Here is a 72,089-nt window from a genome sequence, read left to right as displayed (position 1 = left end):
TAACATATGCCAATTAAATTATGCTATTTTAATCAATGGTTAGAATTATGTGAGACAGTGAAATTTTATGATAATTAACATATGCCAATTAAAAAAAAAGGAAGGGACACACAAATTTACGTTATCCACTAACAATGTGTTAACTACGTCCAGAAGTAGAGAAAGAACAATTTTATTAAAGATACTATAAAAAAATATGGTCTTTAGTTATGAAAAATATTCGTTGTAAAATCTATTTTCCTGTGGCAAATATTATTTAGCAACGAAAAGCTTTCGTCACAATCATTCGTCTCTAAAGCCTAGTCAGTGAAAGGTTTTTGCAACGATCTTTAAAAAACGTCGCAAGATGCGACGAATTTATAAAACGTCAAATTCTTGTTGTAACGAACAATAAAAAGTCACAATATACAACATTTTGTCAAAACATCGCAATATGCAACGTTTATCAAATTATGACGTTTTATTTATTTGTTGCATTATGCTACATTTCTGTTTTTAGTATAATAATCTTGTGATGTCTTATGTTTCATTACAAATTTTAATAATATTTTAAAAAGAACTATTATTCTTTACAGACATTTTTTAAAAACATTATCCCTGGTAGCAAACATTTGTGGTACACCTTATATACAAATCACGAAATTAAACAAATATGCACTAAATATTGTACATAAGATCAATATATATGTAAAATCTTTAATATCTGCTACAACAGAAGTAAGTTTCCAACATAAGGTTTGAATATTATCAACTACAAGTTCAGTTTAATCTAAAATGTATTCTTCCAGAAAGATTGAAAATTCTCACCAACAAATGAGGCTTTAGTCTTGCATACATAATTATACACATATTAAATTAGTTTTAAATATAAGTCAAATATTCTCAAACATATCCAGTGTTAAATATTAAACTTAACATGTTCACCCGATCAACATAAAAAGATTAATCACTTTTTTTTTATTATCAAATATAAATTACTCTTAATACACATAATTCTCATAAAACTCAAGTCAAATACGAAATATAATTATCATAACTATCACACACACTATTTTCACATAAATAATTATAAAACATTCAATAGCTACATCGTTAGTAATAATCATTATCCACATGTTAAAACTAACTAATTTGACAAAAGATAAACATAAATTGAAACTAATAAAATTACCTTAGAAATGAACTTCATCTAGTGAATCTTCTTAGAATTTCACTCATTGATTCTTTTGTTTTTTTGGTGTTGTAACTCAAGTTTTTGACGTTGAAAAAAGTACATCAAATAGAAACTTATCATAAACTTATTTAAAGTAGACAAGAAAATATAAAAAAATATATATAACTTTCAACATTTCATATCAATAAAATTAATGTAATACATTCAACACAATAGAAGGATCTATAAACTTTTAAAGGAGCTTAACTAAGAACAAAATCAACCATCTCAATTTGAAATCACACAAATGAAGCAATCTTTTAATGTTCAATAGGTTAGTAGTAGACCATTAATGACTTCCAAATCACACAAACTTTAATCACACAATGACAAACTTTGAGCACACAAAGCAACTTCCAAAAGGCACTTCAAAGTTCAAACACACACAATATAACTATACAACCACTCTCTAAATTACTTTTTTAAATACATAATCAACGTAGATATCCTATGCAAAAATATTAAAAGGGCACGTCAAATTTCATCATGCTAATCAAACGTCTCTAAATGAGTTTGAATCACATAAATAGCATCAAAATGACTATTTAAATTTTTCAATAAACAAAGTTTCAACTACAAATTATAAAGCAAGAATGCTAAAAGAAATACTACAAAAATCTACCTACCTTCGACAAGCTTAACCAAGAAGAAAATCAACGTACAAATAGAATATTCGGACAGAAGAAACAAATGTGTATAAATGAATAATCATAAAGTTCAACTATGAGACCAAGATCAAATTTTGTTTTTTAACTTCAAAAGTTCAATAACATACCACTAATCACACAATAAGATAAAGAAAACAATGTTCACATATAAACAAACATCAAAACAAAATTTGAACACACAAAACATCATGCTTTAATCAAATAATAAATTAAAAATTCAATCACATAAATATATCAAACCACACAGTAATAGACAAATACTCTATAAATCATAGTTTAAGAAATAATATAAACTTAATCACAAACATACTCCCAAATCACAATTTCCAAAACACACTCTAAGATGAAAGATCTCCATTTGACTCCAAAATATGTTCAGTTTAATATCTCATTTTCCATTTCCAAAATATACTCTAAGTTCAAATTGTATTTTGGAAAAGTTCAGGTGTATTTTTGAAACAAAATACTAAATATTTTCATCAAAAACTAATGGTAAAGGTATTTTTTAAAATTCTTTTTTAAAGTTTAAGGTTAAAAATGGTGAAAATAAAAAATGATGTCCCATAAATTGAAGTAGGACAGAAAGAGAAAATGAAAGAGAGATGAGATGAGGTGTAGGTAAATGGTAAGAAAATTTTTATTTTTATTTCGTTAAAGTAAAGGGTGCTAATGCAACTTTTGAAATTTTTATGGTATTTTGGTAACGAAGTTTTAACGATTTTTGTCCATATATTAACAGTAAAAGTATTTCTTTTAACATTTCTTGAAGTTCAAAGGGTATTTTGAAAAACTTTTAAAAGTTCATGTGTATTTTTGAAACAAAACACTTAAGGATTTTCATAACAAAATTAATGGTAAGGTATTTTTTTAATTCTTTTTTAAAGTTTAAGGTTTTTTTCTTTTTTAACTTTTGAAAATTCATACATGTTTTTTATGAAACGCAAAAAGTTCAAGGATATTTTGTATAATTTAACCTATTTAAATATATTATTCTTCAAGTTGGCCGTAGGAAAACATGCAGGATATGTAAACTCTCTCTATAAGTACAAACTCTCTCTACAAGTATAAATTCCTAGGAAAAATCACCCACTCACAAATTGTTCAATGGGTTGACAAACAAAAGTACAAGGGAAATGTGGAGTTGGGTGAATGGGAAATTTTAGACCACATTTCGAAAATTAATGGCAAAATTATAAATAATTAAATTTGAGACTAGTTAAAGGTTGACATGTGTCTCAAATTGAAATTGAAGACATAATTTGACATATCTCAGTGATGTGTTTTCCTTATAACCATTGGTTCGAATAAAATAATTTTGTCTAATTTAATATTAGTATTTAAGCTAAAGTTCAATTGAGCTCAAAAATAGGCTTAATTTGACTCAAATGCAAATTAAGTTCCAAATCCGTTAGTTGGACCTAAGGGTCAAATCCATGGACTAACTAAGTTCAAACCCACAAAGCCCACCTTAGAACTCCATAAATAGAGGAGTTCTCCTTCATTTGAAAGGAACATAAATTTTACACTAAGAGATCCTAGAGAGAATTCTTCCTGCAATTAGAAGACTCCTTAAGCTCTTAAAAATTGAATCACACTGGAAAACTATAATCCTTTGAAGATACAAATGTTCTTCCAAAACTTCAACTTCAAGAACATCCATGCATTATGGTCAAATCAAATGTACACATTTAACATCTAGAACAAGTTGCAAAGCCCTCAAGATAGATCCAAATTCGAGAATAAGTTGCAAAATCCTCAAGACAAATCGATGTTTGAGAATAAGCTAGCTGCAAAGCTCTCGAGACAAATCAACATCGAGAACAAGTTGCAAAGCCTTCGAGACAAATCAACATTTGAGAAAAAACTACAAGGATCAAGATAAATCAAATCGAGAACAAGTTGTAAAGCCCTTGAGATAAATCAATACTCGAAAACGAATTGCAGAACTCTCGAGACAAGTCAACTGTTGGTTTGAAAAGAGGAAAAGAAAAATGCACTAGTTATATGCTATGCGTTAATCTCCATGCGTCGACAGTCATGCGTTTTACTGGAAAATATGCAATATGCGTTAAGCTCGTATTCAATGACCATGCGTTCCTGTCACACGTTTTCTTGTTTTTCTGCCAAGTACAACGAGAACGCAAGTTTCTCGGGATGATCCAAGGTCGAACACAGGGACTTGTAACTAAATAATGTTTGTGAAACAATGCGTTTGAAGTGATGAATAAAAGCAAAAGACAGAAGTTAAAGATTATGCACTACTCCTACTCCTAACTAAACAGATTGAGCAAGAGAAGTTTAACTAATAGAATTGGTAGAGATACAACAACTGTTAATGCATAACAAGATGACTTCATTATGTTTGGTCGCTCGTGTAATCCCAGTTCACCACACTAACGCATCGCACACCTTTCGGTGGCCAGCCGCATGCTTATATCTCTATAATGCATGGTTGCATCGAGCATAAGATCGTTCATATCTCTAGGAACAAAGCTTACTTTGCTTTAGTGTGTTCTACTACTTACCCTCTCGGGTAGTTAGTTGTAGCTAATCAGCTCATAGACAAGCATTGTGACAGCCTTACACTAAGAGAAGAGGATTAACTCACTATACCCACACAACGCACACCTCTCGGTGGTTTGCTACATGCGTCATATCTCTAGGTTGCATGATTGAGTATGCAATTGTCTTTGATACTTAACTAAATGATGAAAGTAGACGATGATAAAGATGAAGAAGATGATGAAGATGGTGCTGAAGGAACTAAGAGATGCATTGATTACAAAATGTATTAATGTCTTAAGTCAAAATGTAATACAATATAGAGATAAGAGGAGAGATGGAAGGCTAGATGCAAGCAATCTTTTGCTCTTTCATCCACAATGCGTCAAGGGTGCTGGTGATGCCATGGATGAATGATGAAGAAGTCTCTCTCGAACTCAATCTCTGGCAAAACTCCAGTCATCACTCGGAAGGGGTTGTGGAAGTGAAGAATCATCAAAGAGTGTCTTGCTCATGCTCACATTGGTGATCACAAGGATCTGCCTAATGTAGAAACTCGGATAGTTTGAAGTGACGATCTAAGGCTCTATATATAGAGTTCAAATGCCAACAGCTCTGAGACTCCATTCTGACTCACTGCTACTTTTGTCGCGGTATGGGATATGTTAGCATCATCTTATCTTGTTGATACTCCTAAGGTATGCGTTCATGCTTGTTTCTCCTGAAGTGTTAATGCATTTTAGTCACCTCGCGATCAACCTTCTATCATGATTTTCATTTTGAGGACGCAACATTCCATGCGACGAACTAGTCTCCATGATGATCAACGCATGCGGTCAGCCTTACGACGGTCTGGGACCAATGCATGCGATTAATTCCTATAATAGCTGCAAAAATAGACACTTTGGTGCAGAATAACGCATGATATAGGGTTAGTGAGGATTTTCGGTGCTGGTCGATGCAAGCTCACTTTTCCATATGAATTCTTGGTATAATTGACTTATATTCTACTTATTAGCCCTTATAATTCTATGTAAAAGGCTACAATAGCTTGTATTTCTACAAGCTATCATCAACATTGAGAACAAGTTTATTAGAAATGATCCTTATTAGCCCTCAAAACGAGTTTTTTTTTTCTTTTTAGAGAAAGCATCAAATGATCCTTTATTAAAGATTGTAGTCACAATATTGAAACAAATGTAAATATGAAGTTTATTTTCAATGGATCAAATTTCTATAGAAATCTCGTCGAACAGGGGAATAATTTGGAAAAAAAACTATATATATGGGTCATTCTATGGACCTAATTTTCACTCAAGTCTAATATTTTATAAATTTACAAACGTGTCTTAAACCAATCCTTTAAAAAAATAAAAAAATATTGTACATTTTCTTGAGGTTGATGCCATAAATCTTGTGGTGTAGTAGTTGTCCTGTAGTTTGTAATTGTATTGTACAAACAATTTATTTATCTAATAAAACAAGAGGTATTTTATTTGACATTTAGTTCTCCTAACCCACATAAACCAATAAACTAAGATCCAAGATTATCTTCTGTAAATTAAACATGTATTTAGAGACATACAGGTGGATCATGCTTAAGTGATAATCTAAACAGTATGCAACAGATGGATAAGGCTGGGTACCTTATCTTGGTGATAATGCGAACACGACTCGCTTTGTAGTTTTTATAATTATTGTAAAGTGCCAAAGATGATCCAATTCTAATGATTCATATGGAGACATGTGAATGAGGGTATTCTATACAAAGAGTTTGTATAAGACTGGATCATGAAATGAATAGTCTTTTTATATAATACCGTTGTAAGATAAGACTTACATTTCATCAAGATGACATAAGTGACTTGACCTGAATCTTGAGTGAGTTGTGGACTTCTGCCTATGAAGGTGGTCCTTTGATCTGCATGGGCGAGAGTGGCCAGTCGTCGACTTAATATGCCTACCATTTTGAGAATTTGTTTGATTGGGGAGTTGGGAATGTAGCTTCACAAGAAGTAATTCACTCATTTCCTACTGTTAGGGTAAGTAAAAAAATTTGTCCCTTAAGGGTTGATTCTAGGGCTTGAACAATGGGCGTCACACCATCTCTTGGCCCAAGAGGGGTCTGGTTATAATTGGACTATAGCTTATTGTTCATTAGAGGGATCAGTAGTACTTAAGGAGTTAGATGTAATTATAGGGGTAAAATGGTAATTTTGGCCTAATTGTATTTACGAGAAATTTGTGAAAGGTTAACACGTTGTTGATTGGTTATATCCAATGAACATAGAAATATATCTGTAGTGTGAAGAATTTCGGTGTCGGTCTTTAGTGGAGTGGCCCTTAGTTAATAAAAGTTGATTAATGTAACTAAAGAGTTTAATTAATTAATGAAGTACCATTGGAGCTTCAATCTATAGGTCTATAAGGTCTCCCCGTTAGCTCAATTTGAATAAGTGAGAATCGAATTAATTTTAGATTAGATTGAATTGTTAAAATTAATTAAGGGAATTAATTATAAAAGATATAATTAATATAAAATTAATTATATGAGATATAATTAATATAATATATATGATACGTTATAATATAAGATTTTCTTTGAGAGAGAATAAATATTTGAATATGATTCAAATATTAGTTATATGAGTTTTCATATAAAAGCTATAGGTTAAATTTAATATGACTATGATTCACATTAACTACTATAGGTTAAATGATAGATCAATAAACTATATGTTATATTAGATATAACATATGATTTGATATTTATATATTCAATTAGTTGATATATATATATATATATATATATTAAAATTCAAAATTGTTTATTTGAATTTTGAAATTAAATAATGGAGTGGGAATTATTTTTTATTAACTTCCTTGAACCCACTCTCTCATCACATATGTGAAATTAGTTTTACGAAAGAGAGATATATGATTCCTTCTTCTTCTTCCCCTCTACATCTTTGAAGGATTGTGAAAAAGAAGAAAATTCTCTATGTGTTTTTTTCTCTCAAAATCAAATACCCTTCCCTCTCCAAATTAATCTTGAAGCCCACAAAACTCCCAAGATTATTTACCCCTCGAGAATAACGAGGTTTCCGCAGGGTAGTATCCGGAGTTTGGGTGTTGTGTTTTTGGGTGTTCATGAGTTTGAAGGGAATTGGAAAAGTTTGTGACTTGGAGAGGAAACATGAAGAATTCGGTCTTCAAGGGTAAGTTCTCGTTCTCCCTTTGTTTCTCTTTATTGTAATGTGAAAAACATGTTTAATTCATTATGTGAATCCTGTTTCCGTTCTCTGAATGAATTTATTGTTCTGTAAAATAAAATTGGGACATCGATACTTCCGCAATGTATATTCACATACTTTTCACATTTACCAATATATTTTATGTAGTATATAAATATTAGAGAGAAGGGAATTTACTATTGGTGGCAATTTAGGAATATAATATTACAAGCTTGTTACCCACTCTTTATATTTGACACATATGACATTTTTCAAAATCCATAGCCCAAGGTTCAAGTACAAAAGGGAGGCTTCCATTTCACCCAACAATCCCCCACTTGAAAATTTAAACAAAAGAGAGAAAAAGGAGTTTTATTGAATAGTTTCAGTCTATACAACATAGTGTATAAGTAAAGGTGTCTTACAACTTAAACCTTTATGTAATGTAGATGATTCAGAATATACTAGAGTAACCCTTGGTTTTGAACTCTATTTTTAACAGCATCTCATACAAAGTGTCATTAGGGTGTAGGTCGAAAGCTCGTGCTTTAAAGCGTAGCACGTGTATCTCGGTTTAGTGAACGCTCTAGAGAGTTTTCCTAAAAACTCCATAGGAAGCGGCCCTTACTTCCACATTCACATAAGTGAGTTTATCAAGAGTACTCCTGTAGCTAGGTACCCCACTTGTCATCAATTATAGATCTCATTAAGAACTGAGCTCAACCTTTCTTATGCTTCAGGATATCATGCTCAGACCCTAAGTCATAGAAATGGAACTCTGTGTTTTGTTTAGCATGATTCACTATATATCATTTTTGATGAGTTATTACTTGTTGAACTTGTTTCTTGGGATCTTCAATCTATAGGTTGGGTTTTCCTCACTATGATTCATCTTTCTATAGGCATGAGTCTCATCCTTTTTGAAGTTCTGAAAACCTTCTCTCTGGCCAGTCATTTCGTCAAAGGATCTGCCAAATTTTCATCAGCTCGCATATGATCTACTCTAACTGCATTAGTAGTGAGAAACTCTCTAATGGTACTGTGCTTATGACATATTTATCATTTGTTTTCATTGTAGTAATGGTTCTGAACTTTTGCAATTGTTGCAGTACTATCGCAATGGATTGATATGGATGGTACCGAATTTTCCCATAAGGGATTTTTTGATAGCAGACTTCTAAGCCAACCTGTTTCTTCATTAGTTGTCGTTAGTGCTATCATTTCTAACTCCATGGACTAAAATAGTCTGTTTCTTGGACTTCCAAGAGACAGCTCTGCCTACTATATTAAAGATATAGCCACTTGTAGCTTTTGAATCATCCAAAAGAGAGTTCCAGTCAGCATCGTTGAATCCTTCCAAGCAACGAGAAACTTCTAATAATGTAATCCTAGGTTTTATCTTTTCTTTAAGTACCTCATTACCCTTTCTATAGCATTCCAATGCCTTTTACTAGGTCTACTTGTAAACCTGCAAAGTAATCCTACAACATAAGCTATGTCAGGCCTAATACAGTCAACAATGTACCTAAGACTACCTATGATGCTCGCATACTTAAATTGATTAACACTGTCACTAATGTTCTTGAACAACTAAACACTAGGGTCATAAGAAGTATAGGCTGGTTTACATTCAAAGTAATTATATTTCTTTAGAATCTTTTCTATATAGTGAGATTGATCCAAAGAAATTCCCTTTTCAGACCTATTCATTTTTAGGCCTAAGATTACACTAACTTTTTCTAAGTCTTTCATGTCAAAGTTTGAACTCAATATTGATTTCACATCATTTATGACGTGCAAGTTCGACTGAAAGATCAACAAATAATCTACATATAGACACAAGATAGTGCAAAGATTATTTTCAAACTTATAGTAGATGCATTTGTCACTTTCATTAATTTTGAATCCTTTAGATAGGATAAGTTCATTAAATTTTCCATGCCATTGCTTAGGAGCTTGTTTTAGTTCATAGAGAGATTTGTCTAATTTACATACCTTATTTTCTTGACCATGGACTACAAAACCCTTACGTTGTTCTATGTAAATCTCTTATTCAAGTTCACCGTTTAGGAAAGCGGCCTTTACATTCATCTGATGTACAACGAGGTTATAAAGGACAGCGAGAGAAAACAAGATACAGATAGAGGTAATTCTAGTGACAGAAGAGAAGATGTTAAAGCAATCTACCTTACAAGATACGGATTGAGGTAATTCTTTTTGTCTAAAACCCTTTGCCACCAACCTAGCTTCAAATTTGTCAATAGTTCTATCTGGTCTAAGATTCTTCCTTAAGATCAATTTACACCCTATTGCCTTACAACCCCAGGGTAGATCTACAAATTGCCAATTCCTATTTGACTCAAATGAGTCCATCTCATCATTTATGGCTTCTTGCCATAGGTTGCCATCTACTGATGATAGGGCAACTTTTAGATCTTTAGGATCTTCTTCTACATTATATGTCAGGAAGTCATCTCCGAAATCCTTGGCAGTTCTAGCTCTTTTGCTTCTTTTAGGTTCTAGGTCTGTTTCCTCTGTAGAGGTAGGATTTCTAATTAGGGTTAGACCAGTGGATCCTGAGCCCCTATTATTCCTTAATTTAAAAGAAAATCTATCCTCAAAGAAGTTGGCATCATTTGACTCAATGATCACTTAGTTTACTAGATCATAACCTATAGGCTTTACTATTTAAGGCATAACCCATAAAGACGGACTCATAAGCTCTACTAGCCAGCTTTCTCATTTTCGGGTATGGAATCCTTACAAAGGCTAGACAACCCCATGTTCTAAAATAAGACAAGTTTTGGTTTCTTATTCCTGATAATTTCATAAGGTGAAGTTTTGTTTTTAGACTTTGGGATTCTATTTAGGACATAACACACGGTAAGAATGATTTCATCCTACCAATAAGATGCAGCTCCTGAACTAAGTAAAATAGCAACTACTAGCTCAGCTAAAGTTCTATTTTTCTTTCAGCTTTTCAATTCATTTCATGAGAGTAAGGTGCGATCTTTTCGTGTATTATTCCATGTGAGTTAAAGAACTCATTAAAACTGTATGAGTCGTACTCAGCTCCCCTCTCACTACAAAGTCTTTTAACCTTTCTATTAAACTGATTCTCTACTTCAGAAACAAATTATTTGAAAGCATCAAAAGCATCACTTTTATTTTTCAACAAATATACAAAAGTAAAGTGAGAGCAGTCATCAATAAAAGTAATGAAATATCTTTTACTATTCCCAGTCAAGATGTCATCAAATTCACATAAATCATAATGAATTAAATCTAGAGGCTTAGAAATCCTAAGTACAGATTTATGCGGAATTTTAGTAATTTTAGCCTTACTACAATACTCGCCTTTATCAAAATCATTCATGGATAATTTAAGTATCATTTCCAGCCTAATCATGTTACTAATTAAATTCTTATTCACATGACAGAGTCTAGCGTGCCAAACATTCATAGAGCATAACATATACACAGAAGATTTCCTTTTATTAAGGTCTAAATTTAGTTTGAAAATTTCCTCTGTTGCATACCCTTTCCCTACGAATATATTATTTTTGGTAAGGGTATATAAGTTTGCCCCTATAGTTTGAGTAAACTCAGCTTTGTTGAGGAGATAGTTCGAGACCAAATTCATTCTTATCTCCGGAATGTGTAAGACATCCTTCAACGTAAGGGCCTTCCTGGTGGTAAACTTCAGTTCCACCTCATTGGTTCCAGTAACTTTCGTGGAGTGGTGATCCCCCAACAGAATATTTTTATCTTTAGTTTCAGTGTACGTTTTAAAAAGACTAAAGTCGTGACAGACATGGCGGTAGTGCCAGTGTCTATCCATCACCATTCACAACCACCGATCACATTTATTTCTGTGATCATGACAACTAATGGGTTCTTCTATCAGGTTCGCCTGACCCGCAGGATGACGCCTGTTCCTACAATTCCTAGCCATGTGTCCCGGTTTATTACAATTAAAACAGAAGAACTGTACTGTTTCTCCTGAAGAGGGTTTATGTTTTTTCTGTTGGTTCTAGTTACTGGAGCCACAGTTCTGACATTTCCTCCTTGTCCCCTTTGATTTTTATTCAGGTTTTACCATGGTAGAGGCGGGTCTCCTAGGTACAGCGTTCACCTCTTCCCTCTGGTACTGCTTCTGGGCTTCGTCCTCAATCCTTAATCGGATGATAAAACTCTCTAAGGAGAACTTCTTGATCTTATGTCTCAAAGTGTTCTTAAAATTCTTCCACAAAGAGTGCAGTTTATCAATAATAACAACAACTTGGAATTGTTTGTCTAGAGGCATACCTTTAGTAATTATCTCATGGGCTATCTTGTAGAGTTCATGGGACTGGGTCTCCACGGATTTGTCATCCGTCATTTGGAACTTGAGATAATGACTCCCAGCCTCCACGGTGTCATATTTCTTTTTAGGGCATCCCAGACCTCCTTAACTGTCTTCATTATGCTGTAGTAGTCATACAAATCATCAGTCAAACCATTGAAGATAAAGTTCTTACAAAGAAAATCTTTCTCCTCCCAATCAGTACCTTCTTTTATCTATTGTTCAATTGGTTCTTCTAGGGGGACAATTGACTTATCTATGGTAGAAGTGTCAGTAACTTTCTTGACGGTAAGAAAGAACAACATCTTTTGTTTCCACTGTTTGAAGTTCACTCCTACGAACCGGAAATAACAGTTGAAGTCAGATGCATTAACGTCATTGTTGCTAGTGAGAACCATCAGTGCTATGGTAGAGCACGTCTTAAAATTGTTAACGGAAAGACCCTCAGACGACGAACAAGACAGTAGTAAACGGTCAGGTCACGACGGTCGAGCAAAGAACGAAACTTGCAAAATAGAAGCTCGTTATAGGCTGAGTTGCGGAGCTCGCTCTCTTTAAGACGTTTCGCGGCTCTGCCCACATGTGCCAGGTCATGAATACTACCATGTCGTCCCTAGGATAAAATAGCCCAAAAAGAAAATTTGATAGCAAATGCACCGTTATTGATCGAAATACTCACCCTTTCTAATTGATGGCTCGAAAATCAGAAAATGGAAGAGATAGTAGGCAGAAGAGAGCCTTCGATGGAAGGAAGTGTAATTGTGTATATGAACTGCCGAAAAATATTTTTAAAAGAGAGAAATAAAATAAATATATAATTAAAATAACATTTTTATTAAAGAAAAATAGTCACGCTCCCTCCAAAACAAGGGTACCCCTTGGGACCTAAACCTATAGCCCAAGGTTGAAGTACAAAAGGGAGGCTTCCATTTTAAAATTCTCCAATGTGGGATTCTCCAACCAAAGGTTGGTTTTCTTTTATTTTTTGAAAATTAAATTTTCACCTAACAGGCTAAATCTTCAAGGTAAGGAGGAAAAAGAAGGCAAACAAAATGCCCAAAAAGGGGTGCAACGGTGCCTTAACCCAAGAGGGGGTTTAGGAGTAGTGTCACAACGTTAGGGAGCAATGGCAAAGCATTGCAATTGAAGACGAAACATGCACGCAACTATGAAGCAGCATTGTGTTACTACAACATAGATTCCGCGAGTGGTTCTTTTTTTTTTTTTTTTTTTTTTTTTTTTTTTTATAGTGGCATCGTGGTGCCAATTCAAATGACAATTTTTTCTATTTTTTCTAGGATTTGCAGCTTGCCACCATATTGAGTTTGGGGTTTGATATGCCAAGAGAGAGGATAGTTAGTAGATTTCAGAGGGCTCTTCGTGCCGGAGTTGATGAGAGAGCGATTGGAGGGTTGATTCCACCTCGAGGATGGGATTACAATGAAGGATAATGCCATTCACTACAAGAAATCGAACTTCTCCCGACGTCCTAATTCGCTGGGAAATGGTGGAACATACGTCGGGAGAGCCTCTTTCGAGGAATAATGGGTCATTGGGAGTTTGGTCGGAAAAAATCCGTTGGGAGAGGAACACCCAACACATGAAACAAAGGCGTCGGGAGTTGTCAAAGAACTCCCAATGCATGTATAGGGCGTTGGGAGTTCCTCCAACTATCGATGCATTATATACGGCGTCGGCAGTTGGAGGAACTCCCATGCCTCATACATGCATCGGGAGTTCTTCGACTAACTCCCGACGCCTTATTTTATTCATCGGGAGTTCTCAAACTCCAGATAGTTTGTTTCATGCGTCGGGAGCTTGAGAACTGCCGGCGGTTTGTTTTATTTGTCGTGAGTTACAGGAACTTACGATGCAGTAAAATAAGCGTGGAGAGCTCCTTCATTAGTTGAAAATTTTCTTTTAAATATTTTTAATTTATAATTTGTAATTTTTTTAAATTTGAAATGAATAACCTGTAAAACATATTAATGAACTTAAACATATTCACATAATAAATAAAACAAAGAAAACGAAGTCCATACTATAACAAATATATGAAAAATTACAATATCCTAAACAAAACAAAGTTGACACTAAATAAAAAAGAAATTATTTTCACAAATACATAGAAGAAATAAAATGAAAACAACGTCAATAAATATATAAAAGAAAACAATGTTTGGAACACAGCATCTTGAACAATCGTCCATCCTCATCTCCGAACAGCATAGTATAATAAAACAAAAACATTCAAATATCATCATCATCTTTAAACATCCACAACACGTTCAAACTTCATAAACAAAACATCCACAAATGTCATAATCGTCCAAACTTTATAAATAAACAAGAACACATTAGAAATTCATAATCGTCCGACCAAACTTCATAAATTTCATAAACACAAACAAACATACATAAAACTCAAACTTTCTCCCCAAAACATTCTAAACCAATCTCAACCCACCCTCATAATATATTAGAACTTTATAAACATTCATAAACACACAAAAACTCCAAGTTCAATGAAAAAATAAGTATAATCAAACTGTACCCACCCCCCACGACAAACATGAAACCTCCGAACATCATAAAACACAAAAAAACCTACAAATTCAACTCCAAAACGATTACAACCGAACTCTACGCACCCTCACAATATATTCAAACTTTATAAACAAGAACAAACACACATAAAACTCAAACTTTCTCCCTAAAATAATCTAAACCAATCTCAACCCACCCCCACAACACATTAGAACTTCATAAACATTCACACACGCACAAAAACTCCATGTTCAACGAAAAAATGAGTAAAATTAAACTCTACCTACCCCCAAGACAAACATGAAACCTCCCGGACATAAAAAAAACACACAAATTCAACTCCAAAACGATTACAACTGAACTCTACGCACCTTCACAACATATTCAAACATTATAAACAAGAACGAATACACATAAAACTCAAACTTTCTCCTCAAAACAATTTAAATCAATCTCAACCTACTCTCGACAACACATTAGAACTTCATAAACATTCATAAACACACAAAAACTCCAAGTTCAACGACAAAACGAGTATAATCAAACTCTACCCACCCCCACGACAAACATGAAACCTCCTGAACATATAAAACACATAAAACCACACAAATTCAACTCCAAAACGATTACAACTGAACTCTACGCACTCCCATAACGTATTCAAACTTCATAAACAAGAACGAACACACATAAAACTCAAACTTTCTCCCCCAAAAAATCTAAACAAATCTCACCCCACCTCCGACAACACATTAGAACTTTATAAACATTTATAAACACATAAAAACTCCAAGTTCAACGACAAAACGAGTATAATCAAACTCTACCCACCCCCACAACAACCATGAAACCTCCCGAACATCAACAAACACACAAAGACGATAAAACGACAAAAAGCACATCAAAATCCAGTTGTTTGGCTACCATAATTGTAGGATAGCCAACAATTCTTTATCATAAAGCTACTCAAGGCATAACTACTTTGCTTCCATAACTGCAAGATAGCAACATATTAGAAAATAAATAATGTAGTAATCATACCGAATTCGATGGGCCTCCTCTCTGTGATCGTATCATGTCTTCAATCATTTTTTTTATTTCTTCCATTTATCTTGCATGATCCTCTTTCATTTGTTTCTGAACGTCTTGAAGTTCCTTAATCCTCGATTGATACTGTTCGAAATTGACTCTAAATTCCTTCATCCCCCTCTTCGTTTCTTGAGTAGATGACGAACTCGATGAACTGCTACCCCTTATTGACTTAGGTTTAGGGCCCCAACCTAGGCCTTCTGAATATCCGAGTCGTCTACCCAAAACCATCTCAAATATTTTATCCCCTATTAGTGGTTGAGAACCTTCTAGAGCGGGGTTGGATTGTAATTCTAACATTTGATTCTAGACATATTAATTAAATGTATAAGTACAAGCGACTGAAGTTAGAAATGAAAAACAACACGATAGTAAAACAAAAAATGTTACATGTGCATTTCCAGCTACCTCGTTCACGAACTTACCACCTTTAGAGTGTGTTTCCCTAAATAGGTCAAGACATCCTGTTTCTCGACCTTCCTTTGCCTGCAACTCTGCCTGAATTTTTTACCCCTAATGTTATTGATTTTTTTGCCCCTAAACTAAATCCAAAATTAAGTAAATTGTAACATCCATAATCCATCAAATTTCATAAAATGTAACATCCATAATCCACAATTCACAATAATCCATCAAATTATAGAAATTGTCACATGTAAATTAAGTAATCCATAACCTTAAGAATTAAAAGGGAAAAAAAAACTCAATCCATAATAACATCCACAATCCATAATTCATAATTCACATTAGATTACAAGTATGCTAGAAATTAAATTAGCAACATTAATTACCAACATTACCAACATACTAGATATTAAACATTACGAATATTAATTACCAAAATTACCAACATGCTAGAAATTAAAAATAATGGCTTAAATTAATATAAAAAATAAGAGAAAATAAATGAAATTGATGTGCACGAACCTTGTTGAAATCTTGAAAAGAAACAACAAATTCGCAAGCAATGAAGGGGGAAGGCGACATGAAGGAGGAAGGAGAAGGCGGCGGGTGGTCGCGCGAAGGAGGAAGGGCAGGTGGCAGCGCATCTGTGAAGGAGGGCGGCGCGGGCGAGGGATTGACGGGGGCGTGAACGGAAGAAAGAAAATGGGGCGGCGGCATGAAGGGGGTGGCGGGTATGAGCAAAACAGCGGGCATGAAAAGGGGTGACGAGCATGAAGGGGGAGCGGCAGGGGAGGGGGAGCAGCGGGGAAGAGGGAAAGGGGTAGGGGGAGAGGGGGCGGCGAGGTTAGAGATTTAATATAGAGAAGAAGGGGGAAAATGAAGGAGAAGGGGATCTGGTTTTTTATGACATCGGGAGACAACCTATCTCCTGATGACCAAGCTCCCGACGACCGATTTAGGCGTCAGGGGAGCTTATTTTTCTTGTTGTGATTTTTTCTCATTTGTAACTTCGATTCTTCTTTGATTTTCCTCTCTCTCTCTCTTTTTGTTTTTTTTTTCATTCTAATGTTGTTTCTATTTATGAAGTCATGTTAGGCTATTTTTTATTATTCTATTGCTAAATGAATTATTTGGTCTATTGCTAAACACTTTTTGTGGATCTTGAATGTCAATTTACATTAGTACTTTTTAACATGATCGTTCTTAATACATTTGGTTGCTTGATATTCACCTGATTGATGTAATTATTTAAAATCTTGATTTAACAAGAGAGTTCTGGATTAAATCATGCATGTTACACTATCGTTTGAACGTACTAGCATAACTAGATAATGATAGAGATTTTTTATGAAGAGTCTTAATACTTTGCTTAATTATCTTGTAGGAGGGTAAACTATAACTAATCTAGTCTAGCATGAAACATACAATAAATCGGTCTCACATGGTAAAATAATGTCATAATAGCTCATGAAAATTCATAAATGCTCATAAAATCTCTTAAATCGTAAAGAATACATAACATTCTAAAAACTCTTTAGCAAACTTAAAATTAATATTTTAAACTTGTATTGTCTAGCACAAAGGTGTTTTCTATAGTAAGATTACTTATCTCAAGAATAAGTCCAAATACTATTATCCAAGAAACCCAATCTCCAAAAACCTTCAAATCAAATCCTAAACCATAAACCAAATTTAAACTCAACCTTTAGGCCTCATTGCAATCACAAATTTATCTCCAAACAACTTATCAAAATGTGGTTTGATCCAAATAATCACCTCAAGTCTTCAAACAAAGGTGCAAATATATGCAAAATTCAGTAAAAAATGTTCCAACAACCCATATTTAACCCAAAAGGATTCCAAAGTTTTAAACACTTGCTAAAACAACTCAACTACCTCGATCTATAGTTGGACAAGGGCTCTCACTCGTTCAAAGTTTTGAATCCAACCTATACAGTCATGGGTAAAACGCTAATTAGGTGTGTATTTCTCGTCTTTTCATATATTATTTTTTGTTTGTTTTTTTTTTTTTTCAGAATGCATTGTACAAAAATGTAGAAAAACTTCAAGTCAATCTTTATTAAAAATAAGTTCTTGTCAAGATAAATTAACTATTTTAATTTCCATGGAAGTCGAGGAGGCTGGACCTTGCTTTAGACTAGAAATAATCAATTGCCAAAATGTTAGCCGTCCAACTTGTACAAACTTTATGGATCTATATGAACATCTTTGTACCTTGTGGGTGTGTGTGTGTGTATATATATATATTCATGGTTGGTTATGATGATTTTGACAAAATGTTTCGGTTTTTAAAGTTTGGTTGATATTTCAAAGTATTTTAAGATGATGATTGACAAACTAATCAATAGATCAATTTAAAAGAGGGTTGTATTGGAAGAAATATAGTCTTAAAAGACGGCTTACAAGTTTAAGGAAAAATAATAAGAGATGTCACCTCTAGGGTTTTGAAAAAAAAAAAACCTAATAGAGAAATCCTAAAAGCTTAAAGAAGAAAGAAGAAAAAAACGGTGTAAATGAAAGTTAAAAACAATAAGAGGAAAATAAAATTGGAGGATTCCTGCTTCTTAGAAAAGACATCTATTAAGGAGAGTTGGTAGGGTCATTGAATTTTAATTTTAAAAAAACCATTTTACTGCATTTTATGATTGGTTGATTTTATTACAGACAAAATTTAAGCAACATGTGTTCAATTATCTCAGCAAAATGTTCTGTGACATTATTACATGATGGGACAGAGTAGATTTTCCAAAATATTTTTTTCCTTATCTATCAGTGTGATTTTGCAGATTATGTAGACTACCTTCTTTTTTCTTATAGAGATGATTTATTCCTTCTTTGAAGATCTTCTCAAAGTTAACTCTTTAATTTTAGAGTTAACCATCTAGACTTTAACCTTCATGTATTGTGATTAAAAATCGTTATTTTTTTCAATGAGGTTTTGTTGAATTTTTGTGAGTGTAGCAAATCAGTTAGGAGGTAAGTGAGAACTCGACATGAGTTTTTTATGTGATATCGAGGGGAGCTCAATCAAAACTGGGGGATCTCACACTTAAAGGAACCTAACTATGTTGTAGGATCTCATAAAAAACTTGAAGAAGCATTATTGTGTTAGTGAGATCTCAAATTTAGGGGAGTCTAAATTTAAACTGAAGAGTAAGTTGTACATGAGTCAATCACTGAAGAAAGAATCTATTAGATAAGTACTTCGTTATAATTACTAAACTCATTTTCTGTACATATAATTCTTTTTTTGTTAATTACAATTTAGTTAAAAGATCATCGGAGATTAAACGTTATTTGATTTGAATCAAAAGTATAATTTCGTGTTTTTCATGAGTATATTATAATTATTATTTAAATATTTTATTAATCACAATTCAATTGAAAAATAGAAAACCATTATATAATCATATAACCCCAAATCTTTTGGTTGGTATGGATGGTTGATTTAAGGAAATTTATTCCATAGTTAATATTTCCTGTAATTTTGAGGTTCTTTTTCCTTAATTTGGCCCCAGTCTATTGGATCTCTCGGGAGGTGTTTGATTCATCAACATGAGTTGAGTTGATATAATATACTAACTCAATATTCAGCCAATCAACTTTAAATGTTGGTGAAGTTGAGTTGGTATATTTTTACCAACTCACCCAAACTCACTCCAACTCTCCATTCTTTCAATTTCTTCATTGATTCTACCTATCGACCACTATCGACCACTATTGCTATCACACTTCGGGCTCTGACAACTACCTCCTATGATAACTCCAACAACTAACTTTAGGCTCGAATAACCACCTCCAATGATAAATTCGGTGATCAACTTCGGACTTCGAAAACCACCTCTTATGAAAACTCCAGGCTCCAACAACCTTCACATGATCAACATCAATAACCAATTTTAGCCTCCGACAACCATTACCTCTGATGACAACTCTGATGACCTAATTCCGATGACCACCTTTATGCGACCAACTCCGACGACCAATTTCATGCTTATATAACCACCTTCGACAACAAACTTCGATAACCAACTCCGACAACCAATTTCGTAGGCTCCGACAGCCACTTCTGACTATAAATTCTGACCAAAATCATCTTGATGATCAACTTCTTGGCCACCTTCGAGCTAACAACTTCGAAAACCAATTTGGGGCTTTGACAACCATCTCTGATGACAGACTCCCACAACCAACTCCAATACCACCTTCATGCGACCAACTTCAAGCTCTAACAACTACATCTGACTACAAACTCCGACGAAAATCATCTTCAATGATCAACTTCGACGACCACCTTCGTGCGACCAAGTCCAGGCTCTGAAAACCAGCACTGACTACAAACTCCGATGACCAAACTTCAATACCACCTTCATGTGACCAACTTCAAGCTCCATCAACCACCTCCGACTACAAACTCCAGCAAAAATCATCTTCAATAATCAACTTCGACAACCACTTCTGTCTATTATAAGATTGATGACTGTTAAAATATATTTTATGGTTGTTGATTATATAAATAATAGTATTTTGTCTATATTAAGTGCAATATTTATATGTAAAAAGTTCTAAAATATTTTTTTATTTAATTGAATTCACATATCAAATAAGTCTTAATTAAGAATATTTAGATAAAAAGTATATATGTAGTTAAAAATATGTAACATATAAAAAAAAAACCATAAAATGAAGATTTTTTTTTCCTTGAAACATTTTTTTGCAAGAATTAGGTGAAATATGGAGATTTGTTTTTTTTTTTGATGATCCTCGAAATTTGGAGGAACTAAAAGTGAAATTATTGAAGAAATGTGGTGACATTCCATTGGCTGCTAAGATGATGGGGGAGATTCAATTAAAAAAAATTCACGACCGAGTAAAAATGCAAAGTAACAACAGGAATAAGAAGAAAAAGAAGAAGATGATAATGAAATTCATGGAGAAAAATTAGGAATCAAAAGTTTTAATTTCTTTTTGGTTTCTCATTTATTAATTTAACCATATTTTTGCAAGAAATATAATGGTTAACTATTGTTTTATTACCTAAAAAAGAAAGAAAGAAAACAAGAAATTAAAGCTTTAGAAGTTGTAAGGAAAAAATTCAATTAATATTTTATTCCAACAAAGATGATTAGAATTATTGAATAAAAAAGTTTCAAAACGCAAATAGTGATCATAAAAGTAGATTATTTAGGCCCCGATTTGTAACCATTTTGTTTTTTAAAATTAAGCCTATGTACACTACTTCCACCATCAAATTTCTTCATTTGTTATCTACTTTTTACTAATATTTTAACAAATCAAGCCAAAATTTTGAGAACTAAAAAGAAATTGGATATAAGAGAATTTGAGTCATATATTGTTATACATGCCCCTATCTATGAACATAGCTAATACCACTATTAGTGATTCACATAAACCTATGTGTTGATCTCTTTTGTTTTACATTTTCTTTCTATCTTGGATTGTCGATTCTTAACCATCACAATGCATTTGATGAAGAATATCTTTAGAAGTTTTTAAAAGGAGCTCATTAATATTTCGTAGAAAATAGACAGATATTGATTGTAGAAATAAGCAATCTAGAGAATTAGCAAGAGAAAATTGATACCATTTGTATCGTTTTGGCTATAATTGTTGCATGTTTAGTGTACTGTGGTCTACTTGATTGGACTTATTTTTCATTTGAAGAAATCATTGTATCCCTCTGATTTGTCCACATAGGTAGATTTTAGCTTAGATCTAGATTAATTAACTTTTCATTTAGGTTCTCTAAATAAATTAAGGTATGCCAATAACTATGCTACTTAATCAAACTTAGAACACCAAATACGAGGATAACACTGAACAAAAATACAGTTAATGCATTATACTAAAACTCGGCACAATACACTAGCAATTTTAGATATCATGTTAAAATTTGTGGAATGCTTTATCTATGCTTGATGATTAAAGTTATCAGGTTCATTCATTACAACATTGGAGAGATGGAGGATCAAAATCTCTAATTCTAAAGAAAGGAGTGCATACTAAATATAATTAAGCGTACTCTACTTATAGTAGTTAAAATTAAATGCAATTAATATGTTTGGATCTTTTTAATTTTCTTCACTAGATTTCCTTTTTAACATTTTTTGTTGTGACTTACAAATTATGATTTATAAATGGTTTGTACATCCTCTTTCATTTCCCCTGTTCCCATGTTCCCCTTATTTTTTTTCTTATTAGTTGAAAGCAAGGAAAATGGTATTGCAAGCAAAAACATCCCAATACACAACTTGGGATGTCCAATGCTTTATTTTGCAAATTCAAGTAATCTCTAATTTCTTTCTTTCTAATCTTTCTAATCTTTCTTTCTTTCTAATCTTTCTTTCTATCTTTTTCCCACCTCTCTTTCTCTCTTCCTTATTTAATAATCTCTCTTTCCAAAAATTCAATAAAAAATAACCACACATTATAGTGCATTCTATACATAGTACATATAATTTTAAAATCTCAAATCTATAGTTAGTTATTTCATAGAAGAAAGATGTATTATGCATTTTCATAGTTTTCATGAAAATTCTTCTATATGGTATAAAGTGAAAAATATATTTTAGAATTATATTGTTTACATTAAATTTGTGTCCAGTGCCAATATTCTATTCTTTTTACAGTACAACAAATGGCAATATAAAACTTGAATCTTAGGGATATTAAATCTGAAAGAGTACATGTCGATCAATATTGAGTTGTACTCACTTTGGTGTTAATAATTTTTTCATAACCTGCATTTTCATATGTAATTAATAAAATAACTAAGGTTAATAAATTTACAACTTATTCCTTGAACTTTTATATTTGTATCTATTTGGTTATTGAACTTTCAGTGGTGTGTAATTGGCCCTTGAATTTTCAATTTTGTATCAAATAGATCAATGAACTTTAACAAGTGTTGAATAGATACTTAAACTTTCAATTTTATGTCAAATAAGTTGTTAAGCTTTTAAAATTGTCTATAGAGCCTTAAACTTTCAATTTTGCGGTCTACTAAATCCATAGATTACCAATTTTGTATTCATTATGTCCTTAACCTATTCAACTCATATTTTTTTTTTATATTCATATATGTATAAACATAAAATTAAAACTTTAGGGTTCTATTTGATATAAAATTCAATTTTACATCTAATAGATCGGGTTATTAATAAAAAAAATTAAAACTCATTAAATACAAAACTGAAATTAAAACTTAGGAACTGAAATTAAAACTTAGGATTCTATCATACACAAATTTAAAGTTTAGAGATTTAAGGCACAATATTGAAAATTCAAGAATCTATTACATTTTAAAAATTTATGGTCAAATAAATTTAATGTAAACCTAAAAGTTGGACACTAAACTTGTAATTTAAAAAAAATAGATATATTATTGTTTAAATTAATCATACATAAATTATTGAAAGTAAATTACTAGAAGAATACAAACTTAAAAGGGAAACACAAGTTGGTGCCTTATTTGCGCCTTCCCATATAGCTTAGCTATAATAATCTATCGATCATATTTATATATATTAATTGAAATATTTAAGTAGTTTCTAAGTGTATTAATTAATATTTCAAATTAATATTTGATAGTTAAGTTAGGATGTCACTAAAAAAATAATGATATACAAAAGTATATTATTTAAATAACACAAATTAAAAATTACTAAACTAAACATTCAAACCAATATATAAAATAATATAGCCAATGGCCGAGCAGTGTAACTGTCCACTTGACCTAAAAAAATAACACAATTCACAAAATAAAATAAAATAAAAAATAAATATATTAATAAGAAAAATCAGAAAAGCCATAATATCGACACTTTCATCTTCTTCCCGTTCCAACGCCGCCTCCATCTCCTTCTCACTTTTCAAGTTAATTTTGAAGTCTATTTCATAAATCTTAAATTTAATCATTAAAATTTAAATTTTATTAGAAATAATTAAATAATAATTTTTATATAAAGAAGTATAATATAGGCTAAATTTCAAAAATATATTACATAATATTCTTAAAACTTTCAAAAAGTATTTAAAAATTATCCTTAACTATCAAAAAAATTTCAAAAATATCCTTAGATTTTTTTAAAAAAATATATACAATTACTGTTAATTAGTATATGAACAAAAAATCGTCAATATCTCGTTGCAAAAATAAGTCTATTTTTTTTTTTTTGAAAAATGCTACTACCATTACTTTGGTGATCAATTTGTTTGAAGTTTTCTTGAGTTCGAAAACAACCAATTTTAAAATAAATTATATGGATATCCTCTTTTTTTCTTTTTTCTTTTTTCTCTTTAGAAATTTTTACAGATATGAAAAATGGCAAAATATTTACAAAAATAACAAAAAAATACTGATAGATACTGATAGACTTCTATCAACCTCTATCAATGATAAACTTGATCAGTTCTCACTAATAGTATCAACGATAAACTTTTATAGTTTCTATTACGGAGACACTGATAGATTTCTGTCAGTCTCCATCAATGATAGACTTCTATAAGTTTCTATCACTGATACACACTAATAAACTTCTATTGGTGTCTATCAGTGATAGACTTCTATTAGCGTCTATAAGTAATAGACTTGTATCAATTTCTATCAATGCCTATCTATAATAGGCATTGATAACAATGTCTATCACAATCCTCTAAAAGTAACTAAATTTTCAATAACAATGTCTAGTGTATGTATCATAAACTATTTAAAATATATAAATTTATTTTTAAAATTTATAGCGAAAATATTAAAAGATAATAAAGGTTCTTGAAGAAGCAGTCGACTATAAAACGTAGTATGGACAAAATTTAAGATTTATTAAAAGTACGTAGATTAAAATTGAATATTTGAAAGTACAACAATTAAAACTGATGACTTTCAAAGTATAGAAACAAAAATCGTTTAACTTTTTTTTTTTTTTATTAATATTCTTTGAATTTTAATTAACCACATGAAAAGAGAAAAAATAAATAGTTGTGAAAACATATGTTTTGTGTATTTAAAATTGCTTTGATCCCATTTGGTAACTATATTATTTTTTAAAATCAAGTCTATAAACACTACTTTCATCTCTAAATTTCTTGTTTTATTATCTATTTTTATCTATACTTTCAAACTAAGTTAAATTTTGAAAACTAAAAATAACATTTTTTTTTCTGGAATTTGATTAAGAATTCAACCCAAAAATTGTTTTTGTTTTTGGAATTTGACTAAAAATTCAACCATTATACTTAAGACAGATGTAAATTATTATAAGAAATGTGGATGATATAAGCTTAATTTTCGAAAAAAAAAAAAACTAAAATTCAAATGGTTGCCAAACGGGACTTTGAGTTAAAGAAAAAACACTACATGCCCTACATATATGAACTCAACTCTGCACCCCAAACACAAACATATGAACTCATACCAAAAAACTCTGCACCCTAAATGCAAATATATGAACTCCATAGACATATGAACTCCAAACATCCTATCTCAACTCGGTGTCCCTAACAAACTCTCAATTTTACCCTAACAGTTTATTAAAAGTTCTTTAGGCTGTTCTAGATTGGTAAACTAAAAAGAAAAATTTTCATCGATAGAAAGATATCAAACTATTTAGAGGAATAGCAAAGAAAAAAAAAAAAAACACTGATAGACACTGACAAACATTGATAGACTTTTATCAGCATCTATCAATGATCAGTTTCTTTCACTGAGAAACACTGAAAGACATCCATCAGCCTCTATCAATCTCTATCATGGAAGATTAAAATTTTGCTATTTTGTGTAAATAGTTTCCCTTATTTTCTATCTTTGAACATCCCCACAAAAATATGTTTGACAATTTTTTTTTCAAAAAAAAAAAAAATCAAAATAAGTTTTGATAAGTTTTTTAGTTTTATACTTTTTTAAAAAAATTAAAATCAAACTACTTTAACGTTACATCTAATAAGCATAGTGATAAAATTACATCTTTAATTATTATTTTTTTAAAAAATTCGTATTGATAAAAACAATATCAATATTTTGTATGCACGAATTTATCACAAATTAAATGAAGAAAAGTAACAAAAATAAGCATAACAATAAAATACAAGAAAATAGTTTCTTATTTTTTATGAGAGCAAAGTATAGGAGAATTGCCTTTAAAAATAGGACTAGTTACTAATATGTGGATGTAACACTTCAATTACAAGAGAATTCAACAAATACTACCGTGTAACATTAGTAATTGAAAATAAAAGAGATGAGAATTTAAGATAAAAATTATTTATTTATTTATTTTATTATTATTTTTTGATTTTTTAAGTTAATAAGAAAATTACATATTTAAAAATTATTAGAATCAATTCAAATAATCACATTTTTATAGAAAAGGCACATTCTTCCATTAAGATTGTGCACTACTTTCCCAAAAAAGATATAATCTCATGAAGAATTATCGTTTTAAATATTTTTTAAAGCATAATAATAATAATAATTTGATTCAGTTTTCCAACCGTTTTAATTTTGAATATTGATCAATTTTTTATTTAAAAAAAAAAAAAGAGAATTGGTATGAAAATGAAATGTGTATCAAAAAATTATTTTTGAACATTATTTTCTATTAGTTTCATATTAAAAGTATCATCACAAAATGGAAACAAACCCAAGCCATAAAGGTGGTAGGCAGCTTTGAAAACTACAAGCCACGTCCAACATTACCAAGCATAGAAATAAATAAATAAAAAAAAAAAAAAAGACACTCACAAGATAAATTGCAAATTTTAAACTTTCGTGTAGAAAAATAGTAAAAAGTTTTCAAAATAGCAAAATGATTTTCTAAAATAAAAAATAAAATTAGTAAATACCTAAACTATCCATGCACATTCAAATTGATAAAATCCAACATCTAAAAACAACCAAAAAGAGCAAATACACTATATTGAAAAGCCCACCAAAACTCAAATCAAATCAAGAGTGGTTTAATCAAAACCTACCATATCAAAGAAAACCAAAAGTTTAACAAAAATCATATAACAACCTCCATACTCACCTAAACACTACTGGTTGATCCTTCCAGTGACCACATGGTGGCAAAGCATGCAATCTGCAAAGTGAGGCTTCGCGGAAAATCGATATGAGGATAGAGAAAAAAATGAGAAGGAGATGGTGAAGGAGAGAGAGGAAGATTCATGGCATGGAGCTATCGTCTACGATGACAGACTCGACATGGACAATGTCGTGCAACGATCAATGGTGTGTAGTACTAGAAGTTATGGGAGGTTTGCAGCATTGGTAGAAGATAGAAGGTCACCTTCATGCAAGGAGGAGAAGAAGGTGGGGAAAGGGGTGTTCCAGCATTGGTAGGCATAAAAATGGGGTTTTGTTTTGTTTTGTTTTTTTTTTAAAAAAAATTTTAACTCACAAAAACTCAAGAAAAAAATATATTATAATGACCTATCTCTTATTAAGATCATTACTACATAAATGCAAAATTTAAAACCATAACATTGATCAGGAAGTAAAATTCATTTAAGAATAAAAATGACCACATCACAACAATTTATAAAATAAATAATGAATAAATAAACAAGTAAATCCTTGGTTTGGGGTACCCCTAAAATAATTTAAGATAAAATAGATAAATAATGAAATCAAAAAAACAAAAACAATCAAGGGCTCAAATGTTTGTATGCTAAACTGCAACATGAAAACACAAGAAGAAACACATGCAGAAGCATCAGCATAGTCTCAAAGGTTCAATCATGAATTTTTCTTGTCATTCGTCATTCTGTCCTTGCCTTCACTTAAAAAACATATCAGAGTAAAGAGTGAGTATATAAGACTCAGTGATTGACCCACTATTGGGTCTATTAGGTTAACTTGTTAACCTGCCTATCCGGGTTTAGGTGTACATTTAATAACATGGCAATTATGGTGATTCCGAAGGAATAAAAATTAGTCATAAGTGGTAAACCCGAAGGAACACACAAATGAATTATAAGTAGTAAACCTGAAGAAATACTAATCAATCATAAGTGGTGAAATCGAAGGAATACAAATCAGTCATAAGAGGTGAACCCGAAGGTACATAAATCAGTCATAAATGTTGAACCCGAAGGTATACAAATCAACCATAAATGGTGAACTTGAAGGAACACAATCAGTCATAAAATGTACACAACCCGATAGGAAAGCTAATAGTTACCATATAATCTAGCATGCGTCAATCAACCAATATACCTTATATCAAAATCATAGTCATATTAACATAGCCATCATATCCAGCATACAGAATACAAAGATACGATCTCATGTCATGTTCATATATAACAACATAGCTCATAGATTACCAGAACGCCACGGAGTCCTATTAATTCATTCTATTACATTTAATAACATGCTTCACGGTATATGTTCAATCTTATCATCAACAACTTGGGTGTTTGGCTCGAGGGAAAACCAATAGTAAGACAGTTACCTCGAAGTTAAAGCCCAAATAATAGGAAAATAACGTTCCTCTTGGCACATATAAACTCGAATCAAGGCCCATATACATAAAACATAAACAATCTTAGATTCCAATTTTAGGGCCCAGTTTCAATATATAACTTCCACCACAATTTTTTCAAAATCACTTACCCAACACGTGGTTGTATCCAAAACCACCCAAAACATTTTTCGAGTATTCACCAAGAAGTCCAACCTAAACATAAATAAGAACCAAATGTCATAATTTAATTTATAACAATTAAACCCAAACTTCATAGTCATAATGCCTCAAAACTTGCAATGTTTGCCCAAAAATCGACCTTCGATACCATTAGATAGTGCGCCTTTGACCTCAAAACTTCAAATCCAACCTTCAAAATTACCATACAAACCATGAATTTAAACTCATACCTAATGAGTAACCAAAATAATTTAAGAAACCCACAAGAAAACACCAAAACCTTATCCCAAATCAAAGATTCTGAGAAACCGAAGCAATGGCAATGACAAAAGGAGCAACAAGGGTGAGGAGTAGTCGATGATCAGCAATGAACGATCCACAAACCACCGGCAGCGGCGTCTGAGCGAACCTGACAAGGATTTCGTGTGGCCGCGACGGTTGGTGCGAGTTAGGCGTTGGCAGAGTGGTGCAATGGCGGTCGGAGGAATTGTCGGCAACTAGTAAGGGCGAGAGAGAGACCAATGTTAGGTTCTTCACAAAGAAGATGAAATATTTTTATTTTCATTTTTGGCACGTGTGACACGCACACACGCACACGCACACGCACGCCTGTGCATGTACGTCACGCACGCACACAGTGCATGTACGTCACGCACGCACACAAGGACACACACAAAATATGAAAAAGAATGTAATTACAATATTTTAGTGATGTGGGCATCTTGAGGAACCAAGAAAGAGAAATATGGAAATATGGAAAAAAAAGTTCACGTGCCAAAAATGTTAAAAATTCCAATCAGGGATTGGTTTAAATATGAAAATAGTCTATACAACATTGGTAATACAAAATGTAATTGCATTGTATATGTAAATAGTGCAGAATTATCTGCGAAAAAGGTTAAAATTTCCAAATAAGGGCAAGAGATTAGTTTAAATATGTAACAACCGATGCAATATTTCTAACACAAAAGATGATTATATTATGTTTGTGAAAAGATCATAAAAATAGTGAAAAAAAATAATCTTATAAGAAGATTGAAACAAATATTGGGGTGAAAAAAACCGAATAAACAATGGATAGATCAAAATAAATATTTGGAAAGTAAAATATTATTAAAATTATTAATAAATACTTAAATATGGTTTATATAACAATGACATATTGTTAGATTATTATATTGCATTTTAAAAAGTATAAAACATGTAAGCAGAAATAATACAAATGTAAAAATGTATGAAGAATTTAAGGAAAATTTTCACAGATAGAAAAAATGTCAAATTATATACAGAAATAATAATAATAATAAATTAATAGATACCAATAGGCTTCTATCAGCGTCTATCACATACTATCAAGGATAGACTTCTATCAGTTTCTAACACTGACAGACATTGATATATTTCTATCAGCCTCTATCAAAAAAGATTAAACTTTGTTATATTGTGTTAATAGATTTCCTTATTTTTCTATTTTTGAAAATCTCTTAAAAATCAACTAGATAATAAGATAATACATGATAACAACATTTGAAAATTTACTATAAATTAAATTTTAAATTAAATATGAGATTGGTTCATTCTGAATTGATTGGAAAAATTGTTATACAAATATAAATTGATAAAAAAAACTAATAAAATAATATCAAATATGAAAATTTACAATAAATTCCAATTTAAATTGAGTGAAAAAAATCAGAGATTGATTCGTTTGTTATCAATTCAAAAAGTGGTCATAAAAATCTAATTCAATAAAAGAATGTCAATTCGAAATTCAAATAGGACGAAAAAAGCACAATTTTTTTTTTTATATAAAATTCATTAGATTATAATCTAATAACGAACGCTTGTCATATACACTGTATTTCTAATTCAATTATATTCATGTTCTAACAATTATTAAATGTTTCTGATGGACGATCACAATAATGGTAAATGAGATATTATATTTAGAAAAACACCCATTTGAGTGACACAGATTTTGTCAAAAATCTTATTATATTCAAATTTTGCCATACAACCCAATGAATTTCCGAATCTTGCTAACACGGAAAAAAAGATAGCAAAAGCTATCCAACCCACTAGATCCTTTACATAAAAATAAGGTAAAAAGAAATTTTATCCATCTCTCTCGTCGCTTCGGTGAATCACTTGAGCCCCGATACATTTTCGGTGCCATGGAGCTAGACTAGTGAGCTATTACGCTTTCTTCAAAGAATGGATTTTATCCAGTTTCCCTAAAAATATCACTATAAAGTAGTAAACCAATCAAAGTAAAAATAAATAAATAAATAAGATTCCATTTGGTAACCATCTTGCTTTTAATTTTTAATTTTTGAAAATTAAGCTTATTCACTTCTCATTTCATATAAGGATTGGATCTTTAAGTACAATAGTTGAATTTTTAGTTAAATTCTAGAAATAAAAACAAGTTTTTAAAAGCTATTTTTTTCTTAATTTGACATGATTTTTTAAACTAGTGGTAAAATGAAGATACAAAGAAAAAAATTGATATCAAATTAAATTTCAAAAATAAAAAATTAAAAATCAAATGATTAGAAAATTGGGCTTAAATAATGGACATTCGAGGAATGGAATAGCATGGAAGGTTAGAGGTAAAACCTTTTATCATGGAAGCATGAGGGTACATGTTTTTTTTTTTTTTTAATTTCTTATCAATTTTAGAGACGTTTTTAAAATTTAAAAAAAAAAAACTCGATTGGATGTCAAACGTATTCATTTTTAAAAAACTAAAAACAAAAAATCAACTCATTACTAATCAAAACAACCGCGAATTATTGCACTTTTTAAGACAACACGGGAATATGCCACTTGAGAAAATGAATTTGAATAACCATTGAATTAATTTTGGTAATAAAACGATAATTTAATGGTAAATATATATGAAATGACGTAATTAAAACTTTTTAAATGATCAAGAACCAAATTGAGAATAGAATAATGCCACCGTTCTTTTTCTTTTTCTGTTTTGCCTTTCCCATATAATAAGCTAAAAATTTTTGTTGGGATGCGAAACAACCAACCAAACAATTCTATTGCCTTTTCCAACGCTACCCCATTCCCCAACTCCATCCACCAAAAAAGTTTCCACAGCCTCGTAACTTCCCTCTTCATCACACAGCTCCGGCTAGAAATGGCTTCCAAGGCAGAGGAAACACCCATCACTTCCTCCGACCACGACGCCATCCTAGAACAACAACATTACGCTTATGCCGCGCAGCTTGTTACCTTATCCGTTCTGCCGATGACACTCCAAGCAGTGTTCGAGCTCGGCGTGTTTGAGATCTTGGCAAAGGCTGCGGACGGGGCCGAGCTCTCCCCGGCAGACATAGCGGCTGAGATAACCACGAAAAACCCAGATGCGGCGTTGATGATTGATCGGATGTTGTGGCTTCTGGCGAGCCACTCGGTGGTGGGATGCTCTGTGGGGTTTGATGAAGATGGGAAAATGCAAAGACTTTATAGCCTTACGCCGGTTTCTAAGTATTATGTTCGTAACGAGGATGGTGTCTCATTGGGTCCAACTTTATCGTTGATTCAAGATAAAGTTTTTCTCCATAGCTGGTTTGTTCTATATTTTTTTTATATATATTTTCAACACTATTTTCCTCTTTTTATATAAAAGGGAAAAATTATAGAAAAAGAAATAGTAGGAATTGAAGAGAAAACATAAAGAGTCTGAGATATGTTATATTAAGGAGAAAATTTATAAATACAATCATTTTAGGGAAATCAGAGAGTAAAATGACACAAAATAGAGTGAGAAAAAAGTAATAACTATTCTTTTCTATTTTTTATTTTTAAAAATTAAGTCTATAAACACACACCTCTAAATTTTTTTATTTACTATCTACTTTTTTTTCAATGTTTTGAACCCAAAATTTGAAAAAGAGTAGTTTTTAACAATTTTTAAAAAAAAAATTTAGAATTTGATTTAGAATTCAACTTAAAAGGAAAGATGCATATAACACTTAATTTTAAAAAAAGAAATAGTTTCTAAATAAGTGTAAAGGAGAAATTTTGAAAAAAAAAAAAGTTTGATAAAACCACTAAAATTTTAGATTGAGAAAAGTGAGAGAGATATTTACTAGAAAATAAACAGAAAAATGTAGAGAAATGAAAATTATTAAAGAATAAAAAAATTAAATGGAGAAAAATTTGGAAGAAAAAAATAATGTTAGAAGAAAAATTGAAGTTTTTAAAAATTACAGGAGTGAGCTAAAGCATGCTGTCATTGAAGGAGGAGTTCCTTTCAATAGAGCTCATGGGGGAGTCCATGCCTTTGAATACCCTGGCTTGGATCCAAGATTTAACCAAGTGTTCAACACTGGAATGCTAAATCACACCACTATGTGTATCAAGAAACTTGTCAAAACCTACAATGGTTTTGCAAATATCGAGCAACTAGTTGATGTTGGTGGCGGCCTTGGGGTCACTCTTCAAATCATCACTTCTACTTATCCTTCCATCAAAGGCATCAACTTTGACTTACCTCATGTCATTCGCGATGCCCCTTCCTACCCTGGTACGATCTAGTTTTTTCAAGATTTTCGATTTCAAATTTGTTTCGTATACTTCTAAAAGTTTTTCATGATCTAGTCTTAGATTGATCGATGTTTGAGTCAGATCGATGTTTTTGTCATTAGTCACGAGTAACACAATTAAATTAGATATGAAAAATTAGTTGTGAAGAGGAAAGGAATAATATGTGTGGTTCATGACGTGGAATATGATTTCTTTAATCTAATCACGTTGAATTAAGTTCACGTTTACTGATTTGTAATAAAAATTGATATAATCTTTATGAGGTTTCTCATGTATCAATTGTAGCCTCGTTCGCAAAGGGAATGAGATTCTTTTGATTGTGTTTACTATACACTAATACAACCACAATAAAAAAAATATAATAATAAAAAAATAAAAAAAATCTATTGGTTTTGTTTACTTCTATAGGGAAACATAATAAAAAAGATCAGTGATAAAAAAGTTAGGTAAAAAGATAGTGTGGGTCTCAGATAATAATCAAATGTAATTAGATTTATGACCCTTCCCTCTGCAATAAGATTATATTTGTTGATTATGAATTTCCATAGTGGGACTCACTTTAATGTGTAATTGTAAACAACAATAATAATGATCAATTGAGGCCCACTTTTCACATTATCATTGATAGATTACGTTTACAAGGAAGTAAACATGGCCCAAATACCTCAAAGCTTTTATGTGTAATTATAAATAATTTATTGGATTATATCTAAATTGAAATTAAGGATAGAGCTAGAGGATTGTTGATTAAAACATGTTTTTGCTCATTTTAAGAGATAAGAATATGAATTAAAAAGGAAATTAGCATACTAAATCACAAGGTTGAAGAATGTTGAATTTGAAGGATATATATGTTGTAAAAAAGAAAGAATGTAAGAGGGAAATGTTAAAATCTATAGCAATACTAACTAGTCTAGAAGGTTCTTGAAGTATCTACCATATGACATAAATATGTAAATTAGATTTTTCTAGAACTATGTTGTAGTATGAATAAATATCTCAAAAAAAAATCTAGAAATATTCTAGAACAATCTTAGGTTCAAGGAATTTTAGAGAAATCCTTTAGATAGGAATAAACCAAGAAATACCCAGATTTTTAGAATCCAAGAATAATCTAGAGAGATCCTTTGCTTGGGCTCCAAGGATCTCATGCATATAAATAGGAGATGTAGCTCCATTTGTAAGCCAAGCAAGCAAAGAGGGGAAGAAAGAAAAGCAAGAAAGTTAGAGAAAAACTTTGAGTAAAAAGTCAGTATGCCTTGAGATAGTGAAAGAGTATTCTCTCCAAAAGTGTCCATCTTTGTAAGTTCTTAATAAAAGTTTATTTCTTCAAAAGAGATTGTCTCTCTTCCTTTTATGCCAATTTCTCCAACAAGTTGTATCAGAGCCAAGCTAGCATAGCTGACAGTGGTAAAGCTTTTGAAGATCAAGAACAGCCTGAGACTGTGAAGCTTGTTGTCTGGGACACAACTACTTGTGGAGTGCATTCATCACTACAAGATGATGGGAGCCCTCAAGTTGTTGGAGGAATCAAGAAGCTCAGCACTCAGAACTACAAAACATGGTCCACATGCATGAAGTCGTATCTCCAAGACCAAGACTTTATGGGATGTTGTAGGAGGCACTGAAGTCAATCCATGTGAGGATGCTGTCGCTTTGAAGAAGTGGAATATCAAGGCAGGTAAAGCCATGTTAGTTAAAACTATAATTGATGAAGAAATGTTAATCTCAATTTTTTCAAAGAAAAATGATATAGCAGAGAAGCCTAAGAAATCATGGGACATGTTCATCTCACTTTTTTCGAAGAAAAATTATGCAAGATTGTAATTTTTGGAGAACGAGCTCTTGTCAATTTCTCAAAGGGAGATAACTATCAACCAATACTTCACCAATGTCAAAACTCTATGCTATGAAATCTCTGAATTAGATTCTACTTCCACTATTTCAAAATCAAACCTGAGGAGAATTTTCATCCATGGTCTTAAACCTGAATATAGAAGTTTTCTTGTTGCTATTCAAGGTTGGGCAGTCCAACTTTCTTTTATTGACCTAGAAAATATGTTTGCCAGTCAAGAAGCATTAACTAAGAAATGTCAAAAGTCACATTAAAGAGCAATAAGGAAAAAGTGCTCTTTAGTGGCTAAAAAAAAGGTCATTCAAAATATCAAAAGAAAGTAAGATAAAAAAGAGATGAAGAACTCTAAAATTCTCTCAAGTAGAGGGAGCTAGTAAAATTAATCAAAATCATGAGCATAGAAACAATGGTGAATGTTATAAAAGTAGAAAGATAAGCCACTATACCAGAAGAGGTAAATTATGAAAATGATTGAATTGTCGATTTAGGTTACTCTAACCACATGACAATAGATAAGAGGAAGCTGCAAAATGTATCTTAGTACCAAGGAAGTCGAATTGTTGTAACCACAAACAATTTGAAGCAGCCAATAACCCATGTTGGCAAAACTAAGATAATGCCTCGCTCCAATTCCAATCAAGTGGAATTGGAGAACATATTTTATATGCATGGAACTAAGAAAAATTTGGCATCAGTAGGCAACTTCGTCGTTTTGGACCCGACGATGTCAAGGTGTACCATAATCTCATAGTTAGTGGTATGCCATTGATGGAAGGCCGAAGAATGGACTCCATCTACGTCATATTACTAGAGACCACTTACGTGAATAAGACACGAAAGAATGAAACAACAGATTCGTGGCATGCAAGACTTGGTCGTGTTAACTACAGCAAATTGAAGAGAATAATAAACAAGTCTATGCTTAAGGGGTTACCTCAACTTGATATCAAAGAAGACATGGTCTGTACTGATTGCCAATACGGAAAGGCACATTAACTGCCATTCAAGGAATCCAAATTTAGAGCAAAGCAACCATTAGAGTGGTGCATTCTGACGTATTTGATCATATCAACCAATCTTCAATCAGTGGTATGTGCTATATGGTGACCTTTATTGATGACTTCTCCAAATATATTTGGGTTTTCTTTATGAAAGAGAAGTGTGAAACAATTTTAAAGTTTAAAGAATCCAAAGAACGAGTTGAAGGTGAATTAGGAAAGAGGATTCAACGCTAACATACATACAATGGGAGAGAATATATGTCTAATGAATTCTCTCATTCCTTGCAAAAGTATAAGATACGTCATCAATTTTCATGTCCAAACAATCCACAATAAATGGAGTGGCAGAAAGAAAAAATATAGATATCTTACAGATGTATTCCTAACATGTTACATGTAAATCATATGTCAAGAAGATTTTGGGCTGAATGCATGAGAACGGCAACCTAGGTGGTTAACAGACTTACTCAACAAAAGCTTGGGTTCAAGCCACCTTATGAAAGGTTGCTGAATATCAAGCCAACAGTTGAACACTTTCATGCCTTTGGTTGTGTGTGTTATGTTTTTGTATTAGATCTGAAGTTTAACAAGAAAGCAAACAAATGCATCTTTGTTGAATATGACAACCAAATAAAAGGGTGGAGATGCATTGATCCTATTAGCGGATGATGCTATACATCAAGGAATGTGATATTTGATTAAGCATTATCATAGTGGGCAATTATATTAGAAAAGACACAAAAGATGAGAAGTCTGTCAAGGAAAGACCAGAAGAAGAAATAAGTCGAGTACAAAAAGCTCCAATAGAAAAAGAAGAAAGAAAAAAAAATGAAGACGAAGAAGAGCAATCAAGGACACAAAGTCCTTGGTGAAGCGGAGTACATAATCAAAAGCCATAATTATGGAGATCAACAAAACTAAGAAAACCTAATTCCAAGTATGTGAATGCGACATTAGCAACATTTGAGGAACCAACAACATACAAAGAAGCACCAACGAATATCCAATGGAGAAAAGCCATGGAAAAAGAAGTTGAGCATTAAGAAAGAATCGTATGTGGGACATGGTGCCAAAGCCTAAAGATGTTAAACCCATATATTGTAAATGGGTTTACAAAAGTTAAGAAAAGATTCTTGAAGTATCTACCATATGACATAAATATGTAAATTATATTTTTCTAGAACTATGTTGTAGTATGAATAAATATCTCAAAGAAAAAAAATCTTGAAATATTCTAGAATAACCTTAGGTTTAAGGAATTCTAGAAAATCATTTAGGTAAGAATAAATCAAGAAATATCTAGATATTTAGAATCCAATAATAATATAGAGAGATTCTTTTCCTTGGGCTTCAAGCATCCCATGCCTATAAATCGAAGGAGTAGCTCCATTTGTAAGCCAAGCAAGCAAAAAAAGGATAAAAGAAAAGCAAAAAAGTTAGAGAGAAACTTTGAGTAAAACATGAGTGTGTATTGAGAGAGTGAAAGAGTATAAAGTGTCCAGCTTTGTAAGTTATCTTAATAAAAGTTTATTTCTTCAAAAGAGATTGTCTCTCTTTCTTTTGTGTCAATTTCTTCACCAAGAAATTTTGATTATGATTTGGGGCAGGTGTGGAACATGTGGGAGGAGACATGTTTCAAAAAGTTCCAAATGGAGATGTTGTTTTCATGAAGGTTAGTTTTGCTTTGTGTTATTTCTTGCAATCACTTTATCTTTTTTCTTTATTGTTTTTAAAATATATATTTTATTGATTCCATAACATTTATTATCTATCGTGTCATTCATAAATATTCTTAAAATTATATAAGATCATGTAAAAGAAGCTGGGCTAAATAGTTACTTTTAAACTTCAAAGCTTTAGCTAAATATCTTTTCTCCAGCTCACCTCACATCAAAAAACAGAATTTGTTAAAGACTGTTAAACAACAGATTATAACTTTACTCTTTAACTTTGAAAATCTCTTATAAATATTCAGAGAAAAGAAACTCAATTAATGAGTTCATTTGTAAGAAATTTGTAAAGCTCTCGAAACATCTTAAACCTCTTGAATAAAGAAAGAAACTCATACCTTTGATAGTGGATGTAGGTCTACTAGACCGAACCATTTTAACCATTGTGTTGTTCTTCTTTTTCTCATCCATTTCTTGTGTCGAGGCAGCATGAACCCTCTTTATGAGGGGGGAATGACATAATGCTAATCCATGTTCTACACGGCCAAGGAAGCATCGTTTTTTAATCTCATTATGACTTGGTCGGCGTAGCTAGGACCTTCAAATCATGTTTGAGCCTATATTATGCTTCAAATCTTGTTTCATTAGTCTCAAACCTACACAAAACATAAAGAAGGTTAAAGAGAAAATTAGAGAAAATAAGAACCCTAAAAGCTGATGAATACTTCAACTGTTTATTGAAGAAAGACATAAGAATTTTGTTTTTCTTTTACTTATCTCTTTTCCAAAAGTTTGCAATGTGGCTTAATATCCTTCACACATTGAAACAACTCTTTTCTTGTTTTTTGGGCTACAGAGTGAGAGGAAACTTATTTAATGGGCTTCTTCTAATCTTATTAAAGTAAAATACAAGGCCCATTTTGTTTTATAACTGATATCATATCTAGTTCTTCAAGAAAGATCAAAGAAAGCTCCAAGATTCCTCAAGAAACCTTTTAAGAACACCAAGAAAGTTAGAAATGGTAGTTGCTCGGTATGGGATGGAGAAATTCACATGAAATGGGGATTTTCAGCTATGGATAAAGAGAAATAGCTTGAAGGGCTCTTCATGATCCTAAATCATTGCCTGAAACTCTTACTGAATCTGAAAGACACAATATGGAGCAAGTGGCTTATGGAGCACTAATTTTGAATATTTCAAATAGTGTGCTGAGGTAGGTCATCAAAGAGAACATAGCTTATAAGGTATGGGAGAAGTTAAAGAAGTTTTATATGAAGAAGGATATGCCTAACAAGCTATATGTGAGGGAGAAATTGTTTTCCTTCAAAATGAGTTCTTCAAAGTCCTTAGATGCGAATCTTGACGAGTTCAAGAAATTCACCAATGACTTTGCTCAAACCAAGGACAAGCTGGGAGAAGACAATGAGGCTGCAATCTTGAAAGACTCTCTACATAAGAGCTATAAAGATTTAAAGGAAACACTGAAATATGGAAGGGACTCAATATATGTTGATAATGTAATCACAATCTTAAGAAATAAGAAGTTAGAGCTTAAAGTAGAATCTAAAGACAGTGGTGATGCTAAATCAGTGTTTACAAAAGGAAAATCATTTTCAAGAAAGGAAAAATATAACTTTCAGAAGGGAAATCGTGCACAGAGGGATAAATCTATTATGAAATGTTTCTTTTTCCATAAAGAAGAATACTTAAAAAAAAATTGTCCTCACAAAAAGAAGAAACCATACAGAAAGGATTTGAAAAGTCCAAAGGAACATGGGAGATGAGATGTTTCTATTGGAGAGGATGAACTTGAATTCACAGAAATTCTTGTGACCACTGAGAAAAGAGCAATGGCCATGAATCTAAAGAAGACTGGGTATTAGACTCAGGTTGTACCTATCACATGACATCATCAAAGGCATGGTTTATCTTATATAAATCATGGGATGGTGGATCAGTATTCATGGGAGACAATTGCGGTTGTAAGGTGATTGGAATAGGCTTAGTGGTGCTTAAACTCCAAGACAATAGAGGCATACTCCTCAAAGAAATAAGGCATATTCCACAGCTTAGAAGGAATCTGATTTCTATGGGAATGCTTGATGACCAAGGTTGTATGTTTGTTAGAAAGAATGGAAGCCTAGAAATTGAAAATGATGGAAGACCTATCTTTACTAGGATGAAGTCTAATAGGTTGTACTTTGTGAGAAATATTTTATTACTAGCTTAGTCACTTGCAGCATAGAAGCTTGAAAGGGGTGAGATTGATTTGTGGCATAGAAGGCTCTCACAGAGAGAAGAAGTTTCTAAAGCTCTGGAAACACCTTAAAACTCTTGAATAAAGAAGAAACTCATACCTTTGATAGTGGATGTAGGTCTATAGACTAAACCACTTTAACCATTGTGTTGATCATCTTCTTCTCTATCCATTTCTTGTGTTGCATGCTTCAGATCTTGTTTCTTTAGTCTCGAATATGCAAAAAACTTCAAGAAGGTTAGAGAGAAAATAAGAACGCTAAAAGTTGATGAATATTTTAACTGTTTGCTAAAGGAAGACATAAGAATTTTGTTTTTCTTTTACTTATCTCTTTTTCAAAAGTCTGCAACGTGGCTTAATATCTTTCACACATGAAAACAACTCTTTTCTTTTTTGTTGGGTCGTAGAAAGAGAGGAAACATATTTAATGGACTTCTTATAATCTTTAGAAAATAGGGCTAGTTGCATAAATAGAATTTAAGCCCAAAATAATAGAATATGTAGTACAAGGATAAAATAATTGCATATATAGATCAAAAAATGGTAAAAGACTAAAAAACCCATGCCTAGCTACCATTTTTTTCGCTTCTTCCCAGTTTTCTCAAATTAAAAGCTATCACTGATAACAGCTATCAGTGATGCTATCGGCTGTTATCACTGATAGCAGCTATCAATGATGACCACTGATAGGTTCTATCAGCTGCTATCGTTGATAGCTTCTATCAATTGCTATCGATGATAGTTGATATCACCGATAGCTTTCAGTTTTAAAAAATTTAATACAATCTTGAAATATTAACTTTTAATTTGCTATCAATTATTATTAGTTATCATTGATTCACTTTCATCAATTGGAATCAACGTTGAAATATTACTGCTTAAGGCTATCAGTGGCTATCAATGATAGATTTACAAATAGTGATCAACTTTGAAAAAAGACTAACAACTTTGATTACCATAGTAGTTGTTACTAATAATCTTTTATCATGGCTATCACTGATAGCAGCTATCAGTCATTATCACTAATAGACTTTCATCAATTAGAATCAACCTTGAAATATTAACACTTAAGGCTATTAATGATAGATTTCGATAACTGGTTATCACTTTTGAAAGAAACTCGATATATAGATATCACTTATGTTTTATCACCGATATCACTAACATCACTCATATTGTGGTTATCAGTGATAGCTTCTTTCACTGATAACATCACTAATAAGATACTATCAACGATCTCACTGATATCATGCTATCAGTGATAGTTCTCTATCACTGATAACGTGCTATTAGTGGTAGCTTCTATCACCGATAACGTATTATCGGATAACTTCTATCATCGATAACATGCTATTAGTATTAGCTCCTATCATTGGTAACATGCTATTAGTAGTAGCTTTTATCAATCATAACCACTGAACACCTTTTTGCCCCTTTCTTGTCCTTCCCAAACATTTATAAGTCTCTTTTCTTTTCGATGATAGCTTCTATCACTGATAAACATTCTATTAGTGATAACTTCTAGGAATTCCACTTACATTTTAGTTCGAGATTCAACTTTATTAAGTAAATTCACTAAGTTGGCTATCAATGATAGATTTCTACAAGTGGCTATTAACTACGAAAGATTAAGCTATCAATGATAGAAAATATTAGTGGCTATCACTGATAGACTTTCATTTTCTATTTATATTTATTATTTGTTATAATAATCAAACTTGATGATTAGTTTGTTGGTGTTAAGTCACTTATGAATTGAATATTTTCAAGTCATTCGTATGGAACTCAACCTCATAATTCTTGTGAAAAAAAGAGGAAGAAGAAACAATTCAAATAAAGGAAAGAAAAAATTTAAAAATAAGAGAAAGAGAAGAAGCAAAAACTGAAGAAAAAGAAAGAAAATTAAATAGAAAAAAGGAAGCAAAAACTGGAAAAATGTAAGAAAAACTAAAAAAGAAAAAGAAAAAGAAAGAGAAGAAGCAAAAAATCGGAGAAAGACAAGAAAATAAAATAATAAAAAAAAAGATAAGGGAAGAAGCAAAAATCGGAGAAATGGAAGAAAATAAAAATTAAAAAAAGGAATAAGTAAGAGTTGAAGAAAGAAAATTAAAAAAAAAAAAAGGAATAATAAAAAACGAAGAAAGAAAAGAAAATTAAAAAAATGAAAAAGAAGGAAAAAGAAGGAAATGAAAGAAAGTAAAAAAATAAAGGAAAGAAGAAAAAATTTGCAAATATTTAAAAAATGTAATATATTTTTAGATTTTTTCTCTTATTCTACTATGCATTACAAATATCCTAGAAAATAAGATAAAAGGCCTATTTTGTTTTGCAGATCACACCCACAAATATTTAATTTAATGAATCACACCTGTCTAAATTCACAAATTTTTCAATTAAGGCCTCAAATATTGCAAAATACATAAACCTTCCTTCAATGATAAAATATTGTTACAGCCAAGTCTACAATTTAAATCCTAGATTTTTTAAGGGATAGTTGCAAATATAGCAATCAGACCCAAAGTATAATTAGCATATACAACATAATGTTAAAAAAATTATAAATATGATAAAATTTAGATAATCTATCAGTGATAGACCATATCACCGATAGGAGTATCGGTGATAGAAATCTATAGTTGACTTTGCTATGTTTGCAATTTTTCTAAAATGTTGTTATATACACTTGAATATTATTCCTAAAAATGCTTCCTATTGCAATTATTTTTTTTAAAACTCCATAAAACTTTGAAAACAGTATTGTATTAGCCAATAAAAATCTTTAGTTTTTAAATTGATTGAGAGCTATCATCTTGGTTTTGATATAAAGAATTTTAGTTCAAGTGTAATAACTGTTCAAGTATTGATATAACTAAATTTACTTATAACTAAAGTTTTTTGGTTAATTTGTAAAGTTGTGTCCTCCCTAATTTATATTGAATACCACTTGTTGAGCAATGAGTGCCAGAGTGTTTATTATTAAATAATTTATTAACTTAAACTTAAATCTTGGTTGATTTGTGATTTAATATGATAGCAAATTAGGAAGAATAACTCGTATTAAAATGTTCATATAATTAAAATCATTATGAATCCATTATCTTAAATTTTTTAGTTAATTGGTAATTTAGCAATAATTTTTTAGTCAGATCGAGGCTTTTAATTGGAATAACACCTATATATAGTTCAGTGATGATAAGTTTAGCCAATTTAAAATCACCAACATTGGAAATGGTAATTAGTGTCTTACATAATAAGTCATACTCAGATTGACACTATAGGTTATGTTAAACTTTTGACATTTATTAATTATCTAGAAAAACGTTTCAAAATCTCAATTAATTTACCATGTTAATCTAGTGGATACTTCATGATTGGAGCGACGATCATTGTATAAAGTTGTTGAAAAATTGTTACGCTGCGATCCCAAATGATAGAAAGGTAATCGTAGTGGACTCAGTGGTTCCAACAATACCTGAAACTACGAATGTAACAAAGTCCATTGCTCAAGGCGATGTGCTTATGATGACTCAAAATCCAGGAGGAAAGGAACGAACTCAAGATGAATTTAAGGCTATCGCAATCAAAGCTGGGTTTAAACATATCATATTTCAGTGTTTTGTATCTAATCTTTGGGTTATAGAGTTTCTTAAAAATTAATTTATATCATACCAAGATTTATATGTTTCAAACATATACTTATACTTTTGTACTTCAACTTCTATGTTTAATTTCGTTCTAATTCCTAAACTTTCTACCTCCAAACATTATATAAAATTAAAGTTAATTTGAGTGTTTATGTTTTTCTATAGCTTGTTTTCACACATGGAAATTATAGGAAACATACTTTGTTCATTAATTTGATTAGTAACTTCTTACATGGACAGGCATTTCGAGTGGATTAAAGTGTTAAGTTCTGAAACCGATTAGATTTTTTCTATCAAGTAATAAATGACTAAGGATGTGTTTGAAATATATTTTTAAGTATTTAATTTAAGAGATAAGTCATTTTAGAAAAAATTTGAAGTGTTTGGAATCATTCAAAATATTGAAGTGTATTTTAAATGATTTTGATAAAAGTATTTAAATAAAAATGAATTTTTTGAAAAATATTTTTTTTCTTAAGTCAATCCAAACCAACTTTACCCTGTCGTAAGGTTTTTAGGATTTAAGTATGAAACTAATTTTATTTCAATTTTAATATTTTTACTTGTTTAGCTACTTAGCCTCTCTTTCCACATGGAATTACATAAGTTTGGCCTTCAAAGTTGAAACTTTGTTTATTTTTTAATGATTTTTGGAGCTCAATTTTTTTTTTTTTAAACAATTGTAGCTTATAGTTTGGATAATTTTATTTCCTATTTTTTAGGCTGACAGGGTCTTTGGGTGAGAATTTAAAGGTCTCTTTGATAGAGAATCTGAAAACAGAAATTTAAAAACAAGAAATTAAATGAAAATAAAGTTGTATTTCATATTTTTAGATATATGTTTGGTAGCAGAATTCAGAAATTGAATTCTAATTTAAATAATTGTAAACTAGTTGTAGTTATCTACTAAATATTAGTTGATAATAAACTATTATTAATTTATTTATGAGCATGTTTTATGTTAAAAAAATTGTAAAATTATTATTTTGTAATAATATATAATTTATAGGATAAATTGAAACTTTTGTCCCTATAGTTTGGAGGAAGTTAAAATTTAGGTTTTATGATGAATTTGAATTTATCCTTATGATTTGATAAAAACTTCACAATTAGTCCCTATGGTAGAGATGATTTAAAATGGTTTAACAAACCATAGAGACTATATATGAAGTTCTATCAAATCATAAGAACAAAAATCTAATTTTAAAACCATATGAACTAACTTTTAACTTTATCCTAATCATAGGGAATAAATTTAGAATTTAACTTAATTTATAATATATTACATAAAAAATATTTTAATTTTTTAAAGTTGATGAGTTTATAATATGACATATACTATATTTCTAAATGTTTTAATATTATTTAATATAATTATGCATTATAAATTTTAAAACTCAAATTCTAGATATAATGAAAACATAAAAATGTTATTTTCAAAATTCACTGTTTGGATCACAGAATCTGAAGATACTTTTCAGAAACAAAATTCTGGTACGCCAAGTGTAACGGTCATGCTTGTCCAGGGCCTGTTGCCCATGGCTGCATGCCCAATCCAACCCCCTTCTAGCTTACTTTCATATCCTGTATTGTATTAGTGTAGTTAGCTTGCTTTCTTTACATTTTCATTGTAAGTGACCACTCGCCCTTTTGCATATGCAAGGGCGCCAGTTGGCTTTTTGTTCAGAATGCACTATATGGGGATAAGACTAACCATCATTTCCTCATACCCGGAGTAGTACTCTATAAAGCCGTTGTTGTTGCTTATTGCTTTCTAGTCTACTACAATCTTTCTTTCTTTATTCACACTCACAAATCTTCTTACGAAAACCTTTTCTCCAAACCCGTTTTCTAAAACCGTTTTCCCTAAAAACGGGGGTGGAGGTTGCAAGAGGCACTCGGTGTGCCATCGGCAGTCCGTAATCGAGTTGGCTGGCTTGTTTGTGAGCGGGAACAAGTGCCGCACAATCGCTAAGAGAAGCTTCCGAAAGAGCGATTGTGACACCAAGCACATATTTACTGAATTCAGTAAATCTAAAAAAATAAAGCATAATCTGAATTGGGAACCAAACATGCCTAAACTATTAATTATGTATTGATTCATAATTCTCTCTTAATCAATTGAGTTCTACTTATATGGAAGATTGCTGGTTTTAATGAATTCTAGTTGTTAATTGATTAAAGGGTGCTTAAGTATAGTTTTTAGAATATATATAGCTGATTTATGTTAATACTAATTGGAATATATTTGTAAGCTTAGTATAAATGTTAGTGGTTTTACTCATAAAGAAGTTAATAAAGCATCAGCATTTTTCTCTCATATGATTTTATATCCTATATACTGTTGAAAGAAAAGGTAAGCACTTAAAGGCTTGATGACGTTTAAAAGATATTTATTTGATAATTCATTTCTTTCATATTTCTAGAATTTTTTTAAAAAAAATCTAAATTTCAAATTGAATTTCAGAACCGTTTTGATAACGATTTGACTTTTAGTTTTTTATTATTAATTTTTTTAAATCTACTTTTTGAATTCTAGTTTTTAAAAAACAAAAATCGTACTTGGTAACTGTTAACTGATAATTCTTTTTAGTTTTATGTTTTTCAAAAATTGAAAAACTATAAGCATATTTGATAATTGTGTCTGTTTTTTTATTTTTTCAAAATGTAAAATAAATTTTAACGACTTTTTTTTTCAATTTTATATTTTCTATAAGAATATAAATCAAAAGAAATTATGTATTTATTCTTAACTTTTTTTTTTTTTTTAAAAAAATCATATTGTTAATACAATCTATATACTATCTCAATTTGTTTAATATATTAATTAATCATCAATGAAATAAAAAAATAAAAAAAGGAAAATATTAACAAAATACAAAAAAATAATTTCATTTTTGTAAAAGAAAATTATAGAAGAATAAAGAAACCATGAAAACAATTAATGACCCATTGAATTCATAATTTTTTCTTATGAAAATTTTGTTAATTAAATTACAGAAGAATAGAGACCTAATGGACTTATATATTAGAAACTCCGATGATATGAGATTAATTAATTAAATTTTTTAATTACATCAATCAACATTTAGGTTGCTCCATTAAAGACTCATAGTTGCACTCTTCACACTATAAAAAATTTCTGTATCCATAGATATAACTATTACCAGTAAATCTATCCTTCACGAGTCATTCATAATCACATTTGGGTCAAGTTATCATTTTACCCTTGTAATTACCTCTTGTTCCTTAAATCTCATTGGTCATACCATAAACAAAATTTCTCTCAGGCCAATGAGAGAGAAGGGCCCTATTGTTCAAAACTCGGAGTCAACACTTAAGGGAACAACTCATCTAGTTACCCTACACTACTACAAAATCTAAATTACTTGACACTTGTCGTTTTTAATCACGTGACATTTCTTTGGAAAAAAGTCAAGTGATGATCTTTCAGAAAAGAAAATGTCCAATAAAAGGGTTAAAAAAGGGGAGATTGATGGAATGTTTTGGATATTTTCAAGCAAACCATTACTTGACATGTTTTTCGTGTCAAGTAATATAAGGTCTTACTTGACACGTTTTTCGTGTAAAGTATGAGAAGCTCTTCCTTGACATATTTTTCATGTCAAGCAAAATATAAAAACTAATATTTTGTTGTCTTTATTTTTTGTTTCCCTCCCTCCCCCATTTTCATTTCCCTCCTACAAAAATTATCAAATAAAATATAAAAAATAATTAACTTATTATTTTAAACAAGTAAAAGGATTAAATGTGCCCTAACAAAAAAAATTACTTCCTCTCCTTTCTCATTTTCTCCACACCCCCCCTCTCTTCGCAGCACTCCACCAGCCCCAGTTAACTCTCCCTCTCCCCACCGCCGACAGCCGTACAGCCAACCTCCGTTCACATTGGAATGCAGCTGCACACGCGACAACATTCACTGCTGCTCTAGTCTGCACACCTACAGTCGTTCAAGCCACCAGACGCCATTTGAAAAATCGTCGAGACTAATCGCTCGTTTCGCGTCGCTCGCCCTACATGTCAGCCGATAGACTTGCGCTCAGTCGTCGCCCAGTTGGCTGACTGACAGTTTTTCTCTCTTTTTTCTAGCTCTGTTAGTCCCTCTATTTCGCACCTCCACTTGACTGAGCCATCGTCGAACATGTGTTTAGCTTGTCCAACAGTTGTTGCTTGTTTGTCGATACCTTGGATTCGGGTAAAGATTTTTTTTTGTGTATGTTTTGTGGATTCCTTGAAAATCTTTGTTACCCATCAGCTCTTGGCCTCATTTGGTTGTATCCATTGTGATTTTTGTTTTTGATTGAAGGTTGGAAGCATTTGGAACTGTTGTCTAGCAATATGGATCATTTTTCGACATTTTTGATAAATATTTGATATTATAAGTATTTTTCAAAGATGATTATATGGATTATTGAAGGGTCAATTTGAGCAAACACTTCGGGTAAGTGTTTTGGATGTATTGGTATGAATTTGTGATTTGGGCTATAATGTAGCATGTTCTGTAATGATTTTCTTGTTTGAATGTCTGATGATGAGATTGATTTTGAAGTGTTAGAAGGAGTTGAGTTGCTGTCCAATAGGTTTGAGACCGATATTGGCAAGGTTTTGATAAGTTTGGAGGTTATTATTAATAGTTCTTTGTTATCCATTGAAGTATCAGTCTAATAATTGAGTTATTTTCAATTTTTGATGTTCAATTCAAAGAATTCAAGGGATTGGAGCCACTGTCCAACAAAGTTAACGGTGTTTGAACATTTTGATAGGTATTAAGGCTTTCAAACTCTTTTGGAATTGTTATATAGTTGCTGGAATTCACGTTTTGTAACCATTATTATTGAACTTTTCGTAGGTTGGATTACTTTGTTATAGTTTTGAAGTGTCATTCGACTCAAGTCACACTTTGGGTAATCTATTTCGAATTAATTGGTTATTTTGGTGAATGAAATTTTGAAGAAATTTTTTTTATTGCTTGTAGATAAGATTGGGCTTCCAATATTCTCTATTTTTTATTGCTCGCAGATAAGATAAGTTGTGAAAGTTGAGGGAAAGGTATTTACATTCTTCTATTTTAAATTTTAGCATATCCTTGATTTGTTGATAATCTTCTTCCTTTTTATTATATTTTCTCAAATCTCTCCCATCTTCCTTTGTTTTGCAGGGAAAGGTAATTTTTCCTCCTGAGGCTTGATATGTTCAAAAGAGAATAAATGAAATCCCAGTAAGTCCCTAACTTTAAGTTGTAGATATTTTTTAAGTTTCGAGTATGATATTTTTCCATTTCATAAAGTAAGCCAATCATGTACATTTTTTCTTGTGTGTGATGACTTTTTGTCATTGTTGTATCTTAAAAAATATTTTTATATTTTTAAATTTGATGATATCGCCCTTTATTCTATTTTGCAGGTTGACTTGCTTAAACATGGCTTGCCTGACCCTTAGTTCTCGATCTTTAGACTTCAAAGCTCAATGTATCGATTAAATAATGTACTTTTTTTAGAGGGTACTTATCAAACAATTTGTCACTTTTCTGTTTGTTGAAAGTTGAGTTTTGTATACAAAAACAATAGTTGAGATTTTATTTTTGCATCTACATGTGAAAGAGAAATATTGCTGTAATTTGTGAGGAATGTTCATATGAAATGTCATAGTTGAATATATGGAATTTTTAGTGAATATGTTGAGTTGATAGATCTTAAATGTATAATGTTTATTTAGTTGATGTAATTGTATTGGAATACAAGGCAAGAAATGAGAACATCAATTGGGGCATTGATTTTGAAAAAAAGGACATATACTTGACAAATAAAAAACATCAAGAGTTATCATATATGATACATAATCAATGTCAAGAATCAATAAACTCGACATACCACCAATGTCAAGTGTATTATCTTTCTTGACATGAAAATTCTATCAAGAAACATTTGTCTTGATGTTTTTTCGAAGTCAAGTTATCACACTATACATGACAATCAAATACTCGACACTTTTATAAGCGTCATGTATACCCTTTACTTGATATTGGAAAAACATCAAGTAATACAATTTCTGTAGTAATGCTAAAGTTGGGAAGGAGTGAATTCCATCTTGTGTAGCTATGCTCCTAATTCTCCACTCGGTCTTGTCCCAAAAATGATATGCTTATTGAGTCGACGACATAGGCCACTCTCACCTATACAAATCAAATACAAGCCCTTACAAGCAGAAGTTCATAATTCACTCACAATTGAGATCGAGTTATATATGGTCATCCAATGAAATATTATCTCTTCAGTCAACGGTATTACTTAGGGGTCCTGTCTTATAAAAATTCTTTGTATAGGATACCTCTACTGACATGTCTCTTCATGAATGAATTGGATCAAATCGTTTTTAATGATTACAAAGTGGGTCGTATCTATAGTGTTACTAGGATAATTTTGGATCTTAGTATATTTGATTGAGTTACATGAGTCTAAATGTCGAATAAAATAACTTCTTATTTTATTAAATAAATGAATTTTGTTTATACATTATAAACCATGAGATTTAGGGCATAAACCCCAACACCAAGCTTATAGATGCTCTTAATACTGTAAATGCTCATTTGTCATCTGTACTTTTACCTTAATCTGAAGATGAGAAGAAGTATATGTCTCGAGTTTCGTATTCTAATGCAGTGGGAAGCTTGATGTATGTTATGGTTTGTATAAGGCTTGATCTTGCCATGCTGTTAGTGTTGTCAACAGATTCATGGATTAGCCTGAAAAGGAATATTAACAAGTTGTTAAGAGGATTTTCGTTAGCTTAAAGGTATATCTGATGTTAGTCTTGTTTATGAGAATGATACAAAGTGTTTAGTGATCGATTATCTGATTCTAATAATGTTGGAAATATGACAGTAGTAGGTCTATGATTGGTTATGTGTTCACTCTGGGTAGTTCTGTTATAAGTTGGAAGGCAACTTTACAGCTTACAATTACTTTGTCTACTACCGGATCAAGAGAGAGAGAATCTAGTTGAGAGAACTTGTTGGTGATCTTAGTTTACATCATTATCCGACTATTGTATATTGTGATAGTTTGAGTTCAATATGCCTAGCCAAGGATTAATTTCATCATGAGAGGACCAAGAACATAGACGTAACTACTGATAATCCTGCTAATATGTTCACGAAGCCAGTTCCACATGGCAAGTTCTAGCATTACTTGGACTTGTTGTATGTTTTGAATTGTCAGTGGTCTCTTGTAAGACACTCTGAGGCATGAGGGAGAAGTTTGGATGCTACACTCTCTCCCAAGCTTACCTCTTTCTCCCAAGAGAAGATGTGAGGACAATAGATGCCAATCCTCTTATGACATCTACTGCCAACTTGAATTGTTTAACCTTAAAACTTGAACCTATTTCGTTTCAAACTTTAACTTGTAAACCTGTGCAATGACATGACCAACACAGAACATAACTTAACACATCACAACTATAAACTCCACTCATAACATTACAACTCTGAATACAACCTTATTTACAAGGCAAGTCTACACTCTACCTTCGTAGAGGCTTATCAATTATAAACTAGATTTAGAACAACATCAAGACTCTTTTAAACTTTTGACCTATGAAACACTTGAGTCGGTGGTAGACTGATCCTTTTCTGACGAGCAACCAGGAACCCTCGAACCTTGGAACACTCCTGATACTTGAGGGGGAGAGGGGAAAACAAAACATTAGAAAGTGTGAGCTGGAAAGCCCAATGAGTGACATAACTTATAAGACATAAGCTTTAACTTTGGAAATTCCTTTTGAAATTAAAATAAATAAGTAAGATCAATAAAACCCGATCTTAACATTAAGCATTACATAAGTTTTACTCAATCACTCCAAGGAAATCATTGAAAACATAATCTCAACATAAAATATCGAGTTATTAACTTATCTTAGTGAAAACCAAAGAACTCTTTACTATAGTACATCTCATTTAGTCTTTCTTATAAAACAAACTACAAAACCAAACACTTCATTTATCTTCTCATTAAAACTAGAGAATACTTCTTACTTAGACTCCAGGAAAATCAGGAATATCACTTAAGTAAAACATCTCAATTAAAACCAGAGATTTCATGCATAAACCTTTAATACTTTAACCATAGAGTTCTAATACATAGTTTCCATTTTAACTAGGAAAACATGCTCAGCCTTTTAGAAAACTGTCATTCATTGACTTTATCTTCTTAATTGATGAAGACAATACTCATAAAACATTCCCATTAAAACTTGAGAATAACATAGCATAATACCTATTGGGCCTGCTGATACATGTAGAAATGCACATTATCATAGTGCTAAGTTCGTAAACAATGTTGGCTTGCGTTGATAAAATATGTTAAATTATGTCCAAAAAGCATTAAGTTTATTATATTGCGGCCGCATGCGTTCATCGCATAGGAATAGTTGGTTTTTGTGTTTTTATGCATAATATGCATTGACGCAAGGTGGAAATTGCGATCATAGGAAATCATTGGTCGAGTGCAGCATTACCGCAAGGCTTTACGGTGATCGTGTTCGCAAATATTCGTCCGAGAAGGATTGCCGCAACTATGTCAATGCAACATGGTGGGCGCATCTGGGTGAAAGGCTAATTAATTGCGATGGGACAGAAAGTTGATGACAGTCGAATCCGAATTAAGTTGACAGCTGCTAATGATAACAAGTACATTCAGCTTTTCGGTGACAAATATTCGGCGCATCAGTCAAGGGAATTAAAGTCATCCCATCTGTGCAATCATGAGAGAAAAGCCGCCATTCATCTTAGATATTGTATAAATACCAAAGGCAACCTTCAGATAAGGGGTTCCACCAGTTCACGGGTTCACAATCTGGTGAGTTCACAAGTCTGTTCATAGTCTTCCTTTCAGTTTTAAGGCAGAGTAAGAGAAGAGTGGTGACGTCGTAGATTGCTCAGGGCAACTCGAGAGAGAACATTGAGGCGTAGAATCAGAGAACGGGCCGACTCTCGCGAGAGCGAGATTATCTTTTGAACATGAGTAGAAAAATAGTGTAAAAGCATGGGCAGCAAGAGATTGCTACCAGGCTCTCTATTCTATACTTACATTGCTATTTTGTACTTCATCGTCATATTTATACAATGGAAGTTCTTATTCTACATCTGTTCACTCTCTTAGTACGCATGAGTAGTTAAACTAGTCGAATAGGTTGAGAAGAACTAAGCTAACATGACTTAGAAAGTTCTTTGCTTGCGATTATCTTGTGTTATGCTGTGCCAAATGCCCCTTTAGAGCTACTCGAGAGAGAGTCTGACCTAAGACTTGAGAGAGCTAGGTTAGAATCTAGACTCGAAAGAGCAAGATTAAAACTGCATAAACAAGAGATAGTGACTTTGAGATAAGCTCTGTTTGCCAATCTGCATCTCATACATCCTAGAAATAGGAATGATATTATGTGGTCGCCTTATTTGTGTGTGTTATTCTATCATCACATAAATAAGAATAAAGGCTTATGTGTAGGTCCTATAGAATTATCGCATATATCGCATGTGTTCTAGCCTTAGAAGTCGTAGCATTCGCATCGAGATATGGTTTATTATTGTATACATATTGCATGATCGCAAAGCATGAATGCACCCTAGGAAGTGTTGGCCGAAGCCTTTCTCAACCCGTTCACCGCATACTCATCGTATCTTCTATTTACCAACTCTTTTCAAACTCCGTCGCATTTGTTATTTTTTTATCATTGCAAACAACAACCTTAACAGAAACTTATTTATTTGGTTACCGTAAGGTTTTCCTAAAAATTACCAAATGCAACCTGTTTTCACAAGTCCCTGAGTTTGACCCTGGACTTACCAGGAAACTCAATGGAGTTTACACTTGGATTCTGCTGTAGAAACTTGAGTGCTCAACAGAACTTCACCATCGCATATCATCCACATTTTCACTTCATAAAAATTAAGCATCAAGTTTTTGGCGCCGTTGCCGGGGACTTCGGCAAAATAGTATGCTAACGGTAATTTTTCTGATTTCTTTGCAGACTCTCAATCTCTGGCGTATTACGACCTGGGGATTGAGAGGATATTTAGACGAAGATTGAGAGACCGCCAACAGCAACCACAGTCAGATAAAGAAGAGATGGCGGAGCAATCTGGAAATGGAGCACCAAAAACAATGTCATGGTGAATCCAATCTTGATGGTAAACGATCGCAATAGACCCATCAGGGACTATACATCGTCAAACCTCTATGATTTCTCTCCAGAAATCATGAGGCCTGCCCTAGATGGAAGCCGATTCGAAATGAAGCCGATGATGCGGCAGATGATCCAGACTGCGGGACAACTCGGAGGAAAGCGTGGCGAGGACCCGCATGCCCACCTCCGAAGCTTTATTGAAATCTGCAATACTTTTTTGTTCCCGAAATCTCTGTCGAAGAAGTTTGACTAACTTTGTTTCCATTTTCTCTCTGTGATCAGGCTAGGAAATGGGCGTATTCTCTCGAACCGGGAGAGATCACTTCTTAGGAACAGATCATGGAAAAGTTTATGAAGAAATACTTTCCACCTACTGAGAACGGTAGACGAAGGAAACTAATTACAAATTTTGAACAAGACATGGACGAATCGCTCAGCGATGCGTGGGCGAGGTTTAAGAGGTTGGTCAAGGATTGTCCACACAATGGTTTGCCAGACTGTCTTCAGATGGAAATTTTTTATCATGGTTTGAATCTCGCTTCACAGACCGCTGCCAATGCGATAGCCACTGGTAGTCTGATTGATAAAACGTATGACGAGGCGAAGAATATCTTGGATCGCATCTCTAAGAACCACAAAGATTGGAGAGAGAGTGACCAGAGATTGAGCATCAAAGACAATGACGCAAGTAATGGTGCTATTTCTTCACTACAAAACCAGATGACCGTAATGATGAACTTAATTCAGGGAATTGCGATCAGCAGCCCAACACTGCAAAACGGGCAAATCAACGTAATCAGTCAAAACACCACAAGGTGTGCGACTTGCGATGATGGGCACGCAATGGAAGATTGCACGCAAAATCCACAGTCCATTTACTTTGTCAAGAAGAACCTTTTTTGAATACATACAACCCCGGGTGGAGAAACCACCCCAATTTTGCTTGGAAGAATCAGCAACAAAATTTCCAACCCATGGAGCCGAAAGAAGTGCCACCTGGATTCTTCCCACACCACAACAGTCAGACAAAAAATCAAGCAAGTAGCTCACAACCACCACAATTCTCTTCCTTGGAAAGCATATTGAAGCAATATATAGAGAAAAACGAAACTGTGCTTCAAAGTCAGGACTACGTCCATCTGCAATCTAGAATTACAGATGGGCCAGATTGTGAGTGAGCTAAAGTGTAGACCGCAAGGGGCTCTGGCGAGTTCAACAGAACTCCCACGCAACCCAGGGGGATCAGGTAAAGAGCAATGTTAGGTTGTGACATTGCGAAGCGGGAAGACTGTGGAGGGAGAAAAGAAGGAGCTTAGTTGGATAGCTCCCATTGCGGTAGAACCTGAAATTTCGGTGATGCAAGAAGAAGAAACAATAGAACCAGAGGTTGTGTCGACCTCAAAGCCAACTGAGATGGGAACTGTGAAAGTGTAGTTACCGCATTTCCCGTAGAGACTAAGGAAGAAAAAGAACGAAGAGGTACAGTACCAACGCTTTCTATCTATGTTAAAACAATTACATATTAATATTCAATTCAGTGAAGCGATTGAGGAAATGCCTGCCTATGCAAAGTTTCTAAAGGATATGGTAACTAAGAAGAGGGGAGCTGGTAAGTTTGCCACGGTGGCACTAACTCAGAGTTCAAAATCAATTATTCCACCAAAGATGAGCGATCCTAGGAGCTTTACTATTCCTTGCTCCATAGAAGGACTGTACATCGGGCAAGTCCTATGTGACCTGGGAGCCAGCATAAATTTGATGCCTTTGTCGATCTTTAAGTAGTTGAATGTGAGGCAACTTGTGCCCACAACCGTGACTTTCCAACTGACCGATAGATCCCTGATATATTTAGAGGAAAAGGTGAAGGATGTGCTGATCACCATCGATAAATTTATCCTACCAGCCGACTTTATCATTTTGGATTACGAGGCCGAAAAGGAGGTGCTTATCATAATAGGGCGACCATTTTTATCAACAGGTCGCGCCTAGATTGATGTATATAAAGGGGAGATCACTTTGAGCATCAACAGACAGAAGCTGAAGTTTAACATAATTCGTGCCATGAAGTTTCCGGATGAAGAAGACCTGTATAACTCAGATGATGACCAGAATTTGATTGAGGAAGAAAAGTTTGATGAAGACAATGAAGAAGAGGATGCTAGCGCATCCGTTGATGCCTGTAATGCGATCATAACAAAAACAAACAAGGAAGAAGAAATGATCGGAAATCAAGAAGAAGAGCCAACAGAAAAAGAAGAAAGAAAAACAACGTAACCATCCCTAGTAGAACCACCAACACTGGAATTAAAGACCCTGTCGAATCATTTAAACTATGCGTTTTTGGGGCAGAATGAGAAACTGCCTGTTATTATTTCATCTGAGCTGAATGAAGACCAGGAGAATGTGTTGATGAGCATTTTAAGGAAACATGTGCGAGCAATTGGCTGAACGCTGGCCGACATTAGAGGAATTAGCCCAGCGTACTGTATGCACCGCATTCGTCTTGAAGAGGACCACAAAGAAACGATCGAACATCAGCGCAAGCTCAACCCTACGATGAAAGAGGTCGTCAAGAAGAAGATCATTAAATGGCTAGATGCGGGAATTAGCTATCCTATAGTAGATAGAACGTGGGTCAGCCCTGTGCAGTGTGTGCCGAAAAAGGGCGGCATGATGGTAGTCCCGAATGAAAAAAAATGAATTAATACCACAAAGAATCGTCACTGGGTGGCGCATTTGCATGGATTATCGCAAGCTGAATGCTAGACCGTCTACCATTCATTGATCAAATGCTAGACCGTCTAGCTGGAAATGACTTTTACTTCTTCCTAGATGGTTATGTCGAATACAACCAGATTATAATAGCTCCAGATGACCAAGACAAGACCACATTCACCTACCTATATGGGACCTTTGCTTTTCGCTGCATGCCGTTCGACCTCTGCAATGCGCCAAGCACGCTCAAAAGGTGCATGATGGCCATCTGTTTAGACTATCTTAAGGATTCTGTTGAAATCTTTATGGATGACTTCTTTGTTTATGGAAACACTTATGAAGTCTGTCTAGCCAACTTGGAGAAGATACTGAAGAGATGCGAAGAGACGAATCTGGTGCTTAATTGGAAAAAAATGTCATTTCATGGTGAAGGAGGGCATAGTGTTGGGACATAAGGTTTCCTGGGATAGGTTGGAGGTGGACAAAACAAAAATCGAAGCAATTGAAAAACTTCCACCTCCAACAAGCGTGAATGTTGTACGAAGCTTCTTGGGGCACGCTGAATTCTACAGATGCTTTGTCAAAGATTTTTCGAAAATAACATGACCACTGAGTGCGTTGTTAGAGGCTGACAAAAAATTTGAGTTTGACAACAATTGCCTCAATGCATTCAGAGTTTTGAAGAATGCGTTGATTACCGCACCCGTGTTGATTGCACCTGACTGGACACTTCCATTTGAAAATATTTGCAATGCAAGCAGGTATGCGATGGGAGCAACTCTGGCACAAAAGAGAAAAACAATCTTGCATCCTATCGCATATGTGAGTAAAACATTAAATCCTGTTCAAACAAATTATACCACCACAGAGAAAGAGCTTCTGGCGGTAATTTTTGCATTGGAAAAATTTCGAGCATATCTATTGGGAACAAGGGTACTCATCCATACTGATCACTCGACGATCAAGTACTTAATGACAAAGAAGGACGCCAAGTCGAGGTTGATCATATGGGTTCTCCTCCTTCAAGAATTTGATATAGAAATAATTGATCGAAAGGGGATGTTGAACCAAGTTGCAGATCACTTGTCTAGATTGGAAAATCCTGAGGTTGACCGCAATGAGTCTAAGGTGAGTGCGGTGTTCTTGGATGAGCAACTGTTCCATATTGAAGAATTTTCCTAGTATACAGACATAGTCAATTATCTGGTTTGCGAGCAATTTCCTGAAGATTACACCTACTACCAACAGAGGAAGCTCAAGCATGAATGTAGACATTATTATTGGGATGAGCCGAATTTGTATAAAAGAGGGACATACCAGATTTTGCGATTATGCGTACCAAATGCTGCTTAACAATGCATATTATCGCAATGGCACGACTCACCATATGGTGGGCACTTGGTGGACAGTGTACTGCCGCTAAAGTTTTACAGAGTGGATTCTTTTGGCCTACATTGTTTAAGGATGCAGTTGACTACGTAATAAAGTGTTATCGGTGCCAATGCACAAGAGACATGCAATGCCAATGAACACCATCTTGAAGCTTGAATTGTTTGACGTATGGGGGATTGATTTCATGGGACCATTCCCTCATACCATCCGCAGACGAATGGTCAGGTCGAAGTGTCCAATCGGGAGATTAATTGCTAGTAGCATATCATCAACATAGAGTAGTAGATAGACTTTGTCCTTATAGGTAGATGAATTAATATAAGAACAAATATCATAGGAACTTCTTTGAAATCCAATACTCTCTATGTAATCATTAAACTTTCTATACCAGCATCTAGGGGATTGTTTTAGACCATATATAGACTTATTTAGGAGACAGTATAGGTTTTCCTTTCCTCTTTCTTCAAACCCTTTATGTTGAACCATATAGATAACATCACCTAAGTTTCCATGAAGGAAAGCAATTTTAACATCTAATTGATCTAGTTCAAGGTTGTACTGAGCAACTAGAGATAAAAGTAGTCTAATAGAGGTTTGTTTTACTACTGGTGAAAAAATTTCAGAATAGTCTATGCCTTTCCTCTATGTAAACCCTTTAGCCATTAACTTTTCCTTGTACCTAGGCTTTTCTTCTTTGGTAGAACCCTCTTTTAATTTATATATCCATTTAGAGACGATAGGTTTGCATCTTTTAGGAAGAGGGGCTAGGGTCCAAGTATTATTGACAGTGACTGACTTTATTTCTTCATATATAGCTTGAATCCAAGACCTAGCATTAGGACAATTTACTGCCTCTTCAAAGGTGTCTGGTTCTTGGTCATTAGGAGCTATTGTGGCATTTAGAACTAGGTTCATGTAGTTAGTTTCAGTATACCTAGCTGAAGGAACTATCACTTTTCTTTGTCTATCCTTAGCCAAAGAATACTGACATAAATCAGGTACAACTTCAGTATTCCCTGTATTCTCATTTGAGACATCCTCTTCTTCTTCTTCTGAATCAGTAAGAGGGTTATGGTTAGTGGAAGAAACTTTAGCTGTCTCCACCTCAATCCTAGCAGTATTAGGGTTATTAGAAACTTCATAAGTTGTCTTTTCTTTTTTCATAAACATCCATTTTTCTTTGAAAGTGACATCTTTGCTTATGGCAAACCTTTTCTCAATAGGATTCCACATCTTAAATCCTTTAACACCTTCAGAAAACCCAACAAACATACACTTTACTGCCCTAAATTTTAATTTCCCCTGATTTTGGTGAATATAGGCAACACATCCAAATACCCTTAGGTTTTCTAAGTTAGGTGAATGTGTGAACCATTTTTCTTCAAGAGTCAAAAAATTTAGAGAGGAATGTGGACACCTATTTAATGTGTACACTGTGCAGCTTCCAGCCTTAGCCCAATATTTTTCACTCAGGATTACATCTGATAGGAGATATCTAACTCTCTCCATGACTGTTCTATTTAGTCTTTCAGCTACTCCATTTTGTTGAGGACTGAATCTAACAGTCCTATGCCTAGTTATTCTTGTTTCTTTACTGAATTTGTTAAACTCTTCACTACAAAATTCTAGTCCATTATCAGTTCTTAGGTATTTAATTTCTTTAGAAATTTTCTTCTCTATCATGAGTTTCCATTCCTTAAACCTACCAAACACTTGGTCTTTAGTTTTAAGGAAGTAGATCCAACTTTTCCTAGAGAAGTCATCAGTAAAAGAAAGTAAATAATTTGAGCCACATAGACTAGGTGTAGGAGCTGGACCCCATAGGTAAGAGTGTATATAGTCTAGGATAGCTTTTGTGGTGTGTTATGCTTTAGTGAAACTTTACCTTGTGGCTTTCCCTAAAACACAGTGTTCACAGAAGGTTAGATTTTCTGAGAGACCTTTAGTTAGAATCCCTTGTTTAGATAGGACTTCTAGGCCTTTAACACTAATGTGAGATAATCTTTTGTGCCATACATCAACCTCTGTGACCTCAATTATGGTGGCAGCCCTGTCATCATTTCAACTCCTTTGACCACAAATAAGTCATTTATCTTTTCCCCAACTAATATCATCTTTCCTTTAACTCCTCAACGGTTCCTCCTTTACCCCTTGTACTCACACTCAATTGCATTTAGCATATCTAAGGAGATTAGATTTCTCTTAAGTAATGGAACATATCTTACATTCCTAAGAAGTTTAATAGTTCCATCCTTAAGTTTCATGGAAACAGAGCCAATGCCTTTTATTTTATAGCCTTAGTTGTTTCCCATATACACCATTTATTCTTCAATTTCCTTAAAGGTGTTAAACCAAGGTCTCATTGAGGTCATGTGATAGGTGCATCCAGAATCACCTTATTGATGACAGACATTTAGTAACACTTACTACCTACAAGTTTTAGGGCATAAAACCCAATTGTTTCACGCTTTTCCACGTGTCTTACTTTGAAGATCTGCATCTTCTTATCTGCATATAGATGTTTTTTTTTTTTTTTTTTGTAGATCTATTCATATCCTATGGGTTTCACCCCATCAAGAAAGTCTACAAATCCAGACTGAGATGAAGTACATAGACATTATCTCAAATACTTTGACCAAGCAATCCTTGTCAACATCCCTCAATCTGTCAACCCATATAACAATATGTAACTTCCATTAAGTCATTGTGAAGGTTGAGTTATCTCATAATTCTCCTACTGCAATAGAGGCTTATTTTGTGTGATTAGAATTCATTTGAAATTCAAATATGATTAAATGATTAATGACACTTATTAACTATTCAGATTTAGATGAAACCAAAATATCAACACTATTTTACCTTGATAAAGGTTTGTAGTCTTTTATTCAACATTCCTTATAAAATTAATACTTTTCACACCAATACATTATTTTATTTAGAATTGCATAAAAGACCGTTTTGTTTCTCTTGAGTTTGTTTCAACATGTGCATCTTAACATATCTATATTCTAAAATGTTGTAAGCTAGTTTACTACACTTCCATAATCTAAAATTTTCTCTAAGACAATTTTGAAGGGAATGATGTTCACGTTGCAATCTCTATTGCACTTCCTAACTAGAGCATGACAACGATGTGTAACTTATAAATGATGTGACTATGTCTAACAAAGTACTCATCATTAATGTAACCAAGTATAACAAGGTAATATTTCTCCCTTTTAAATCACAATTTCACTCAAATTGTATCAAATGCTTAAAGTTGAGATATAATCTCATTTCCTATTAATTCAGCGTAGTACTGAAATTTTTGTAATTTTATGATCTGATCATAATATGTCTTGATAGACTTGCCTAATTAGTTCGAATTTTAGTCTAACTTCTTTGAACTCTTAAAAGAAAAGACTTTAACGACATCAGAGAAAGATACTCATACACTAAATATTCATCAATCAGATTGATGACATATTTATGATTTTTTTTGTCTTTTACATTTATCAAACCACCTGGGTCAGCATGTGTAAGCCAAACATATTCTTTTGTCTTGTAACCTTATTCTATAAGGTCCAATGACTATTTGAATGAAAGGCAAGATCTTCAAATAGGTAAATTAATTTAACTCTAACTCTTAGAGAATTACCTATACTAGTCATTTTATTAAAATTGATAATCAATTTTAATTCCCAATGACTAGTATTTTTTAGAAGAAAATAATTTTTCTTTCCATTATGAATTCAATAATCCTGAATTTTCCAATGTAGTATTTAAATATGTTAAACATTTCAACGCATATTAATTGCATTTATTTAAAACTGAACATATTTTTAAACAACTTTTGAAAATACGCTTTATTACATAGAACATTCATACCTTATGAATAGTGATGAAGTTTGGGAGATTGAATTTCTCTTATGGTGATGAAACCACCATGTTTAACATAAGTATCAATTATGACATCTCATGTCTCCTAGTACACTAACTGAGATGGACTTCTTGGTGCCAATCATGTAGAAACTATTCTACATTATTAAGTATTTTTCAAGAATTACAATCTAATTGTTATGAAGAAATTTTTTATAGTGAATCTTTATTCAACTATCTTTGTGCGAATCTTAATTCTCCCCGAGAATCCAATAAATGATATTTATTTTCATTCTTATTTTTATTCAATTAAGGTATTTCAAAATTCCTCAAAGTGTGACTTCCCAAACTAATTTGGAAACGATTTCCTCATATAGCTCTTATCACATGGTTTATTTTCTTGGATTATAAATTAAGCTTATCTCGACTTCAACATCCCATATGTTGTTGTCTTTGTTGGGGTTGATGCCCTAAATCTCGTAGGTTTCATAGTTTGTAAATTATTTATACACGAAATATTTATTTAATAAAATAAAGTGTTATTTTATTTGACATTTAGTTTACATCAACCCAAATCCAATAAGTTAAGATCCAAGGTTATTTAATGTAACTTAAACATATACATGGTTGACATACAAGTAGATCATGTTTGAGTAATAATCTGAATGATGTGTAGTATATAGATAAGGCTAGGTACCTTATCCTAGTGACACTATGCATACGGTCCACTTTGTAATTATTACAATTATTGTAAAGTGTTATAAATGATCTGATCTTGATTGTTCATGTGGAGACACGAACAGGGATATCTTATACAAAGAGTTTGTATACGACCAGACCACGAAATGATTAGTCTCTTTTTATAGCACAGTTACTTAAAAGGACTTACATTTTATTACGATGACCATGGGTAACTTAACATTAATCCCGAGTGAGTTGTGAACTCCTACTAATAAAGGTAGTCCTTTGATCTGTACGGGTGAGAGTGGCTAGATTCGCCGACTCAATATGTCTACCATTTTGGAGATTCGTCCAAGTGGAGAGCTAGGAACATAGCTACACAAGATGGAATTCACTTCTTCCCAGTCATAGGGTAAGTAGATGAATTGCTCCCTTAAAGGCTGATTCTAAATCTTGAACAATGAGAGGGGTGAAGTTTATAGTTAGACTATAACTATTGCTCATTAGAGAAATCAGTGACACTTAAATAGTGAGATGTGAGTATAGGGGGTAAAACGATAATATGACCTAGCTATAGTTACAAGCAATTTGTGAAGGGCCAACTTACTGTTGATTGGTTATATCCATATACATAAAAATATATCTACAGTGTGAAGAGTATAGCTGTTGATCTTTAGTGGAGTGACCGACAGTTAATTAATGTCAATTAATTTAATTAACGAGTTTAATTAATGAACCTTGTATCATTGGAGTTTCTAATCTATAGGTCTATAAGGTCCATGTACTAGCTCAATAAGGATTAAATAAGAATCAATTTATTTTAGATTAATTTGAATTGTTCAAATTAATTAAAGAAAATTAATTGTATGAGATACAAATAATATAATGTATATGGATACATTATAATATAAAGTTTGATGAGAGAAATAAATATTTGAATATGATTCAAGTATTAATTATATGAATGGGATTCATATAAAGACTATAGGTTAAAATTAATATGAATATGATTATATTAAAACTACAGGTTATGTGAGAGAATGTAAAGTTAGATTATATTATATATGATATAATATAAACTATAGGTTATATTATATATGATATAATATAAAGTTTGATTTAATTATATTAATTTTAGTATAATTAAATGTAGAATACGTGCTAAAAGGAGTTATTTAACTCCTCTCAGTCTCTCATAACACAAAAGTCATAGAGGGAGTTAAGATCGATACGTGAAAAACACATAGAGTGATAAAAACTCTGCATTCTTCTTTCTCTAAAAAAGCTCTCTCTCAAAGAAATCTCTTTCCCTCTCCAAGATTCAAAGATTAACTCACAACTTCTTGATTATCTTGAGACTAACAAGAAAGGTTTTAATGGTAGTGTCCAAGAGAATTTATGTATCTTGTTGTGTTCGTGGAGGAAGAGTTTGTGACGTGGAGGAAGCCTTCATGATCTTTGGAGAGCAATACATGAAGAACGGGTTTCCTCAAGGTTAAATTTCTCGTCTTCCCTTTCCTCTTTGTTTATTAGAGAACATGCTTAGGTCGTTTATCCTTCTATAATTTCTCTGTTTTTTTTAGTTTCTTTCCCAAATGAATTCACTGACGCAAAGGTGATCACTCGCTTCCACTAAGGATTAAAATCCTCCTGTCTTATCCTTTATCTTCCAAGATTGACATCAATTATGTCAACTAGGAGAAAAATATAAGTTATCTCTTCAACTGTGATTCATCAATCACATGATTCATGAACAATTTATGATTTGGCATTAAGACTTTGAGAACATTTCTCAATTAAAGTCAAATTCACAAATTACACTATCATTAATATAGTGTTGATGTTACTTTTCCAAGTAATTTTTTCTTCTCAATTTTGACTTATATCAATAATTCAAAATTAAAATTATGAGAGAAAATAACATAACATTGAAACATATAAGATATATTAGTTAACAGCCCATAGTCAAATATCCATTCAATTTAGCATTAAATTTTATGAACCCTATAAATCATATCTAATGCAATGATACTCTAGTGATTTAGAACAAGTGCCACCGTAAGGTAGGTTAAATGTCCGTTCTCTAGATTGAGACATTCTCAACCATACGTTATACTAGAATAACTCTTATTCCTATAAGGTCTAATTACCATATATATGGTAAGAACACTATTAATCTTTTAACAAGTTCTTGTAAGTGTAACCCATTATTTTGATTTCTGCAATTTTGTCTCAGTAAGTGCCACCGTAGGGTAATTTTAACCAAAATTGCTATCCTATCCTTTTCAGGAGTTAACTAGAATATTGAACCATACAAACATCATCCATAGGGATACACTTCCAGGGCGCCTCGAGGCCAAGCATGAATCTCACATTGTCAATTAATGATGAAGACCGTAGGACATGTTAAAACATGTCCTTCTCCCGCTTACTATAATACTTTCTCTAATCCACCTTGATATTGACCTATGCAAATGCCTTCTATAGAGAAGACACTTCTAGGGTGCCACGACTTCTCCCACTTACTATAATACTTTCTCTGATCCACCTTGATATTGACCCATGCAAATTCCTTTTGTAGAGAGGACACTCCTAGGGTGCCACGAGGCTTAACACGAATCTCACGTTGAGAATCTTTCCAGAGAACGTAGGAGAGATGACGTATCATATACATCTATTCCTCCATTAAGTACTCTAAAATAGGAGTTTCATTACTTTGACAAACTTAGGCTAAATCATTTATCAAAATTTTAATTTTGTTTGCCAAAACATAACTCTTATGTTTAGATATTTGACATAATGTGAAATATCCAAGTTCATTAAACTATTTAATAAACTAATCACATTATGTTATAATAAAAGTTTGACTGATTCAACTCCAAAGTCAATTCCAGGTAGAGGTGTTCTGTTACCGTCAGCTTAAATATCCCAATCCTAGACAGAATCTTCTTTAGATAGAATTCCCTTATAGGCAACCTTTTATTCTTGAAATTTTTAATTTACCCATTTAAAACCACTTCAAACTACATCAAAAAATATATATTAATCTAATTTCGTTGGATAATTTTTAAAGATAATTTTAAATTTTAAACTATTCAAAACAAAAATATCTTTAACGTGGCATAAAACTAATCGCAATCATGTAATCTTTTCTAATCTCATTAGAAAATATAAAGATAAACTAAATTCAATTAATTATATCTTTATATTTTTAACAAGATCTTAATCATATTAGGTAAGCATGTATTTTTCTAATCCTAATTGAAAAAAGTAAAGATAAACTAAAATTAAATTAATTCTATTTTGATGTAAACATTTCAATCTTACTAAGCTCTTTAATTATATGATTTAATTAATTCTATATTGATGTAAACATTTCAATCTTACTAAGCCCTTTAATTATATTAATCATATAATATAACAAATATATTTTAATCAAAGAGAAATCTCTACATGTATCTATTTAATATAGAATTTATATTTAAAATATGCAAATCTCATCATGCTTTTAATTAAATAAACCCTTACATTTAAATTATGCATAATATTCTTAAATTATAGTGGGGTTTAAAACTAAATGTCATACTATTTAACATTCAAGATTTAATCTAAAATATACATCTCATATATAATTAAATTAAAAACTTGCTCATTGGCATCACTAAAAAATCAAATAAAATTTAAAAACCCAACATTTTTAAGAAAAAAAAAAACTTCTAGCTAGAATCGTCGAAGCGCCGTAGCGCTGACCTTCCTCAAGGACTTTGCTTCGCATCGAAGCGATGCGACACTATGCCTTCTGATCTCATAGTCGACTCAGAGCGTCATGCCATCTAAGAGAGGTCGCAACGCTATTCACAAAATAGCAACATTTTACCTTTGGATTTTCCATTTTGCCTCTGTTTTTCGGGTTCTCTTTACAGCAACTCTTTGCCACGAACAACATAAATAAATAAATAAAAACTACCCATAAATGCTGGATTTTACCTTGATCTCATCAATTAAAACTATAAATCTAAATGCCAAAAGTCTAAATAGCCAAACTGCAAATTGCAATTAAAAAACATACATCTCATGCATTGATTTAAAAGCTATCCACAATTCTTGATTTTTTTAATTCGAATCGGGAATTAAAGATTGTCTCTGATACCACTTGAAGGGAATTGAATCCTGGCGGAAGCATGGGATCGTATTCTTTGATTCCTGTATCAATTTATACCTTTAACTAATAATTGTATTAATTTAAATACTAAACTTTGGAATTGTATCAATTTAAATACTAAACTTTGGAATTGTATCAATTTAAATACTAAACTTTGGAATTGTATCAATTTAAATACTAAACTTTGGAATTGTATCAATTTAAATCTCAAACTAATAATTGTATCAATTTAAACTGAACTTTTATAAATGTATCAATTTAAACCCTGAACTTTCATAATTTTATCAACTTAAACGCTCCATTGTATTTTATTTGGATACACTTATGAATGTTCAGGATTTAAATTGATATTTTTATGAAAATTCAAGTTTTAAATTTATACACTTATAAAAGTTTAGGGTTTTAAATTGATATAATTATTAGATAGGGGTTTAAATCAATACAAATCCCAAAGTTCAGGATTTAAGTTGATATGATCTTCAATGTTTAAGGGTTAAATTGATGTAATACTTGGTTTTATTTTTAAATTCATATAATCCCCAAAGTTTAGAAGTATAAATTTATATTTGCCCTAAAAAATATATATAAGCAAAAAAATAAAAAAATAAAAAAATAAGAACATACCATTGCCAATCCATATGGCATCAAAATCTCCTCATGAATCTTCTTGAAATTGGATGTCTCCTTGAATTCTTCTAATTCCACAAAATCTTCCTCACTATGTCTCTGTCAAGGATCCTCGAAACCGCTTCTTAAAATGGAAAATTTTCCTCATAGAGCTTTAGAGTAATCTTAGAAATTATTCTTGTAAAGAGTATAGAGTAAAGAGTAGTGAGTGTGTTCTACAAGGGCTCTCAAAGGCCCTCTTTATAGAACTCTATGGGTTACTTTTAATCTTATGGAGATAACCCTTTGTAGAGATTTTTTAATTTAAAGATTTGATAATTTCTAAATAAAATATTTACCCAAATAATATCTCATATTAAATGGTTTAAAATATTTAAATCATATTTAAATATTATTTTCTGCAGAATCTTTAATTTGAATATCATCCAAATTAAATAATTAATTATTCAAATCCAATTCAAATTAATTAATTAATTTGTCTCCCAATTATTTAATTCAAATCTTATTTAAATTAAATAACGGAAATATATGGATCTCATCCAAATAATTAATTATTTAAATCATATCCAAATAAATCAATTCTCTCATTATCTATTTAATTCGAATCTTATTCAAATTAAATAATTATTCATTTATATGGATCTCATCTAAATAAATAATTAATTATTTGAATCATATTCAAATAAATTAATTATGCATATTACAAAATTATAATTTGAATCTCATTAAAAAAAAAAAAAACTTATAAGAAATCATGTAATTAATTGTATCAAATACAATTAATATTTTTCATCATAAATTTGAACATTTCAAAAAAAATTCAATGTAATTGATCTTGTTGGTCCATGGGAGTTAGCAAGGAGACCTTATGGACCTATAGATTATAAACTCAAATAATTCAAGATTAACTAATTAAACTCTTTAATTAAATTAACCTTCATTCATTTACTACATGTAAACCACTATAGACCCATAGTTGAACTCTTATGCACCGTAGAACTGGTTGTGTCCATGAATATAATCAATGTAAGCAAGTCGATCCTTCACGGGTTGTTTATAATTTATATGGGTTAAATGTCTGTTTTATCCCTATAATTACCTCTTTTCTTAAATTCCATTGATTCTTCTAATAAAAAATTTGTTTATGATCCAACCATAAGCTAATTTCCTTAGTCAACCCAGAAATGTGTGTCGTTACCACACTTCCATGGACCAAATAAATTTGTAACTCCAGTCTAGCAACCTACACTAAAACCTAGTATAGGTGGCAAGAAAGGGATCATCCACATGGAATCTAATGATTGTTTAACCTAATTTTGAATTCGAGTGGTAACTGGTGTAGGGGTTCTTGTAGAGAAATTATTGCAAAGAAATTTAAAAATAAGAATGTAAATGAAAAGGTGAAAACTCGATTTTTAAAATTATCTAGCCTAGCTTAGATGTCCTCCTAATTATTTTGGTACTCATTGGTGTTTAACAAATGAAGCTTCTTGCTAATTATACACTTAGTCTATGCAACCTAATAGCCTAGAATTGCATAACCTAATTTCATGATTAAACAATTCAATATCTCCTAAATGCCACAATTAATTGGGTTTGATAGCATCCATATTAATCGTGCATTTTCATTAAGAAGAGGCAATCTTGTCTAAGATCAAATTAGTAATTCGGAAAGCCTAGTTACTAATTCAATTATTCTTGAATTTAACTAATCATGTAATGTTATGAAAAAGATTATTCTAAACAACCTAAATCATACACAAGCATGCTTTAGTTCTTACTCTTTGAAATTAAACACATATACATGCTTAAGTTCTAGCATACATTGAATTAAAGAAAATTGGCCAATGATTCTAAAATCCAATGCATAGAAATTTATTCAATATTTAAGAATGAACTATAGCAATAATTTATTAGAGAAATCAAGTATTTACATAAGAAATTATAGAAAAATTAGTCTCATACCAAGAAAATTAAGAATCTAACCTAAACTAGACTAGAATTACTTAACTTAACCTTGCATCTCTTCATGATTCATCAAGGAATTACAAAAGTCCATGAAAGGTAAGTGAAAAAAAAAAACAAAGAAAAATGCAGAAAACTTGAATTCTTGAGAGAAAATCGAGTGAAATTGTCTAACCTATGTGAAGAAATCGTGAGAACATTTTTATATCTAGGTCACAACGTAACAACACTGATTAGAGTATTGCAACACCGTTGCTACATTTCAGGCCTCGAGAATAAGGCTAGCATAGGGCTAGCGTCGTTACTCTAATGTGTTTTGAGCAGGCGCGCGTGCACAGGGTGAAATCTCGTCAATATTCGAAGCATAGTTACGTTGAGTATAGTGTCTTTACACTACCCTGCATCCTCACATTTTGTCTTTCAACGTAGCGTTGTAGCATAAGGCTAGGGTAGCGATGCTTCGACTATGGGTTGAAAGGGGTATTCTATCTTATTGCGTAACTTTAGGCTGCTGATGGTGTTACTATGCTACTCCCATTTGATAATTTTTTTGCTCCTTTTGGTATTTGATGCTCCACATCTCCCATTTAACTCCATTTTAGCTCTTTCTTGTTGCAAATGACTTCTTTGACCCTTGGGAGGATTTTACCTATTAAATGGAACATTTAATGTATAAAAGTACTCAAATATGAGAAAACTAAGGATATAATTTTAACTCTTTCTGAGAGCTATCAAACAGTCCCAACTTAATTATTGATCATCCCAAGCAAGGTAAAAATCATTCAATCATGCATAAAAGGGTTTAGTTTATTCAGTTTATCAAATCTTATCTCAAGTCTTAACAGTCACCTAAGCTATGCGAACAATCACTTAATAATCCAAATTGAAGCACTCATTTGAAAACTCATTGTAAAAGACTTTTTAAATCAAGATCATGTATGAATGAAATCAAAACCTTGAAATTTTAAAATCCATGAAAACCAAGAAAAATTTTATCCTACTTCTATTTCCTCTACTTTGGTACGGTTATCGGCCTAAGACATACCAAACTTGCAAAAAAGAGGGCAACATTAAGACAAGGGTTTCTAAACTCACACACACAAAAAAATAGAGGGTATTTGTTTACCTAGAGGGTTAGCTTCCACACTCAACCACAAGGAACAAATCCACTCTTTTCTTGCGGGGTCTTAATTTGACACAACGGAGGTGGCTCTTTTCACCTCTATCCATGCACATACACACATTTTTTTATGCTTTTTTTACTTGTATTTTTTTTACTTTGCGGGGTCCTAACTTGACACAACGGAGGTAGCTACTTTTCTTCTCTTCCTTTTTTTATCACACACACTAGGCTTCCTTTATCCACTTTGTCTAGTTTTGCTCTAAAATAAGTAGAGTTTCTTCAAAGACAATGTTGAGCTTTTTGAAGTGACAACGAAAATCTGAGAAAGATAATCAATTTCTAAGATTATAAGATTTTAAAATTTCTCAGTAAAGTTTTCATTAGGCATGAAATTTCAGAAAGAAAATTTTAAAATGGACACAAAATCATGAAAGAAATTCTCCTATTAAGATCATGAAAGCATAAACTCAATGAGCATATCATTGACTCTTCATTGAAATGAAATGAAAAACGGAGCAAACAAATTGTCCTGAAATTTTCAATCATTCAAAAAGTCGTACATTTAGACCAATTTTTTTTTAGATCGTCAAGAATAAAAAATATGAAGGGGTATCATAGAATCATAAACTTCAGAAATTTAGAGAAATTCACTAACACAATATCACAAATTCAAGCACAGGCGCTCAAGGGTTATCCAAATATGCATATAGAATTATCATTATGAATAACAAAAAATTCAGCATGAACTATCATCTAGATATTAAGTCAAACATGCATAAAAATGAACATACATGCGAAGCACCCACCCCCAACTTTCAAATCAAACATTTTCCTAAATGTTAAAAAAAGGTTTAGAAACTAAGACACAAGGATAAATAAATGAAGGGAAAGGGAACAAAGAAACTCCCTAGCTTTGCACGAGTGCATTGAGTTGAGCATACAATACTTTTCTTCTTTTAATTTCAAGATTATATACAAATAAAGAGATTTAAAATTCCCTCAATTATTTATTTAACAACTAAAACTAAAGACAAAAAAGAAAAAAGAAAAAAAGAAAAAGAAACAGAACAAAAAATTTGACTCTTAGTTACCTCTAAGTAGCCTAATTTTTAGGGTCGCTTGCTCGATTATTCAGCCTGATCATCTTGGGATGGAGTTAATCGACTTTCTCCACCCATTCAATTTTACTGATGTTGCTTCTCCATCATCTTGTGAAAATAGTAGTTCACTCAAGGAAAATGCGTTAATGGAGGCATTTTCATCTAAAACATTTTTTTTTTTAACAATTAAATTCAAAAGATAGGGACCCTTCACCTATGTCAATTTTTGCAAGTGCAGTTCTTAAGAAAGGTCTACCTAAAATGATAGAGTTCCAAGGACAATGAGCATTTTGATCATGGTTAAGGACACAAAAGTCAGTCGGGAAGATTAAGCTATCTGCATTTATAGAGACATCTTGTGCTACACTTAATGACTTACTCAAACTACGGTCTGCAAAGAGGATAACAATATTTGTGCTTTTAAGATTTAGCAACCTAAGTTCATAAAACAATGATGCAGGCATAATACTCACAGTTGCTCCTAGATCTATCAGAGCATTTTGCAGCTTCTTTTTACCTATAATGCAAGGTAGGTAGAACATACTTGGATCTTCTTGTTTCGAAGGTAGCTTACCTGACATTACTGT

At 32.2% G+C, this 72,089-nt stretch overlaps 1 protein-coding gene and 1 non-coding gene across 2 annotated transcripts; one reads left to right on the top strand and one right to left on the bottom strand.

Annotated features, from left to right (window-relative positions):
• Positions 1-31,778: 31,778 nt before the first annotated feature.
• On the top strand, positions 31,779-43,829 carry LOC120090274 (isoflavone 3'-O-methyltransferase 4-like). The gene is made up of 4 exons (XM_039047841.2): positions 31,779-32,270; positions 32,918-33,231; positions 37,715-37,779; positions 43,393-43,829. Exons 1-4 carry the CDS (start codon positions 31,840-31,842, stop codon positions 43,690-43,692), a joined length of 1,110 nt encoding a protein of 369 aa, XP_038903769.2. The 5' UTR covers positions 31,779-31,839; the 3' UTR covers positions 43,693-43,829.
• Positions 43,830-54,263: 10,434 nt separating this feature from the next.
• On the bottom strand, positions 54,264-54,370 carry LOC150032422 (small nucleolar RNA R71). The gene has a single exon (XR_016524952.1). It is a non-coding gene; the product is annotated as a small nucleolar RNA R71 (small nucleolar RNA).
• Positions 54,371-72,089: the final 17,719 nt, after the last annotated feature.

This window comes from Benincasa hispida, chromosome 11 (assembly GCF_027475165.1).
Source record: "Benincasa hispida cultivar pf3 chromosome 11, pf3_genome.v1.1, whole genome shotgun sequence".
NCBI classification, from domain to species: Eukaryota; Viridiplantae; Streptophyta; class Magnoliopsida; order Cucurbitales; family Cucurbitaceae; genus Benincasa; species Benincasa hispida.
This window is presented reverse-complemented; position numbering and strand designations above follow the sequence as displayed.

What these genes read in the sequence shown, in the direction of transcription:
- LOC120090274 (XM_039047841.2), top strand. Translation starts at nt 31,840, where the DNA reads ATGGCTTCCAAGGCAGAGGAAACACCCATCACTTCCTCCGACCACGAC. An exon ending in AAAGTTTTTCTCCATAGCTG is followed by an intron (nt 32,271 to 32,917) that starts GTTTGTTCTATA and finishes TAAAAATTACAG; the next exon opens with GAGTGAGCTAAAGCATGCTG. An exon ending in GAGATGTTGTTTTCATGAAG is followed by an intron (nt 37,780 to 43,392) that starts GTTAGTTTTGCT and finishes ATGTTAATCTAG; the next exon opens with TGGATACTTCATGATTGGAG.